General features: G+C 39.4%; 1 protein-coding gene across 2 annotated transcripts; it reads left to right on the top strand.

The window, feature by feature from the left end:
- The first annotated feature begins 15,744 nt into the window (after nucleotides 1–15,744).
- Nucleotides 15,745–29,613, top strand: NFKBIZ (NFKB inhibitor zeta). 2 transcript variants are annotated; one of them, XM_070942727.1, is made up of 12 exons: nucleotides 15,745–16,083; nucleotides 19,654–19,793; nucleotides 21,121–21,157; nucleotides 21,256–21,359; nucleotides 21,474–22,246; nucleotides 23,253–23,358; nucleotides 23,640–23,786; nucleotides 24,467–24,530; nucleotides 25,308–25,477; nucleotides 26,473–26,583; nucleotides 26,693–26,860; nucleotides 27,774–29,613. In XM_070942727.1, exons 1-12 carry the CDS (start codon nucleotides 15,831–15,833, stop codon nucleotides 27,825–27,827), a joined length of 2,127 nt encoding a protein of 708 aa, XP_070798828.1. In that variant the 5' UTR covers nucleotides 15,745–15,830; the 3' UTR covers nucleotides 27,828–29,613. The 2 variants fall into 2 exon arrangements, with proteins under 2 accessions (XP_070798828.1, XP_070798827.1); XM_070942726.1 differs by having other exon boundaries at nucleotides 21,253–21,359.
- Nucleotides 29,614–70,869: the final 41,256 nt, after the last annotated feature.

Raw genomic sequence — 70,869 nt, 5'->3', positions numbered from 1 at the left:
CATACCCCCTTTACGGACCTCTTAGGAATGGAGTGAGGTCCACAGTAGACAGTTTAAGGTTGAAGCTGTGGGGGTTTGAGGATGTAACAATGGAGTCAGGTAGAGCATTCCAGGCGTTGACCACTCTGTTGCTGAAGTCATATTTTCTGCAATCGAGTTTGGAGCGGTTTACCTTGAGTTTGTATCTATTGTTTGCCCATGTATTATTAAGGTTGAAGCTGAAGTAGTCATTAACAGGTAGGACATTGTAGCAATTAATTTTGTGTACTATGCTTAGGTCAGACAGTAGCGGCGTAGTTCCAGGTTGTCCAAGCCCAAAATTTCGAGCCTGGTGGCATAAGGGATTCTATTGTGAGCAGAGGAGTGGAGTACTCTTCTCGTGAAATACCTCTGGATTTAACTAACAGTAGAATGTTTCATGTTTGTGTCAAACATTTCTTGCCCATAGAGTCTCTTAGAGAACCAAGAATTGCCAGGATGGAAGGGAACTCAATTCACTTCCCAATCTCATAACACTATGTTTTTTCCTAAAGTCCTCAGACTGAAAGCAGACTTATGTTTTAAAACCAAAAATGAACAGTGGAGTCATTGGGACTTTCTGAGCTTGGATGTTTGCTTGCACATGTTTCATTACCCGACTAGGTGTTATCAAGTTAAGTTCTGAGCTACATATATTTTCTTTTGGAACCAAAATGAACAGGTTACTCATGACAGTAACTCGGTTAATTGAAAATGCATGTTCATTACCCAGTTACATTTCCTTTCACTGATTAGGTTTTAAAGAAACAGTTTTCTTTGTTTCAAAGGCCAGTTTCGGAAACAAATATTGAAACTGGTCTTTGAAATAATGAAAATATTGATAATTTCTAGATGCATTGAGACTGCAAGTCTCAGAATTCAACAAACTTGAATACTTAGGTGGATTCCAGTTGTGGCCAAAGATCTGGAAAGCAGCAGATTAATGACTATGTGTATTCCTTTGACAGTTTTCCCATTTCCTTAAAGCTTATTAAGAAGATTGTGCACAAAAAAGCCATTTACCATTTAATCCAGATAAACAATCCATTTATTACTGACTGAAGTGCTGGAGATTCTTTGTTTAGGCAAAACAAGTTGCTGTGTCACAGATGTCTAGAGTCAAGCTCCAGATCTTGATCTTGGAAATTATTGAGGTCAAATACCAGAGTCATAATAGTTATCCAAAAGAGAAATAGAAAGAAGAAAATAAATTCCCTACTTACGGCTAATAAACATGGGCTGCAAAAATATGGTAACACTATAGTTAATAATAGCATTTTGCTGCCTGTTTTTTTGCAGCCCCAGATCTGGTATTTACAATTACAAGAGTTGGGAGTAGTAATCTAAGAACATTGTAGTACATTGTACCAAGGTTTATTTTTAGATGCAATAAAATAAAAGATGTTGTGTACTTTGAAAAGATTTGGTATTCGCCATGATATCTTATATAACCTATGTTATCTGGGAAACGCCCCTTTAAGCCATCATTCTCTTGATTTTCTTGTTACTGTGAAATTGATACGTTGTTGATCAGGAATTCAGAATGAATGGAGGCTATATGATACATCCTTAATTGCCAGCTAGTTCCAGATAGGGCCTAGTCTTGGCTTAGAATATAACTTTTCATATAACAACTGGGAAACTTTATGTATTGTGTTCTCTATCAGCACAATGCTAAGAATGAAAGAATACTCATTTTTATTCACCTCTCTTGAGAAGTAAAAAGTTCAGAATTACCCAAATTTGATTTCTTTGGAATAAATCATTAGAGGTTGATAATGTTTGCATTCATGGACTTGCATAGCTTGAACATAGCCGAAGAAGCCAATAAAATTCAGTATACAATGTAAAACTTCTGAAGGGGATAGCCAATTCCACAAGGCATTAATGGTATATAAAGTATGCCATAAACATATTCTATATGTATCTTTCCATGTTATACTTGGAAAATAGTATTTTTCTATTTTATCACCTCAATTTTTCCTTTTCTCATGATGATGCATGATGGAACAAAAGTATAATAAATGGTTTGCAGGTCTATGAATCAAAGCATCGTTATCTAGAAATAACAAATAAAAAACCCACAGTAAAATACAAAAATACACAATAAAATACATTAACAAGTACCCATCAATTATCCAAGGGTAACATCATCTCCAGAGGAACTTAAAAAGTAGGAAAATTTTCATGGTACTGGTAGACTTTTTAAAAACTTTGTAAGTGGTGGGTTGAGTTGCATTTGTTTTAGAAACTTAATTTTTAAATAAACAGTCATGGTGCTCTGCCATATTCTTAGAACAGCAGTACTTCTTTAATTTTTTTCCCCTAATACTTTTGCTTTGTTAGTTCAGATATTTAAAAACACCATTTGAAATCTGAGAAGGAAAAAAGGACATAAATGTAATGAATACATAATAGCTTAGGACACTGTTGGCTAGCCTTTTTTTCCTCGGGTGCCAAAAGCACGTGTTCACACAATAATGCGCGCCCATGCCCACACCCATAATGCAATGCCCCGACGCCCGCCCCGCCCTCCTGCATATGTGCATGCAACCCCCTGTGCCCCACCCCTTGCACAAGTGTATGTGACCCCCCCATGCTCCCCAACTCCCACGCATGCACGCACGACCCCCACGCCCATTTTGGGCCTAGTGGGACTCCCTGAAGCCTCCGGAGGCCAGTAGGCCTGTTTTCCGCCCTCCCCAGGCTCCGGAGGCTTTCCTGGAGCCTCCAGGAGGGCGAAAATAGCCTCCCCCGGCCCTCCAGAGGTCCTCCAGAGGCCGGAAATGGCCTGCTTCTGGACTTCCGGTATGCCCGTTTTTCGCCCTCCCAGAGCCTCATGGAGACTCCTGGGAGGGGAGGGGCGGCATGGGTATGCACGTACGTCTCCCGCATGCATGGCAGAGACCCAAAAATCAGCTGGCCGGCGGGAGGCACGCATGCATGTGCGGTGGAGCTGACCTAGGGCATGGCTCGCATGCCCGCAGAAATGGCTCCATGTGCCACCTGTGGCACATGTGCCATAGGTTCGCGATCATGGGCTTAGGATATGGCAAGGACAAAATCTGAGGGGAATAAAAATTCAGTCTTTTTGAAAGCCACAGAAGTACAAGAAACCCCCCAAAGAAGAAAAAAAAAAAAGTCAAAATCTAAGAAAACAGTTCTAATCTCTATCAATGTTTTGTCCACTACAAGATAAATGGAATGTACAACAAGAAATGGAAGTCATTCCCAGATGTCAGATTTTCTCAGACATTTTCCTATTTAATGTGAGGAAGGATTTTGCTGATACACTTCTTTTTCCTTCTACAATGTAATTTCTATTGTTAGGGGGAAAAAACCAGATGGGGAAAACAAGGTAAGTTAACAATGATGCTGTCTAGTTCCTCTTTGAAATTCCACAAATGAAGAAAGGCTCTTTTACTATAAATTCCTTATCTACAAGGGTACTATCTACAATAATACTTCAATAACTCACATTCTGTATATATGCTAAATCTTAAAAGCATTGGGTGTTAGCCATTTTTTAAAGGCACTTTGTTTGTGGCCTGCTGGCTGCCAGCCTCTCTAGCAGCCAAATCAGAGCAGGAAGCGGAGTGGGAGTCAGGGCCAGCATCAAGGCAATCGGAGAGCTCCAAGGAGGAAGAGGGAAGGAAGCTGTCAGAGATAGAGACAGAAGTGGAGCCTGGGCCATCCATCAGTCCCCAGATGGAGAGGCAACAGCCCCCAGATCCAGAGGTGGCTGATGAGGAAAAGGAGGAACAGCTGGGTCCCGTGCCTGATGTACAGATGTGCAGAAGGCAGAGGAGAGGGGAGCAGCAAGATGCTATGAGCTGGTCATCAGGATGGAAGAGCCACCACTGCTAGCTAAGCCCCACCTTAGCTCTGGGAATAAAAGGCAGGGGAAGAGATGAATAGGTGTAGCAGACAACTACTTGTCTCCCTGACGGTCAGCCACTGATAGTCCAAACTTCTGAATCCTGTCTGGAACTTTATCAGAATTCTTTCGTGGAGTCTGTGGCGCTGAGAGTCGGCGCGCCTTCTGATCGTGTGTGTGTGTCTGATGCTGGAAATGAGCGACTTCCTTTATAAGTGTGGGGAGAGAGAGACTCCTAGTGTGTTGGGCCCATTTCTGGGGGAAAGGAAGCAAGCTTCACTTTCCACAGCCACTTAGAGACTTAATCAGTCTGCTGTGTCCATGAGAGATAGAGAGACTCTGGGCCGGGGCTGCTAATGCTCCTAATAAAGGAACATTTAGTTACGAACAGCGTGCTTGTCATGTTTTGGAGCCGGGTCAGAACATACTCCAGTGATTCTATCTCACCATTTTTTTTATTGGTTTTACCACAACACAACACAACACAACACACAAAACACAAACATACAAAACACATGATATGTGTTTCTTTTTACATATCAGTTTCGTTCCTCCTACTTTCTACTATATACATTCCCCATTTTTCCCATCCTTTATCATTATCTTTATCGTCCTTTTATTTTTAATTTTCTTCCTTTACAATATTTTGCACATTTGTCACCTTCTTCTCTCCATCGTTTATTCACATTTACTTTCCCTAATCTCGAGTCAATCATACCATTTAGTCCATACTTGATATTCTGTATCTTCCTTTTATTTCTCTTGTTAATTTATCCATCTATCTCACCATCTGAACTTTGTCACATATCAATCTACCATAACATTAAAAGAAACTTTCTAGATTTAGACCAAAGATCTATGACAAAAGATCAGAGATCTTTTGTCTCAGTCCCATCAAGATGAAAAAAAGGAAGACAAGTTTTTTCTTGTAAGCTTGTCGCTTTTTTAATCACCTACGGTTGGGTGATATTTTGTTGTTGTTGTTCCAGGACTCCCATTTCTTTCATAATTAAATGATCAGCTGAAATACAGCCCATAAAGTTTTCATGGCATGCAAGTGCGATTATGTGGAAAACTTCACATTATTGGAGATTGACTCATAAAGATAGTAGAAGACAGTAAGAAAGAAACCCTTTCAGATTAGAACCACATAACAAGGCATTAGTTATTCCAATTGGTTCTTGATTCTCAGAAATACCTTATTGCATTAAGGAGGAATGCTGACACTCAAAATTAATACTGTGAACATAGGATTGGCAAATAAAAGTTTGTTCTGAGTACTAACTGGTAAACAATATATATATGCCTAGAAACCTTTTGGTGTAGCATTATATCTCCTAGGACTGAGCCTGGAGCTTGAAAATGTCTCAAGCCAAAAACAGAGGCTCCAATTAAGTACTATTTTCAAATGTAAATACCACCATGAACATTTCTTAGACTACTTTGGACTCTTGTACAAAAGTAGCTACGTAATGACTTAATAGATACCACGAACACATTTTTTATGGAGGAGGTCATCTCTGTGAAATCATATTCTCTTCCTGGACATTATTGGAATCGTGTTGGTTCAATTCTTTCAATTTCCTCCTTCCAATCGAGAAACTTGTTATCAGTATAAATTTGTTTGAATTTTTATTACAGCTTCAGCTACCTAAGATAACTGTTCTAAAGCAGCCGCAAAATGTATTATTGGCTTTCCAGAAGTTGGATTTATTATTTAAAAAATCAATTCTCTGCTTTTCCAGAATACCTGAAGTATATTCATCCAAATAATATGCTTCAAAGAACAGAATTAACAGAGATCTTTTTTCCCCCAATCTAATTCTCCCCTTCCCTTGGCTCCAAGAGAAGGATGGACTTAAATTCAGGCTTGCGTTCCCTTATAAATAGAAATGGCAATATCAAAGCAATGAATTTTACCTGGTACCTGAATCTTATGATGGGAATTACTTAAAGGCAATTCCAGAAGATTTCCAGAGTCACTGATTGCACTTGTTACTATGCGTTTGACCTGGAAGCAGCTCTTGACCTCTAGAGTAGCCATGTACATAATGTCACTATGAGAAATGGACCTTATTGAAACATGGTAAAATGAAGAAGCATCAGTCTTTATGCAGTTTAAAATTACATTTAAAAAAGCTACGCTACTTTATTGTAGCAACAAAATGAAATAAAAATAGTGATTGTGACCATTTTGTTGATAATGATGGTATGTGGCTCAACCAAACATGCAATACAACAAATGTTACTCTTTATGGCTCAGTATGAATTGATAATTTTAAAAATGGGAGTTATGAATTTTGATATAAAAAATTTATACTTTCATCTAATTTATTTCTTTTGTTTTAATAGTGCCTTTAATAGTGCCTTCTAACTTTGCTCTGTACAAGTGGTACTTGTGATGTTGGGAATAGTCTAGTCCTTTGATGGTGAATAGTCTAGTCCTATGATGGTGAACCTATGGCACGCATGCCGGAAATGGCACACCGAGCCATCTCTCTGGGCATGCCAGCTGTCACACGTTGCTCTTCTGGGTTCCATCACACAAATGCGCACCAGCCGGCTGGTCTTCAAGCAATCATACACGCAAGAAACTGGAAGACCAGGTGGCCGGCGCACTTATGCATGCCGGATAACTGCTCTTCCCATTTCCGGTGCTCCCCCCCACGTGTGCTCCCGTTTTGGCAAAAGGTTTGCCAACACTGGTCTAGTCACTAAAATATAAATAATGCCCTTTTAGTATTTAAATATTTTGGACTTTGAAAAACAATAGCTGCACCTCTGCTTCTATAATCCATAATTGGTGGCACAGCAGACTAAAGTGCTGTTAAGTAGCACCAGCTGCCTGCAATTACTGCAAGTTCAAATCTCACCAGGCTCAAGGTTGACTCAGCCTTCTATCCTTTCGAGGTAGGTAAAATGAGGACCCGGATTGTGGGGGCAATAAGCTGACTTTGTATAAAAAAGAACACCGCTTGGGGGGGCCGAAAGCCCTACTAAGCAAGTATATACAAAAGTATGAAGGCTATTGCTTAATGCATTGTAAGCCGCCCTGAGTCTCCGGAGAAGAGCGGCATATAAATCGAACCAATAAATAAATAAATAAATTCAACAGTACAGGTAGTCCTCCAATTAACACTAGAATTGAGCCCAAAATTTATGTTGCTAAGTGAAGCATTTGTTAAGTGAATTTGCCCCATTTGACAACTTGTCTTGCCACAGTTTTTAAGTGAATCATTGCATTTGTTAAGTTAGTAACATGGTTGTTAAGTGAATCTGGCTTCCCCATTGATTTTGCTTGTCAGAAGGTCACAAAAGATGATCACATGACCCTGGGACACTGCAACCGTCATAAATATGAATCAGTCGCCAAGCATTTGAATTTTGATCATGTTACCATGGGGATGCTGCAACAGTCATAAGTGTGAAAAACAGTCATAATTCACTTTTTTCAGTGCCATTGTAACTTTGAATGGTCACTAAATGAACTGTTGTAAGTCGAGGACTACCTGTATTGGCTGTATTATGCTTCATTACTGAAGACTAATAAGGTTATCATCTTCAGTGATAAGGTTATAGCAGTTGCTTTTGTGTAATTTAGCTTGTTATGTTAGCTTGGAAAAAACGCTGACATCAGTGACAATTGCTTTGGTCTAGCAAATATTTGTGTTGATAATGTAATATTTGCAAATTGTAAAGCATCTACTTTGGAACATTGTTGTGACACATTTCCTGCATGGTGTCAATAAAAAAAATGTTATCAGTTGATTTACCTCATATACCATTAGTTCATTGATAAAAGTGGCACATGCTGTTCAAAGTCATAATAAGCAAAGTTGTTTGTGCTGTTTTTCCAACATGAAGACTTCAGTGTCATGCAAGTACTAGCTACTTTTTGTGAGTTAGTGGGAGTTACTGCTACTTTGGAAATGGAAATACTATAACAACTTAGTAAAAGGGAGAATAAACAAATGTGGTTTTGAATTCGTCACTGGACAAGATGTACTTAGGTTGGCTTTACACAAGGTAGGGTAGTGTCTATAGAGATTCTCAATCATCCAGGTCATGGTTGTCCCAAAGGTACTTTTTCCAAAAGGCAACAGACTTTTTTGGTATTTTCTTTGAAAATGTTTTACTTCTCATCCAAGAACCTTCTTGCATGAGAAACAAAATGTTTTTTAAAAAAACAGCAGCAACAACAAGAAAGTCCAGTCTTGGAAAAATCACTTTTGGGACAAGGTAGCAGAGGTGGGTTTCAGCAGGTTCTGACCAGTTCTGGAGTACCGGTAGCGGAAATTTTGAGTAGTTCGGAGAACCGGTAAATACCACCTCTGACTGGCCCTGCCCCCATCTATTCTCTGCCTACTGAGTCCCAGCTGATCGGGAGGAAATGGGGATTTCACAGTAACCTTTCCCTGGAGTGGGAAGGGAATGGAGATTTTACAGTATGCTTTTCCTGCCATGCCCACCAAGCCACGCCCACCAAGCCATGCCATGCCCACTAAGACATGCCCACAGAACCTGTGGTAAAAAAATTTGAATCCCACCACTGCAAGGTAAGGTAATATGTGCAAGATTAATCATGATAAGCCATACTTTAGTTTCATCATACCATTGGAAGCTTACACTGATCAAAAATATAAATGCTAAATTGGTACTTGAAAGTACTTTTTGAAAGAATGAGAGTGCAATTTTCTTATTATGCAACTGTAACAGTCCTTTCAGTGTGGGTACCCATTTAGGAATCTGAACTCTAGTTGCTACATAGCACTGATATTGGAGGACAAATCTCTCTTCGAAAGTATTCGATTCTTGAAAGACTGCTTAGTTCAAGATCAGGTTTAAAACAAAGATACATCATGCCTTCATAGGACTCCCATTTAATGAAGCTTCGTGTTCTAAGAACACTTTCTGGTGAATTGTAGCCTTGATTAATGATTAATGATTTGCGCAAACAACTGCCACCTTTGATTCCTTGTTGGTATTAATGAATCTTGGTCCATAGTGCAAACTCATTTCACCCACGTCTCCACATGCATTGAGTTTCTTATGGACTGTCAACTCTAACAAAACCTGTTAATTAGTGATAATCAAAAATCATGACTGGTATTTTTTCCTAAACTTAATGTTACTTTGAAATGTAGGAAATAAATGTAAAATTTCTAACATACACTGACTTCACCGTAGTGTTTAGTTGTTCCTTTTCTACACAGATTTATTTTTTCCTAACCCTAACCTGTTTTATGTAGACAAGGGTAGATTACAGTACTCTGGCTTTGGAAGTGTTCTTTAGCATTGGTTCTTTTATTTCACAATAATGCTGCTATTGTTCATGAAATGGTAACCTGCAGTGAGAGTACTTGTCAAAAAGTCAAGTCACGAATAAAATTTACTGCCAAATGCAGATTGCAAACAAATGGAAAGAAGGTGTGGAAGCAACTGATTTGTGTGATCGAGAATGAGGGAATAAACTGGAACAACAGCCAACAAGTTTCAGTGAGAACAGTTGATGAGCTATTTAAGTGATCAACTGATCAAGCTGCTGTCAAACTTGGCACTTCACAGGGACATGTGGGTCATATTATTGATATTCATTAATATTAGATTTGTGAAAGCTGTATTGCCCGCATACTGATGGCAGACATCAGCTGAAATTTGCCAGCATTTTTTTTTTGTTATACTGCAAGAAATTCAAACTCAAAACCCAGGCTTTAGTATGCAAACACAGAGTTTTGAAGACTACTGATTCACTACTTTGCAACAGTAAAAAAAATTGAAACCACATTTAAACCAATTTTGGAAGCATAAGAAGGGCATAGCAATGCTAGGCCTCACACCTCATGAACTACCCAAGAGACAATTGCATAGCTGGATCTGCCCATCCTACCCCATCTGCCATTCAGCCCAGATACGGTGCCATGGGACTTCCACCTTTTCCCAAGTTTGAAGAATACTTTTGTAAGCATCTATCTGACACAAATGAAGAAGTATAAAAGATGAGCAGGGTCTTGCTGAAGAGATAAAGTGTGGAGTTCTTTCACAATGTCTTAAGAAGAAATGTGTAGCAAACGGTAGTGATTCTGTTAAGTAATGAAGGCCATTTCAAGAATTAGTTTCTTGTTGGTTAAAATATCACCATTTAAACTAAAGTTATAGATGGAGGTAGAGGCATTATTTTTCATTCAGTTCTTATACTGTATTTCAGTAAGCTAAGCAATAGATATAGGTGTATTGTTTACCATGTGATTTCACAACTCAAAAATAATTAATTTTTTTTCATGTGAGCATGCATAGAGCTGGATGAAGGGCTGTTAAAAATCTGTTAACCTAGGAAGCCCTCATTATATACAAAAAAAGGTCAAATAGCAGATAATACCAGATGATCAAAGTCCCAGCCCTTTTTAAAATATGTCCTGCATATCACATGCACACAAAACAGGGGACCATTGACTACACGGTTGCATCAAAGGTGGGTTTCAGCAGGTTCTCACCAGTTCTGGAGAATCGGTAGCGGAAATTTTGGGTAGTTCGGAGAACCGGTAAATGCCACCTGTGACCTCTGGCCCCGCCCCCATCTATTCTCTGCCTACCGAGTCCCAGCTGATTGGGAGGAAATGGGGGTTTTTCAGTATCCTTCTCCTGGAGTGAGATGGGAATGGATATTTTACAGTATCCTTCCCTTGCCATGCACAAGCCACGCCCAACAAGCCATGCCATGTCCAAAAAGCCACGCCCACAGAACCAGTAGTAAAAAATTTTGAAACCCACCCCTAGTTCCATATACCATCTCAGCTCCCCAAAGTTTAATTAAAATGTAAAGAAAAATATGTCAGAGTATATTCATGAACTGGAATAGGACATGGCAACTGGGTCAACCAATGGGGACTGCTTGGAAATGGAAACATATTATTTGTTTGTATGGGGCCATAAGAGATAGTTTGGAGTCTGGGCGTGGCTTAGACTTGCTGAACTGTATTTAAGAGTTGGTCTGGCCTCTAATGTGTGCCTCTGTACAATATATTAGCCCAGTGGTGAAATGTAAAATTTGTTACTACCGGTTCTGTGGGCGTGGCTTGGTGGGGGGGGAGGCTAATGTGACTGAGTGGGCATGGCCAACTTTTTTTCTTTCTAACTTTTAAAACCATTTTTTCTACCTCTTCGGCCAAAAATGCTTTTAAAAGTCTCTGACGATCCCAGCTGTGCTGTGCAATCATCAGAGGCTTTTTATTTTACTTTTAAAAGCATTATTTTGGCCAAAGAGGTTGTAGAAAAAAATGCTTTTAAAAATAAAAAAAAAAGCCTCTGATGATTGTGCGGCTCAGCTGGGCAGGGGGAGGGGGCAGGGATTTTTGCTACCAGTTCTCCGAACCATCCGCTGCCATTGCTACCGGATCAGGTGATCTGGTCCGAACTGGGAGCATTTCACCCCTGTATTAGCGTCTGTATCTTTCTACTCTGTAATGACTTGCTTCTGTGAATATTGCTTGTGTGTTCCTGATATTGCATGCTGAATTCTCCTGTATGGTATTGTGTATAAAGAAGTTTCTTATGTAATTTGAATCCTGCTGAAGTTCATTTAATTGTGTCTGATTGTGTGTGCTGCAACAAACTCTGATAAAATATTATATGGAAAATTTTTCCATTTTTTTAAGGCCAGGCAGCCTGGAAAACCAATGAGATTCTAAATGAAAAAATTTCCACCCCTCAAATTTTAAAGCATCATAAAAACGATACAAGAGAAATGTTTTCAGCATGGAACTATTATTTAATACATAACAATTTTTCCAGGTTGTTTCAAGTATTTTCTGTATATTATTTTAGCTATCCACACAACGCTACAGTACTGGCTGGTATTCTGCATCATAAGATATGGAAGTAAGAAATAAAGTATTAGGACCAAGAAATTCTACCTTGCCTAATGTTGCTGAATTAAGCTATAATCTGATGATACTGAAAGATAAGCCATGACATGCTCTGTTGAATTGATTAAGTCCTTTTTTTAAAATTAATACCTAAAGTAAGATCTAAGCAATAAAGTATTGTTCATAGTTTATAAAAATGAATGCCAAAGTAGCTACAGTTAAATAAATTGTGACTATAATTATGACAATCAAGTGTTTAGTGATTTAACTCAATACTAAAAATTCTATTATTTTGATTTATTAATTTGTTTGCTGTCCATGTTGCCCCAAGGCAACTCTGGGCAGTTTACAACATTAAAAACAAACCATAAAAAAACAAATATTTCTAACAACAATAAAATGTAGATGGGTGGGAGGGAGCAGAATAGGTGTGGGAGGGAGGGAGATCTTCTATTGGTCCATCAACCATATCCAGTATGATACTCCTTCATTGGGCCCCCAAGCCAGCTGGCAGAACCAGGTCTTCAGGCCCTTACAGAAGGTCAGAGGGATGGGGGAGAGATGTTCCAAAGGACAACAGCCCTGGCAGAAAAGGTTGTCTTCCTGGACCTTGCCAGCCAGAATTCCTTGACTGATGTGGTCTGCAGCATGTTTCTTCTGCTGGCATGACTGGGGTGGGGCAGTTCCATTGAGGTGAGATGATTCCTCAGGTAATCTGGACCCATGCCATGCAAGGCTTTAAAGGTGATAACCAATACTTTGAATTGCACCTGGAAACAAACCAGGAGCCAGTGCAACTTGCAGAACAACGGTGAACATGGGCTATTCTACGGCACCCAAGGACTGCTTGCACCTCCGCACTCTGCACCAATTGTAGCTTCTGAATGCTCTTCAAGGATAATCCTACGCAGGGCACATTACAGTAGTCCAGGTGTCACATGATCATGGTTTGAATGACTGAGCGCAGGGACTCCTGATCCAGAAGGATCATAACTGGTACACAACACGAAGTTATCATTTTCAAATTTGCTTATTACAAGTTATTTAAAATTAATAGTTTGGGATGGGGCAAGGGATGGGGCTTTGATGATGGTTACCAGGAGAACACATAATGCATATGAAATGGGTCAGGATTTCTGCTTTATTAGTGGTGGAGGATTGGATTTTCTAGTTTAAGACATTTGTGTTTAGAGATCTCTTCAATTGTTTGAAGAATTTGCATTCACTTTTCCATCTAGGGCAGGGCTGTCAAACTCCTGGCCCGCGGACCGGATGCATTACGCACTGGCCATGCCCCGTTTAGCGAAGGGGGAAAAAGTCCCGATACGTCACATGACGCCACCGTGATGTGAGTTTGACACTCCTGATTTAGGATCTCAAACACCCACGCTTATATTGTTTAGGGCCATGCCATGAAATGTACTAACAGGTACAAAGCTTTGGAAACCTGTTCAAAAATTACATAAATTCACAAATTGTGTTATAAATTAAGTCTTTATTATTTATTTTTCTTACACTTTCAAGTTTTGATAGTTCAGCTTATAATCAAGTGGAATGATGGAAAAGATAACTCAAAGCCAAGAGTTGGTTCCATACATGTGAATTGTGAAGTAAATATGAATCATACTAGTGATGCATTGAGCAATTTATGCTGTAATACTAACAGTGACATTAAAAGTACAATTTTTTGTTTTATTCTGGCTTCAGATTTCCAAATCATCATCAGTTTTGCTAATTTCATGCCATTTTCATATGAGGGCTGTGTATTACATTGAAACTGTTATGATTTGCCTCATAACATTACTTGATTTTGTCACCTGATTAATTTTCATTCTCAGTTGTCTGCATGAAACTGGAGCAAAATTTGAGTTTGTTGCATAGTAAGGTTGCTATTTTCATTGGTGGGAATTCTTGACTCACTTCAATTCATTCTTGTGTTCCTTTGGAACAATCTGCCCCTGAAAAGACCAATGTCTACCCTTGTGGCCTTCTAAAAAAATGTTTCTCAACCTTGGCAACTTTGATGTGTAGATTTCAAATCCCAAAATTCCCAGCCGACATAAGTAGGGAATTCTGGGAGTTGATGTCTATATATTTTAAAGTTAGGTTGAGAAACACTGTTTTATAGAACGCTGTAGTTAAAATCTTGTTTTTCTCGAAAGCTTTAGGTGATTAAGCAGGTAAAGGAAGTTCCATATCTTTATTGCCTCCTGTGTTTACAGCTTGTTTTTTTATCACTGTTTGATTTTGGACACTGCCTAAACCCTGGCATGACGTCATTTATAAATCTTGTAAATACATTTTTTCCTGGTGTATGTCTGAAGACTGTAAGGAATATAGCTTTTTCTTTCCTTGCAACACTATACAACTATTCAATTATAGCTACTGGGAAGAGTGTGTAGTTGCTGAAATGTTGACACGCAATCTTTTCACATAATCATTATCTAATATATATATACGGGGTCAGGATTTCTACTTTTCCCCTGTTTATTTGGAGGACTTTTACGTTTTGAGGGTTTTTTATATAAAGTGTTAGACTTGTTTTTGAATATTTACTGCTTCAAAATTATAGGAAATCATGCTGACAAGTTTCTAGTTACCATTGATGGTTCCCGGGATAGCAATAAACGGCTCTGCCATATGATACACTGCTCTAATTTAAATAATGATCATACTGTACCTTTCTGGAGAAGAACCATCTTGGTTGCACTGTTCATCCCCTGCCTTCTTTTTGATTAGTACATAAGTACATTTTTAAAAAAATATTGTATGAGCTAAATCTAATTATATAGGCTGCCTTTCCAATTTGACAGAGTACACACTGGGGATTTACATCTTTGAAAATCATCCTGTTATCTTAGCAATGGAATCACATTTATTTCTTACTCTGTATCAGGAAGGACAAATCCAATTTCTAAAAGAAAATACCGGAGTGAGTATTTGGAAAACTTGGTTAGACATCTGAAATCGTAACTGAAATTATAATAGTTGATTATAACTTTATTTATAACTAAATAGGGAGGCACAGATCCTGCCCAAGCAAAGGAATACCAAGGCCTGAAAGCATGCCTTTGCTAGCACATGCCCACTGAATCATGATCTTTATCCCAATTTCAACTTCTTGAAAATATAGGAAGCCTGCCCCTCATGGTTCAGTCAACTGTAGTTTAACATTATACAGGAACTCAAGACTCGAGGCAAGGTGGGGCTCAGAAAGAGGCCCACAGGAAACCAGGAATTTCTGATTAGTAATTTATGGCAGAAAGCTAAAAAGCCACTACAAAAGAATGAGAGCAATTCCCGTTTCAAGCGGGAGTCTTGTTTCGAAGCGTCTACTGCTGTTCCTCCCGGTCTGAACAAGACTAGAGGTTGTCGTCCCTTTGGGACAGAGGGCGGGCGGAGGGTCCGTTTTCAGCCAATTCCGTTTCGGTTAACAGCCAGATCTGCCAACAGATCGTTTTATTCTGTCCGCTGTTACTACAATCCAGAAGGTCAAAGTTAGGGCTCTTTCTCCTGGCTTTAAAAAAAAACCAAAAAAAAAAACCTCTTAGTTTAAGAAGTAGCAAGTCCGAGCTACCGCTCGTTTATTTAGGAGCCGAGAGAGAGAAGAGAAGACAAGCGCTGGCCAATTTAATGCCGAAGAAAATCAAGGCTGAGGCCTTGGCTAACTGGCTCCGCAGCCGGAAGCGTTTTTCCCGCCCGCCCGTCCGTCCGCGGACTTCGCTTCGGGCCAAGCTCATCCCAGGTTTCCTAAGTTACCAGGTCACGAGAGAACCAAAGGCTGTTGACAAAACCTACGCAATACATTTACTGGAACTGCCGCTTCTCCAGGCAGCCGCGCCCAACTTGCCCTTCGGGCGGTCAGACAGCTTTGCTTTGCCCTGCCTTCCTCTCCTCTCCCTCCTCCCCCTGGCACCTCCACTTTTGCAGAACGCTATAAGAGCTGCCGCGCCCGCCTCCGCCTCCTCGACGTTTCACTCGGTCTGCTGAGGCCAAGGCGTCGGCTCTGGGCTCAGTTGCTGGCGCCAGTTTCTGTCTCCTGCTCTCCTGGCAGCTCCTGCGCGACCCCGGCCATGATTGTGGATAACAGCCGGGACGTGGGGTTAGATGGCGATTCCGGCTCTCTGAACAGCCCGTTCAATTTGGCCTTTTTCTATGGAACCTCCCCTCGCTCCAGCGAGGGCAGCTGCTCGCCCACTCCCTCCGCTCCGGGATCCCCCGACTCTGACTCGGATCCCTCGGCCAATGGCGGTAGCGGCGGCGGCGGCGGCATCTACTTGAGGAAGAGGCGCTATTCCCGGAACGCCGCGCGCCCGACTGGAGAAGGTAGAGACACAGCTGGCGGCCGATCCGGCGTAGCCCCTGAAATAAGTTTTGGGCGGAGGGCGTTTACTCCGGCTTTCCCAAAAGCGACGCCCGCTGCTTCGGCTGGGTTAGGCTCGTCCTCCTAAGGCGTTCGGTCTGGTTGATGGATGGCTGTCCCAGCAATCTCGGTGTAGCCGTTCAGTTACGTTGGACTACAGTTCCTAATCTCCTTGGGAGTCATGGGAGTTGTAGTGCAATGGCATTCTAACCGGTTAGGGGAAGACCGTTCGTATAATGATCTGCCCCCTTTGTCGTGGTGAGTGTGTGTGCACGTTTGCATCGATGTGTCTATGGAGATTCTCAGGCATCCTCGGTTGTCCCAGAGGTGCTTTTTCAACAGGCAACTGGACTTTGTTTTCAGCTGAGCTGAAGAAGCTTCTTGGATGAGAAGCGAAACGTCTTCAAAGGAAAAAAAAACAAAGTCCAGTTGCCTCTTGAAAAAGCACCTTTGGGATTTGCATCGGGATATCTCTCTCTCTCTCTCTGTGTGTGTGTGTGTATGTGTATGTATATGTATACTGCCAGAAAAAAAAAGCCTAGAAACTAGTAGATTGTGATTTCACTGAACTAGGGCTGCATAAAAATCTTGGTTAACCTAGGAAGAACCTGGCTTAAAGAGAAATACACATAAAGCCTACGAAAAGGAAAGAAAACAAATACATACACATACACACACACATGCATATACATACATATACATACAAACACACACACACTTCATCAAACACTTGTTCTAGTTATCTGAATGAGCTCTAAGAATGAAGAATTTGTGGTTAATCGGTATGTCAGAGCAGGTTCCTACTTCCTGTGGAAAATATGTCTGATATCTTTGATTATCACATACAAGCAGCTTTTATAAGCTAGTTAAAAAGAGTCGCCTTGGACAAACTATTTAGTGGGATGTTCAGAATGAAGGCTGTCTTGTTTTTTTGATATTGCCCATGACCATCTATGCAGCTGCCCATCTAAAAAGTGCCTGTTTCCCCTGTCCATGGTGCATCCACCTATATTTCAGTGGAGTAAGCCTGCTTTGCCTAAGGTTTTGGATATAAGTCAAATTATATATAGGTCAGGTCACTAGTTATGAACACGTTAGAAAATAGTTGGATTGAATAATAATTGAATAATGTACCAAATAGTTAATTTTTAAGCACCAAAATACTTTAATGGATAACGCGATATATACTAAATGCTCTGGATTCCCTGTGTTGGTAAGTGCATTCAAAGATTAGCTTTAGCCTCTAACATTGCTTGGCTTCTTTCACAGGACATTTGTGAAAGGTGTTTTTAAAGTTATGGAATTCACTTTGTCTCCTTTCCCAGCTGTATGCCATTCGTGGCTGCTGTCAGAATTAGCAGAAAGGTGTCTGTTGCAAAAATACATTTTTTTAAAAAAATGTTGATATTGAGCTAAATTTGTGGATTTAAATTTACCAGCAATTTCAAATATTCATTATCTGGTATTGGATAGTATCTTCATATTATATTGAAAATGGAAATCATTTATTGGATAATATGCCCTGCAGTGAATTAATTTTCTGTAAATTGTTTATTGATTTACGTTTGCTAAATGTAGAGTTTGAAATATACTTACTCATATCAGTTTTAGCATATCTTGATAATTAATTTTTTACTTATGAAGGCAAAAGGAGCAAGAAAATAAGATGATATGCTATTTTTTTTTAAAAAAAGTTTATTGGCATTTTACCATAAAAAGGGATTATAAATTTCGTACAATTAACAATACAGTTAGAAAAAAAATGATAAGAAATTATATTCTTACTTTGAGATACAATATCTCTTTGTGAAGAGTGAAAGCTTTGCTTTCAGCAGAAACATTTCACTTTTATCTATTTGTTCTATAGAGCTCAATATGGCTAGAACTGCGTGCCAAATATATAGAGAGACATAGACAGCTTTTTAAACAATGCTAGCATTTCCTATTTCAAGACTAAAACTTCAAATTAGGAGATTCTGTTGCTGATGTTATTTCTAATGTGGTATGCAACTGAGAACATTTATGGTTAATTTGTACAATGACAAATGAAATCTGATTCTACATGGTTTTTAAGCAAAGCTTTCCTTCTTTTAAAATGGGAAATAGTGAAATTTTGTAGACTTTCAATGCAGTCACATTTTTTTAACCTTTTGTACAAGAGTTATATTAAAGCTAGTCTACCTGCTTTATCTTTACAAAGATATATTAATTTGAAGTCCTCTACCAATTAATTTTTATAAATTTTGCTGCTTGTCATTTGATATTGTATTTCATATTACCTTACATTTTTATGAAGTTTCCTTTGTGTAATCTTATTGACTGAAGTATTTCATCTGCCTTGATTCTTGATTTTTTCCTTTCTGTTCTGAAACTGAATCCTTATAGACATGCTCACGTACTTCTGGTTTACTTTTGATGGGATGTGGGAAATTCTGTTAAAACTTCTAAAGGGGAAATTATTCTTAAATTGGGGTTACTTTTCTTATCCAGAAATTTCAAATCTGTGGGAATTTAGTTTTTTTTAAAAAAAATTTAAATAATAGGTAGACTATGTAGAAAATCTGATTTGTACTTTTTAAAATTAGATCACTGCTTCTCTCTTGGGTTGATGTGGATCATTGTTCCTCATTTCACTTCTGTTTTTTATGCTTCAAAATACATTGTGTTTAAAGGGTTGATGTCATTAAGAGGGTGAATAAAATATTTGCAGCTAATCTTATGGAAGAACATATTTTTGACAAGCGGTTTAACTATGGAGGGGACTTATGCAAGTAATATTGAACATCTATTTTATACAAAGTCATTTTAATGCTTAATGGTTTTGAGTAGGAATTTCTCCATTCTTATTAAAATATTAGGTAGGGATTCTCCGTCTTTTTTTTTTCTTTCTTTCTTTCTTTCTATGTAATTGTGTCTGTTTCTCGGAGACTCTGCTTAAGTCCCTGCCGTTTGCTTGCAAGAGTTTTCAAAAGTAGTTTTTTACTAGGGCTGAGAGAAAATGAGTGGCCCAAGTTCACCCTGCTAGCTTTGTGCCTAAGGCAGGACTAGAACTCACAGCTTTCTGATTTCTCCATCTTTGCAATACTACTAATCCCTAAAATTATAAATGATTTTGTATAACATCCCCATGAATATGGCTAAACGCATGGGTTTATCTCTCAAAAGTTGCTCTAGGCTTTTCTCCCTGTGTTGCTTGTATAAGCTCACTGAAAGCTTGCCCAGGCAAAGTGATGTGAATTTTGACATTCCTCCCTTCCCTGCAGAAGCCTGAAAAGCTTTGGGGGAAAAATGGATTCTCTAAGTTGCTCATGAAACTTTTGATAATCATAACCCAGAATTTTAGAATATCTGGATTTAGGAGAAAGATAATTTGGGGGGGAGATTACTATTTTGATGCATGTTTAGGGAGGGAATGTAATTTAAATATTAATTAGTAATTAGTTTCTTGTTTAGAATGAATTTATATGAATTTTCCTTTTCTTTTAAATCTTCTGTTTGTGTCATGCTTTTGTTTTAATTTTGTGTCTTAACAGCTGACCAACATATGGGGGGAGGAAAGCAACAAAGAGGACCTTTCCAAGGTGTTCGTGTAAAAAACTCTGTGAAAGAATTGTTGTTGCATCTTAGAAATAGCAAGCAGATGTCCACAGATTATGGAACTGAGGAATTAAAGGTCTGTGTTGTATATTTTCATAAGTGCTGTTCAGAATCAAAACAAGTATTTTATTTGTGAATACAATATTTGCAGCAATTTTATATAGAAGATAATTAACATCTTCATTATAGTGAAATGTAATAGCTTGCATGGCCTTTAAAAAACAAATATATATTTTTAAAAAATATCTTGTCAGTGGATGAGAATTACAAATGATACCTAAATGATACTGAGTCATTCTTTTTTTTTAATGGGAAAATGCAAAGCATGCATTTGCTCAAGTCACACTATCTGAAGTTTATAGTGAGAAGATTTCTCACTAGTCTAATTCAATATTCTTTATTGGTAATTTTCAATGTTGGTAAATATCACCCATTCCTTATTCTGCCTAAAAGTGGGAGTGATCACTTTTAGAGTTTTAATATAGTTTAGACTAGGTGGCACTTGCAACACAATAATCTTACTCTAGATTCCAAATAGATTCTTCTTCCAGATCTTTCCATTCTTCCCAACAACTGTTCAGCATTCTGTGGTATTGAATATTTTAAACTTTATTAGAATATTTTGGGGGTTTTTTTATTCAAAGTTTTCTTTTTTCTGCATATATTGCGCTCTTTTTCAAATAGGAGGACCAGCAATTTTGAACAATATATTAAAATGAGAGTTAAAAGGAAGTACCTTCTTAGCCATGTCTTAGTCTTCTATAACAGAACATTTTCAGCCTCTTGGGATCTCTGTTATCCGAAGCATTTCCTTTATAATTCCACAAATGCACCATGTTGGGCATTGGTTCAAGTGTTAGAATTAATGAATTGTACAAAAAAATTAATTATATTCATTTATTATTCTTCCATTAATTTGAAAAGTGATAGCTGTAGGTTTAAACAGAGACAGTTTAATTACATTCATTGTTAACATACCTCAATTTTATATTGAAAAGTTTTCTGTTCATTAAATGAAATTAATAAGGATCTGAAAAACTAAATATGTAGCCCAGTGATGATTATGAATGTTTTGTAAGATATCTGCATATGCAAACTTTCTAAGCTAGTTCTCCTGTTTATGCTTTTATATAATACTGAAATGCATGGACTCTTTGATTACATTTTTATCTTCTTTTGATATTCATAAATTGTAATGTTTTTTGGTTGAAATAAATACAGTAGAATGAGAAAAACGTTTGAAGATAGTAGAATATAATTATTGGAAAAACTATTTTTTTTTTGCTTTTTCTAAAAAAATATTAAAAGTTCATAAGATATACTTATATTTATGTAAATGTTATTCTCATGATAAAATAAGAATATTTTAATTATGTAAAAACTTTTTCATTTTTTTAACATAGGCACAAGGAACATTGATGAAATATGATCCATACACAGGTACAGTTTTTTGTCTCATTTGTTCCTTCAGTTTGTCTTTGAGTATTAGAAAAGTGGGCTGTGCCATAGACTTACAAATTCTGCTTATTTTTCAGTAGAACTGAAAAATATATTGACTCATAATCGGAAAAGAAAAGCTCCAGACTGTCTTTCTGATGGAGTGTATTACAAACGAACAGCTATTCTGCAACCTCAGTTCTTGGTAAGTATTTTTAAGGGAGCTTTTCATACTCATTCTCACATTGCTATACAGCATCCGTCTTCTAAGGCAAGATGCAATCAGATCAGTTTAAAATCTGTACCCCTTATCTTGCAGACCCCTCCGCAGACACCAACTTCCATGGATAATAATATGGAGGATCCCCATAATAATGAGCCTAAGCAAGATAGCAGCTGTGATATGCTGCAGAATATTATCAATATTAAGAATGAATCCAGCCCAGTGTCTTTGAACACTGTACAAGTTAGCTGGCTTCACAACATGGTCAATCCCAATTCTCCAGGGGAACACCAATATCAAGAGATGGCTGGAGCACCAGGTTTTTCACCTGTTCAAAAATACCAAGCTTTCCAAACAAGCAGCTCTTCTCCAATGCTGGAACTATCCCAGAATTATCAGTTTTCTCCTACACAACAACAACAGGATATGTCCCAGCATTGTATTCCGTTGCTGGAATACAGGCCTCACTCTGCAGGCAGCCATTCTTCTGAATATCAACAAAACATTTATGACAGCCAAGAAGTGCCATATTGTACCACAGAAAGTTTTGCTTCACTTTTAAATGACTCTGAAGGATCAGACAACATCTCTGCTCCACTCCCTCAAGCAATTCCTAGTGGCCTCCAGCAAACTGAAGTCAGCAGCTGCTCTCAGCATTTCAACCAAGTCTCAGATAACACATCCAGGGGTCTTGAGGAACATGGTTTATCTCTGTCTTCTTCAGATATATCTTTGCAACTTCAGAGCAGTACAGGCAGCACAAGTCAGTTGGGCAAATCATTTTTCCAGTGGCAAGTGGAACAGGAAGAAAACAAAATGGCCAACATCTCTCAAGACCAGATTCTTGCTAAAGATTCTGATGGTGACACGTGAGTATTATCCAAATATCACTTACTGCAGAAATGGTGTATCAGCATTATTTGTTTAGACACCTTTAGGTTGCCATTCATTTGACTGAACAAAAAGCTCCATAGTACATTAATGATACTGACATTTGCAGAGAAGAGCCACAAGGGTGATTAGGAGACTGGAGGCTAAAACATATGAAGAACGATTGCAGGAATTGGGTATGTCTAGTTTAGTAAAAGGAAGGACTAGGGGTGACATGATAGCACTGTTCCAATATCTCAGGAGTTGTCACAAACCCTAACTTTTGTCTAAAGCACCTGATGGCAGCACAAAAGCAATGGATGGAAACTAATCAAGGGGAGAGAACCAGGGGTGAAATCCAGCAGGTTCTGACAGGTTCTGTATAACCCGTAGCAGAAATTTTTAGCAATTTGGAGAATCGGCAGCGGAAATTTTGAGTAGTTCGGAGAACTGGCAAATACCACCTCTGGCTGGCCCCAGAGTGGGGTGGGAATGGAGATTTTGCAATATCCTTCCCCTGCCACGCCCACCAAGCCACACCACACCCACCAAGGCATGCCCACAGAACCGGTAGTAAAAAAATCTGGATTTCACCACTGCAAAGAACCAACTTAGAGATAAGGAGTAATTTCTTGGCAGATGGCATAATTTATATGTGGAACAGCTTGCCTTCAAAAGTTGTGGGTGCTCCCTCACTGAAGAGGTTTTTAAGAAGAGATTGGGCAACCATTTGTCTGAAATGATATCAAATCTCTTGCTTGAGTAGGGGGTTAGACTAGAAGACCTCCAAGATCCCTTCCAATGATGTTAGTCTGTTACATCTGGCACCATGCCTAAATATGATGAAAGAATACATTAGATGATACTACTACCTTAATACGTCTCAGCAATTTCCCTAGGAGTTTTCTCAATGGCGTTTTAGAGTGAAGCATATTTTTAAAACATCTGAAATGAAAATGATTATTCAGCTTTAAATATTGTGTTAATTTCTATTTTTTCCCACAGATTTCTCCACATTGCGGTTGCCCAGGGACGACGGGCAGTTTCCTATGTACTGGCAAGGAAGATGGCAGCCCTGCATATGTTGGATATTAAAGAACACAATGGCCAGGTGATTCTCTCAGCATAGCAAATTCCCACCTTATGTCCATGATTATTTCCTTTATTTTCTTATCAAACCCTATTTGGATTGTCTTTTAATATGAAATTGGAAACGTAATATGCAATCTATATGTAACAGAATTATTTGCTAAACTATAGCGACCAAGCTGATTTCATTAAGGAGGCGTTCTCTGAAATGGGTTAGAAAAGACTTTTATGTGATTTGTTTTCTTAATTGCCATTCCTTGTTAAGATTACAGTGTCTAATACATCTGCTTTTTGTTATTCTAGAGTGCCCTGCAAGTAGCTGTGGCTGCAAATCAACACCTTATTGTCCAGGATCTGGTCAGTCTTGGGGCACAAGTGAATACTACAGATTGCTGGGGTAGAACTCCACTACATGTGTGTGCTGAGAAGGGTCATGCACAAGTCCTTCAGGTGGGACATCTGAATTATAAATTGAAACATTGCATTTATCCTTTTCTCTTTATTAGTATGTATAATACATCTCAACACCTATAATTATACATTGAGGATTTAATATAGTATATTTTCTGTTAAGTTTGTTTACATTATTTAGAAGTATAGTTTTAAGTGAACTTTTACCATCCAGTTTGATCCTAATTGCTCAGGAGCTCAAAGTCTATAAAGTATTATAATATTATGTATAACCTTTCCAACCCCATGTTAAAACACAAGAAAAATTAAATTTTGCATTTTCTTGACTGAATGATAATGCAGTGGCTCCCATAAATTAATTCTGTTCTCCATTTCATACCTTCTTCTGCTACAGACAATAAAAAAATGGCAAACAAGAACATTGCAGCAATTATCTCTGCAATTCTGAGGAGACATTTGGTTATTTTATAATCATTTATTTCAAGTGATAGTCAGGTTTTTGTTCCTGTGAATTGTAATTCTAATCCACTGAAGGACAATGGGCCACAAACACCAATTGTCTAGTTTGAAAGTGCTGGTTTTTAAACAAATTGTTTTACAGATAGTGACATATTTGTAATGGCATAAACTTTTCTGAATTATATAAATTTGATCTCATGCCTTCAGATTTCAGTTACTGTTACATATATAGTTAATGTAGGTTCTCATTTCATTTTCAGGCAATCCAAAAAGGAGCCATTGTAAGCAATCAATATGTTGATTTGGAAGGAACGAATTATGAGGGTGAGAAACTAATACTCCTATGTTATGTGTTAAGTGGGTAAACTACCCAATTAAAAATGTTCAGATTTCAGTGTTGATGCTTAGGACTTGTACTTGGCATGTTGTATAACACACATGTTTGTTCTTGCTAATGACATTCACTTTTAAATAAAATAAATTATGGAAAAAGCTTCAAATGTAATCCCACACTAAAGCCCTCCTACTAAATCCCTTCTAATGCATTGTTAATTAATTGAGCTTAATAATGCTATGTTGATAATGCTACATTAACCTTGATAACCTGGTTAAATAATATCTGTAGAAGAGGCCTGTATTTTGAGAATTGAAGTTTACATATTTGAAGAGTACCCAAGTTGGGGAAGGCTGATGGAGAGATTGTAAAAGAAGGCATATCACTGTCAGGGTCAAATAACAAAAAGAGAAATACTATTCAAACATTTATTTATTTTTTGTTTAAAAGTAAACCTGTAACCTTTCTCTTCCATCTAGATATAGGTCATAACTATATTTTTAATTATAGTTCTGTACTTAGACAAACTTATCAAACAGTGTGAAGTTAAATGAATAAAAATACATGCGTTTCTTCAATTGCCATTTCTTAATTCTATCTCTATTGCATGTCACTAACTAGAGAATAGATTAAAATTCCTTTAAAGTTATGCATTGCAAATAAAATGAAAATGAAAACTAGATACTGGAATGACTATTGTTTTTTTAATACATTATTGATCAGAACAAGTTGATTTGGTTTTACTAACTGATGTGTTTCATATTAAGGTTTGACAGCATTACACTGTGCAGTTGTGGTTCATAATGCCGTGGTACATGACCTACAGGGACAGCAGTCACCTCATACTCCTGAAGTTCAGGAATTAAGGTTGAAAAGCAAGAAGTTGGCAGATACAATCAAATATCTAATTCAGATGGGGGCCTCTGTTGAAGCCAGAGTAAGTCACATAAGGAAACATTAGAACAGACTTAGATATTTACCTGAGAAATGATTCACATACTGTTGTTTTGCATCTGTTTGAAGATTCAGATGTTTAGAATGTCCCATGTGATGTGATACATTCATAGGCAAATAATATTAACTCTCTATATGTGAGAGTTCAGTTTGGTCTTTTATGTTTCTGGGTAGATATTCTGTAGATTTTTAAATGTATATGTGCTGCACATAAAATGACCGGTATTAAGCCAAAAGAATAGTTTATATTTTTACATTATTGAAATAATACACTGATTTTAAATTTCAGTTTGCTTTTTCTCTTCTAGCACATTAGCATATAAAAATAAAAAAGTCTCACTTTAATCAGTATTCATAAATCGGATTACTGTCCAAGCTTGGAATAGAGCAATACTGAATAATAAGCAAGGCACATGAATGAGTTAATGGTTGACTAATATTGCAGGAATCATATTATTTCTACAAATATTTGTCTTGATTTCTGAAACAAATAATGATCATCAAAATACTTTCCTAACTCCTTAATTCCTATATAATTTCTTATCTAGAGCTTAGACAATAACACTTAAGATTTATATACTGCTTCACAGGGCTTTACAGAACTCTCTAAGAGGTTTACAGAGTCAGCATATTGTCCCCAATAATCTGGGTCCTCATTTTGCTGAGCTTGGAAGGATAGAAGGCTGAATCAACCATGAGCCGGTCAGGATAGAACTCCTGGCAGTGAGCAAGCATTAACTTAATACTGCATTCTAACCACTGCACCATCGGAGCTCATCTAGTTTAATCACTTGGCTCATCTTCAGTCTGTAACATTTCAAAGATAATGTCACTATTTAAGAAGACCAAGAAACTGGTCCGCAAAGTATATTTTATGTTTTCATTTATAGTGATTAATTGTGTGTGTTTTTACATTTTACAGTGACTAAATGTGCAGTGTGTAACATTATTTGGACATTTTCTTTTGTGTGTGGACAGGACCGTAAAAGTGGCCGTTCAGCCCTTCACCTAGCAGCTGAAGAAGCAAATGTGGAACTCCTTCGACTGTTTTTAGAGCTTCCAAATTGTCTGTCTTTCATCAATGCCAAGGTATATAAACAACAAACCATGTGTCTAGTTTCGGGAATTCCCATTTGCAGAAATAATCTGCCTGCTTCTCATCTCCTTTCAAATAATGATTTTTCTCTCTTGCAACTAGGCTTACAATGGCAATACTGCACTCCATGTAGCCGCTAGTTTGCAGCATCGAATGACTCAGCTGGATGCAGTTCGTTTGTTGATGCGCAAAGGAGCTGATCCAAGTGCCAGGAATTTGGAAAATGAGCAGCCAGTTCACTTGGTTCCTGATAGCTCTGTTGGAGTTGAGGTAAGAGATAAAAGATATCTGAAATCTTGTTTTTATGTGAAGTAAATTTCACACTTCATGGTTTTTTCTTTTTTTCCTATGATAGTCCTGTTAGGGAATGAAGAGACGTGCACCTAGAATTTTTTAAAATATATATATATTTGTAATAAACCGGGTTGAAAATGTTGCTTTCTTTGATGACTTATTTTGCTTTCTTCTGAAATGAACTTAAACTACAAAAGTAGAGAGACATCCCTTATGTTGAGTTTATTAATACTTTTTATAAAAATAGAAACATTTTTCAAGGCTTGAAATCTAAAGTGCTTTGCAAACATATGTTTCTTTTAGAGTGTCCTTTATCATTACAGAAGGGTTTATTTTTATTATTCCATTAAATGGCTAGTTTGCATATTTAGGGGGAAGCTTTTTCAAATTACAGAGCATGTATAAATCAATGAGCTGCAATATTTTAGCTTCGGTAACTTTAAAAAAAGGAAATGGATGGTCCTCATTGTGCACCTAGAAAGTATGTATTATAGTGACATATGTACATCAACCCTCTCTGTTTTTCATGGATAGTTCTTTTGGGAATTAAGATCTGATGTCTTACAAAAGCCATTCAGTGAGCAATTCAATAAGCAGTCTATTGATGTTATCTTCAGGTTAATACAATACAGGGTAGTCCTTGTTTAGCAACCACAATTGGGACTGGCAACTAGGTCATTAAGCCAAGAGGTTGCTAAGTGAAGCTATAATTGTGCTTACAATTTTGCAGTTAGTCTTTAGGTTATAATATCACATGGGATCAGAATTTATGTCACTAAGCAATGTAGTCATAAATGCACTGCATACTGCATATTGTCAGGCTTAAATAATGTTGTGTTAACTGCTGTTCAATAATTGGGCTTTTTCCCTTCTATTTCCTCTTTCTCAGATAAGACGAATCTTAAAAGGAAAGACGAGTCAGCAGAGATCATCAGTCTATTAAGCTCCATGAGTAAAAATGACCCATACTCGCTGTCAGTTAGGCAGCCCCCATATGTAAATAGACCATTTGTCTCCAGTGGAGGCAAATGTTTGTTGTTTCTATGAAACAAGAATATTTTGTTCACTATTATATAGTGGGTTAATAATAATTCTTCACAGATGAGAATATTTCAAACGAAACATTCTGTAATCATTTGAATTACTCCATTAAGCAATTTAACATATCAACAATTAAACTGACAATTATAGTCCTTCATATTTCTACCCAAAAGTAATTTCTGTTCAGTGTACTGTATTGTTTACTGGATTATCTTGATTTTGCATCAAGGTATAGCAAATATTAAGAATAATATATAACAAGAGCAGACATTTTTGCTGTGGCTTATGATATAGAATAAGTATTCTTAAGAATACTAAAAATTTACTAATAGTCATTTATATTTTAGTTTTTTTTCTTTTTATGTAGTTCTTTATAGTTATTTTTGAGTAGATATAGTTAATTAAGTGTAATGAAAGTTCTAATAATTTAAATCTTTTACAGTGGGAAATTCTGTGTAGTATTCAGTAAAGTTTAATTTTTTTTAACAATTGTTAAATTGTGAGACACTTTTGAAATCAATTTATAAAGAAACATTGTCTATATGGTGTTTTCATTGGTCACAGCAATAATTTATGAAGATTTAGAAAAATAAAGCTGGCCTTGGGTTCATTCCTTTTCAAATTAATTCTTTCCAATTAATACTGCCTGATGGTAACTGAGTTTATAGATTACATAAAATTATTCATGTTTGTAACAAAAAAAATCAAGAGGTCAATTAGAATAAATAAGTAGTTTGACACAGATTCAATTAGAGTCTAAAAATGAACTTCATTTGATCAAAATAATTACATGTCATATATAAACTTTTTGTCATTTGTAAAAAAAATTCTAAGAAATAAATTAGAACTACCTATTATATTCTAAGAGCAATACTTTTAAAGACAGTACTTTATTTTCATTATGTAGCAACATGCAACAATTAGTTATTTCCACTGTAGATACTGATGGCTACTGGCTTTTATGACTTTGTAGATGATAGAATTATCAGTAGCTATTGAGCGTGATACCTCTATCATGCTCAAGAGGAATTGAAGAGGAATTTGAATTTCAAGAGGCAGTATAATTTGAAATACTGGTTGTTTTAAAAGTTATTGTATACATATTTGCATGATAGGAGTGCAAAAACTGATTTTTGTGACTCAGTGGTCCCAAAGATTTCAGTTCTTTTGCTTCTAAAAGGCAAACTATTTCACCATTTAAAACCCGAAACACTATAAAATCCATCCACTCTGACTCTGGAGAGTGGTCAATACACCACATAAAATGTGGTGTCATCCTCATTTGGATAGAAGTCACATCTCTCTATGGTAGTCACAAAGGCATTTGGCTAATGACAGAAACCTGAACTGATTTTTAGTCTGAATAGGATTCTTCTACACTGACTTTGATTCTCTCATTTTGAATCAATAGATGTATGTCTCAGGGCTTTGCAACAAATTAATTGCATTATATTTACCTTATAGGTATAGTAGGTAGCCAGATGTTAATATATCAAAGAATGTAAATAAAACATATTAAAATATTTCATTGTATTAAATACTTTCAGAATTGCATTGCTTTTTAAAAATTCTGTACATACCATTCTTGAATCACTATCCTGAATCATAAATTTTCCATAATTAATCAGATCATATTGTTTGATCAAGTATGTCTTGTAGACAAATAATAGGGAAATTTATATTTGATATTTAGAGGTACAAATATATCTTTTGAAATAAACTTGTTTTAATCAATGTAAGTGGTGTCGTATACTTTGATATTAATACTGCTGTAAGAGTTAAGACTTCTGGCATTGGTTTTTCTTATTGCAGTTGCAGTAAGAAATACAATGAGATTCTGGCTTTCTTCCTTGCTTTCTCTTTAAACCTAATGTTGCCTTTCAAGGTGTAAAAGAACAATTTTAAAACACAATAAATCCAAAGTTTTTAAATCTGCATAGGTCATAGGTCATGTAGGATTATTTTTTTTCCATAAAGTATTGTTGAAAATTTTATTTATTTAGAAAATTTATATGGCCTTCCAACCCACAGTGACATTGGGTGGCTTGCAGAATTAAAACCACAATAAAAAATAAATACTGCCACATTCGGCCTGCTCGACGACAACAGTCAGACCAATCTCTTGATTGGCTCTGTATTATTTGGGGTCCCTAAGCCCAATGGATGTCTTTGGGGCCTTTTGAAAGAGTATCAAAGTGGGACCAATCTTACTTCCACAGGGATGATGTTCCACAGGAAGGCCCTTTTTGGTACCACCAGATAAACCTCCTTAGAAGAGAAAACCCATAAAAGTCCTGCCTCCTACTCTGGTGGGTTGGCCACTTAGAATTGGAAAAGGACACCCTTCAAAAAACTTGGCTCCAGGCTATGTAGGGCTTTAAAGCTAATAATCAGTACCTTAAACAGGACCAAGAAGCAAATCATCAGCCAATGCATTTCCCACAAGAGAGGTGACATGCAAATGTAGACTCTTGTCATCATTTGAACCAACTGAAGTTTCCAGATACTTTTCAAGGGTAGCCCCATATAGACCACATTGCAGTTATCAAGATGGGAGGTGAATTGGCATGGGTGACTGTGAACAGGGACTGTCATGGCTGGAAGGGTCCAGGAAACGGTGTAATTGACACACAATCTTCAGTTACGCAAAGACCCTTCCAGCCATGACTGCCACATGCTCCCAGATAACGCACTAGGTCTGTTTGGAGCAGCGCAATTCTCCATGGAGCAAAGAGCCAACGTTTTAGCCTGTTGCTCTCTATGCAGATCTTAAGAGCCTCCAGGCACTGTGGAGGGAGTTCGTAGCATTGCTTAACTCACCTTAGGCTCAGACATATACAGTAGATGGGTGTCATAAGTATCAAAGGGGAATATTTGTAGCTCAAATCTATGCCATTTTATTCAACAGTAATACTGAGAGGAAGTAAAGGAATTTTAAACAAAGGGGTCAGGTCTGTATATGGTGAGGAAGGTAAGGGTCTACATTTAGGCAAGTAAAACCAAATGCAGAGGTGTGGAATTGTTGGAACCTGCCTCAATAGTAATAATTGAGAGGAATCTCAGGAGTTCTAGTGGACAATCACTTAAATATGAGCCAGCAGCGTGCTGCAGCTGCCAAAAAAGTCAATGCAATCCTATGCTGCATTAACAGAGGGATAGAATCAAGTTCACACAAAGTGTTAGTATCACTTTATAATGCGTTGATAAAACTACCCTTGGAATATTGCATCCAGTTTTGGTCACCACAATATTTAATGGAGAAAAAAAAGGACTAGGAGTGACAGACTTCCAGTATCTAAAGGGCTGCCACAAAGAAGAAGGGTTCAACCTATTCTCCAAAGCAGGGATTGGGTCCCCAACCCCAAGGCTGTAGCCTACTACCAGGACTTGAGTCATTTAGACTGGGTTGTGAAAGGAGTGGGTGAGCACCCATGAGCATGCATCCCCACTTGTGCAATCAGCAGGTAAGCACTTGCACACATGCTCCATTTGTACGAGCAATTGGTGTGCATGCCCTCAACTTGCACAAATGGAGCTGTGCGCTGTGTGTGCTTCCCCGCCGCTCATGCAGAACCATCTCTTCCTCCCCTGCCAGTCTGCAAAGCCAGAAAGGTTGGGGAACTCTGGTCCAGAATTGGATTTCATGGCTTAAATGTCCTTTTCATTAGATCATCTGACACGATCTGCTTCAATGAGCAATGGGTTTTGGGGGTAGAGGTCAAACAAGTCATGGAAACTGCAACATGGAAAAATAAGCTGTTCAATTAATTTAGAAGGAATTGATTTAATCCCAAAGAAGTCTAGTACTCCCTAGTCAAAAAGCTACTTATTAAGAAATGATTTGATTCTTCTCACTCTCCTGGTTGAGTTTCATTCCATATTGCCTTGCAGTTTCTGAAACATCAGGTAGCAAGATAATGTGATTATCTCCAGGAGCAATTTAACAAGCACCTCTCTCTCTATCCAAATAATCAGATGCAATCAAGAAAGAAGCACAGTGAGGTGATTGATGGAATGCTGATTTTTCAGTTTCATTTATGATCAGCTGAATCCCCTTTCTTATCTATCCTAGTCCCACAGAAAACTAACGAAGATAACATGCATTTGTGCACAACAGCAGTACCAGAAATTGACCTTGCTTTCAGCAAAGTTAGTGATAGGAATCCATAGTACATTCTTATTGACAAGCTGTTAAAGCAACTAATAGAAGAGGCAAAGAACCTTCAAAAAACCATGGACATTTCACAGCAAATATTCTATCAACTCTTTACTACAGTGTCTCTAGAAAATAAAAGCTCTAAAAATCAAAGAAGATAAAATTATTATTTTGTTTAATGCCACAGAACAAAACTAGCAAAAGAATCCATGTGCAGGAGAAGACCAGGCAGTACTAGAGGACAGAGTTAAATAGTCATCAGTTGAGAGTCCTTGTGTTCCCACAACCACTCCAAGTCCACCTGAATTCTGTTGACTTTTATCTGGCACCAATTTAGTTTTCAATGGAGAAGATGACCAGGCTGAGTCCGAGAGAGTTGTCAAATACATCATCAATCTTAAGTCCCTTTGTGCCCAAAAGAGATCTAAGTCCTGCCCACCTTGAATTCCATTGACTCTTATCTACTGCCAATTTGCTTTGACTTTAGTAGTTCTGATTCTTATAGCAAACATAAGCTTTCAATAAACCTTTATATTCATTTAAACTACATGGACTTCTGATTTCCCATGCTTGACATTGAACGTTTATTGATCAGATTCTTGTGTATAGGCTTGAATAAATCTTCTATGCTGCAATCTTATGAATGGTCTTGATTCTTTGTGCCTGACATGATGGCAGCAGTACTAAGCAAGGCAGCCAACCTAGTTAAATACACTAAGATGAAAATACCTAGAACTATAGACTGCATCAACTTCTGCCTCACTACTTATTTTCAGTTTGATGTACAAATGTAGCAACAAATCATAGGAACGTTGATGGAATCACTACAGGGTTGAACAGGGTTGACACTTCTGCTATCTTGCAACTTTACAGTTTTAGGCTTCTATGATTCTTTGTTGTGGAAAAACCAAAACAATTGTCACCACTAGTGAAAGTATTTGTTGTGTACTGCTGCCATAGTAAGGTAAATCTAGATTTTTATATTGTGTGAACATAGCCTCTGATTCTCTGATTCTTTCATACTCTTTATTTTATATTTACTCTTTACCATGTGCTAAAACTCCCACATTTGGTTGAGGGTTGCACATTCCTTAAAAAAAAACCTGATGGAATCCTCTTTTTAGTTAATAGAGAAACCATCACAGGTTGGAAATAAATACTTGCATGTATTTTCTGAATAGTGAAATTATTTTATTTCCCTCTTCTTTTTTTCAGTCCTCAATTAATTCACTGTGCAGTGTATTACTCTAGTAGTGTGCATAATGAGTATCAAATATTTCTATCCTTAAACAAGAGTCTTCTCAATCCCTGTTACTCATAGAAGATATATTTAACTGCCACTCAACCTAATTCTTTGTTCAAGTTATAAACTGGAAATTATTGCTGCATGATTCAGTCCCTTATTCTGAATTCAGGGTATTCACTTTCAAACTAGAATATATATTGTCTCATTTTTCTTCTAGAATTCTTTGTTTAAATGACGTCCTCCCCTACTACACTGCACCCATGAACTACATATTGTCTACTTGTTTTTTAGTACAAAAAGAATGTAGCATGCATTTTACCTTTACTATCATAAAAAAAGAAATATATTTATTATTTCTGACAACAAAGGCTTTTCATCTTTTGGAAAGCACAATTTCAATATTAATTTAATATTAATATTAATTTATAGTAATACTAATACTTAATAATTTCTATTAATAATGTTTATTAATTAGATTATTAATTAATTATTAAGCCAAAACACTTGGAATGAAGGCCATTTAATTCAATTTTCATACATCCATTATATTAAAATTCCATTTGATGGATATTCATATTGGATTTGTTAAAAAAATCAATAGTCTAAAAATATTTGACTCTTGATGTTTACTCTTGTGGACTATTTTTTTTTATCTGATTCTCACTGGATTTTTCTTCCTTGTCTTATTGACAAGACAGCAACACCAAAATGAAATAGCATGACCTTTGGCTGCAACATTAAACTTTTATTTTATGTTTGAAAAGCCTGCAGTCTACCCCACAATAACTAATTTAATTGCAATTTCTACAATTGGCATCAGTTTGTTATCATTCCAATGCCACCAGCTTCTTGTAGCAAGTTATAAGTGATAATTTATTACACAACAGATGTGTAGATTTCTCATAAATACCATTACCATCCACTACTGTGTTTTATTTTTAGTGGGGTTTTTTAAATTCAAGAAGTAGATAAATTATTTTATTCCTGTGATTATGATTTAAAGTAATGTCCCCTATGAAAAGAACTATTTGGTGGTTTATGAATTATGAACATAATTAACATTCTTATCACTTGTTCTTATACCTGCATTAGTTGTTATTAGTTTTCCTCTTTTCTTCTTAATCGTCTTATTGCTGTTCAGCTATCTCTTATATAAGGCCATCTGCAGTGTGCAGATAGCTGTCTTTAGCTCCTCCATCTCTAGGCCAGGAATTGTTCAAAAATATATATTTAAAAAAATAATTTAAAGGTTTTGGGTGGCTGGCTATCTTAACACACATCACATCACTGGGTGGCTCAGAACAGTAATGAAATGACCAACCAAAAATTCATAAAGATGAAACTAAAACTAAGAACTAAAAAATTCAGTACCTCAGCCCCAACAGCACAATTGGTGCACAAAATAAATCTGTGCAAAACTTCCCCAGTCATGGCTTCTACCTGCTACTTGATTAAGAACTGTGAATCAAGGAGGATGCCCAAATAGTGTACCAGCTCATTCTGGGGAAGCACAGCTCCATAATATGTCAACGGTGACATATTATGAGACCTTGAAGGACCAAAAACTCAGTCACTCCATTTACTGACTGACTGACTGACTGACTGACTGACTAAGCTGAAGTCAGTCAGTTGCTTTCCATCCAGATCCTCACAGCCTTCAGGCATTTGGTCAGCATTGCAACAGCATTCCCTGTCCAGCAAAGGGTGGAGATGTATAACTGGGTATCATCAAAGTAATGATACTGCACTCCATGCCACTGAATGATCTGCCCAGGGTTTTCATGTAAATATTAAAAAGGAGGGACCCATATATCTTAGTTAGAAAAAGTTGTTTTGTATGAATTTCCAAAGTAGCATTTGGAAGAAATGTTTAACTTCCAGCATACCACTTTTCTTTTAAATTTAGTTTGAAACTAAAATTGTCTTTTTAAAATGTAAAGTAGAATAGAGGTGTCATAGGAGTTATTGTGTTATTTGGAGTTTAGGAGCCCATATTGGAGATCACTGTTGTAGAATGATACCTAGCAGCTTGCAAGGAAGATAATGTAGACTTAACTTAGTTCATGTAGTCATGTTAACCCTGTAAAAACTCATTGGAAAGAGAAGAAGCAAAAGAGAGCATATATTGAAAAAGTGACTGAGTGGGAAGACAAACAGCAACAGGGGGATTTGTGGCAGAGTTTAGTAGAGGAGATAAGAAGGCAGAGAAGCCAATTGACCTTCTCTTTTCAGAGTCAAAGTGAGTTTAGCAAGTATGAAAGAAAGCCAGGGCTCCAAACTCTGTAAAAGTATAATAGTTAAACTACATTTTACATCAAATATTTATTTATTTATTTATTTATTTATTTATTTATTTATTTATTTATTTATTTATTTATTTATTTATTTATTTATTTATTTATTTATTTATTTATTCAATTTATATGCCACCCCTCTCCGAAGACCCAGGGTGGCTCACAATACATTCAAAAAATCACTATAAAAACACTTAAAAATTAAAAACATTAAAGACATTAAAACCCATTCACACAATTCATGGCCGGATCTCGTCAGATCGCAAAGTGAGATCAACGGCCCCAGGCCTGCCGGAAAGGTCTTCACCACTTTTCGGAAGGCCAATAGGGTGGGGATGGTCTGGACCTCAGGAGGTAACTGGTTCCAGAGAGCTGGGGCAGTCACAGAGAAAGCCCTTCCCTGCGGGCCCGCCAGCTGGTATTGTTTAGCTGACAGGACCTGGAGGAGACCAACTCTGTGGGTCTCTTACCGGTCGCTGGGAGCTATGCGGTAGAAGGCGGTCTCGAAGATAGTTCTTAAAGAGGAAGAATGCCTAATTATTCATATTAAAAAGCCAAAAGAAGAGAGGATGTGTTCCAGTTTATTGCACAGGGTGTCAAATATGTGAGTATCTGCTTGTTAATAGTGATATATTGACTGTATATTGAAATCAGAGTGGCTGAACTTGAAATGCTTAGAAAGCCAATCAAGGAATAAAACCAAGATGCCTGAAATGGAGATGTTAGAGAGCCAGATGAGATCTTTCAAGATGTGATAGGTTCATTCCATTGCTAGAATGATAGCTTCCATCATTTCAAAATTAAGGAGGAGATCCTCATAGAAGGACTTAGTTCTCAAATAATGAATCATACAATGAAATATTCCATCGAGTAAGAAGAGTTTACATTTCTCATGACTTAGTCCTCAGAAAAATACTGTAGCAGACAAGTTGTGACAGCAATCCTATGCCCAGATCTTGCTTACAGCAGAACCTCAGATTCAATTTAAGTACTTGTCACTTTGCTAATACCAATAGGAAATGATATATTGGTATATCCATCTTTCTTTCTTTCTCTTTCTTTCTTTCTTTCTTTCTTTCTTTCTTTCTTTCTTTCTTTCTTTCTTTCTCTCTCTCTCTCTCTCTCCTTCCTTCCTTCCTTCCTTCCTTCCTTCCTTCCTTCCTTCCTTCCTTCCTTCCTTCCTTTTTTCCTTTTTCAAGTTTTTATTCAATATGTAGCATCAGTGTACAAAACAGTGATCTGAAACAGTGTACAAAAATAATTAACGTGCATTGCAATTCCTAGGAAAGATGCTTTCTTACTAGGAATCCTGGATTAAGTTATCAGATAGATGGTATGAAATGGATGATATCAATTTGAATTGATCAAATCTATTTCTTGATTTTATCCCTCTCAATTTCTTCTTCCACCCTCCTTTTGAGATTTCTTACATTGTTTTACTGGTATTTCAAACCTGTTTTGTTATGTAAATAGGTTTGTTTGGCGGGAAGTTCGAATTAACTGACCATCAGCTGATTGGCTGACCACCACAGCTGCAAGGTATATAAAGGGAGCTGGCTCCCTGGGTCAGTTGCTGGAGTCTCACCATATAATAAAGAGCTGTTGTCACTAACTACTCTGGCTTGCTGCATCCTCATTCACCCAACTTAACATTGGCGATAAAGGTGGGATCTTGAGGCCAGAAGCAGAGGAGAGCTGAAGCCACACTCGAGGAAAAAAGAGCTGAAGCCACGTTCGGAGAAGGGGACCGGAGACCGCAACCGAATCCAGCCAGGCGAGCGAGTGGAGCACAGGAGAATCCCGAAACGATGTCTGCCTATATCCCGCCAGCGCCTTTCGACCCCAAGGAAGAGAAGTGGGGATCCTACATGTCTCGGTTCGAGTGCTTCATGGTGGCAAACGACATGCAAGGGCTACCGGACGTTCGAAAGAAAGCCCTGTTCCTGAGCCACTGCGGGCCTAGGGTCTTCGACACAGCCGAAGCATTGTCGGAGCCAAATTCGGTCCACAACATTTCCTGGTCGATGCTACAGACCCTGCTAAAAGACCACTATGCACCAACGCCATCGAAGTACGTCCAGCGCTATGATTTCCGGCAACGGCTCCAGCAGGAGGGCGAATTGATCAGCGAATACGTCGCGGCCCTGCGTAAGGCCGCAACCCAATGTGAGTACCGAGACCTGGATGAGATGCTCCTAGAGCAACTAATTTGCGGAGTGAGAGATAGCTGGCTCCAGAGAAGGCTGCTTGTGAGGTCAAACCTGACCCTACTCATCGCGCTAGACGAGGCCAGGGTGCAAGAGTCGTCAGTAAAGGCTGCAGAGAGACTAAAGAGCTCCCACCTAACCAGAACAACGCAAAAGACAGCGCCAGTGCACCGAGAGGCCATGAGCACTGCGAGCGAGAGGGAGTCTGAAGAAGAGGTCTACCGCACCAAGCAGTCCCACACAGGCCACAGGGAGCCCAGAGATGGATGCGCCAGCTGCGGAGGGTCCCACTCACGACAAAGCTGTAAGTTCAGGGACGCCGTTTGCCGTTCCTGCGAGAAGAGGGGCCACATCGCTCGGGTCTGCAGATCTAAGACACACCAGAGCTACAAACCACGTGGCCAACCCTTCCAATCAGAGCCGGCGCCACACCGAAGGCCCAACAGAGATGGCGGAAACCGGAAGGGCGCGAAATTTGAAGATGCTGGGGCCTACACCATATGCATCGAACAGACTTGCACCTCGCCCGGAGAAAAGACCTACACCACGGTCGAGATCGAGGGACGGGAGTGCCAGATGGAGATCGACACGGGATCACCGATATCCATCATGTCTTGGGAGAACCTAAAGAAAGTCATCCCCAGCGCACGCAAGCGACAGCTCCAGCCACAGCAATGCAGATTGAAGGACTACCAATGGAACCGCATACCCGTCGAAGGAAGAGGCGAGTTCCAAGTACAGTACGGGGAGTTTACCAAGAAACTGCCCCTCACCATCGTCAGCGACAACCTCCCAAGCCTCCTGGGCATGGACTGGTTTAGAGCCCTAGGCATGGGGTTCACCGGAGTAAGGAACGTTCGAAGCACCCTGAAGGAGGACCTGATGCAAGAGTTCCAGGACGTGTTCGACGAAAGGCTTGGCAAGTATGTGGGGACCCCAATTTTGTTTAATCTCAACCCCAATATTGCACCCATCCGTTTAAAGCCTAGGCGGGTACCGTTCGCCCTGAAGCCCAAAATTGACATTGAACTGGACAAATTAATCAAACAAGGGGTGCTCGTTCCAGTCGACCACGCCAAATGGGAGACCCCAATTGTGACACCGGTAAAGCCGGACGGATCAGTGCGCATATGCGCTGATTATAAATGCACAATTAATAAGGCCCTGCAGCAGAGCGCCTATCCAGTGCCCATTGTCCACCATTTGTTGCATTCCCTGGGCCCCGGCAAGATCTTTGCAAAACTTGATCTTGCGCAGGCGTACCAGCAGCTGCCGGTAGATGGCGCTACCGCAGAGGCACAGACTATCGTAACCCACAGAGGGGCCTTCAAGTGCACCCGCTTGCAATTCGGAGTAAGCGTAGCCCCCGGACTTTTCCAAAGTACCATGGAGCGGCTATTACAGGGTATCCCCGGGGTGGTGCCCTATTTTGATGACGTGCTCATTACCGCCGACAATGAGCAACAACTAAGAGAAAGGCTGAGGGAAGTCCTAAGGAAATTCAGGGACGCAGGACTCAGAGTGAAACGAAATAAATGCATGATCGCAGTCCCTTCAGTCGAATTCCTAGGATACAGGGTAGATGGCACCGGCATACACCCAACAGAGAGCAAGATCAGGGCAATCAGAGAAGCACCCACCCCCAAAGACAAGGCAGAGTTACAGGCCTTCCTGGGACTATTAAACTTTTACGCCATTTTCCTAAAAGACAAGGCAACAGTGGCAGAACCCCTACATAGACTGTTAACCAAGAAAGCCACTTGGAAATGGGGGAAGGCAGAAGACAGGGCATTCGCCGGTGTTAAAAAACTGTTATCAGCTGAAAGCTTTCTAATACAGTACAACGCAACGCTTCCCCTTGTTTTAGCATGTGACGCGTCCCCGTTCGGGGTGGGAGCCGTCCTGAGCCATAGACTCCCGAATGGCCTAGAAGCACCCATCGCATACTACTCCCGAACTCTATCAAGCGCCGAGCGAAATTATAGCCAGCTCGACAAGGAGGCCCTTGCCGCCGTTTCGGGAGTAAAGAAATTCCACGAGTACTTGTTCAGGAGGGATTTTGAACTAATCACCGACCATTGACCGCTCCTGGGTCTCCTCGCGGGATATCGACCAACACCGGCAGCACTATCGCCCAGGATGACACGCTGGGCCATTTTCCTCGCAGCGTACTCCTATTGCCTGGTACATCGACCAGGGGCGGACTTGGGCAACGCGGACGCACTCAGCCGATGCCCACTACCCGACAGCCTAGAAGACCCCACACCCGGCATCCCCATCTTGCTGATAGACGTCTTGGACTCTGGGCCCATAACATCAGCCGAAGTTGCAAGAGCCTCAACCAAAGACCACGTGATCCGAACAGTCGCAAGTTGGGTCATGAGGGGGTGGCCGGAAAAGATTGGGAGCGGGGAATTTAAACCGTTTGCGGGAAAACGGGATGAATTGACAATGCAAGGGGGTTGTTTGCTATGGGGCGATCGGGTTGTTATTCCTTTACGTTTACAGGAAAAAGTCTTAATATTGTTGCATGAGGGGCACCCGGGAATTGTAAGAATGAAGGGGCTAGCCAGGAGCTACATATGGTGGCCCAGCATGGATACAGACATTACCGAGTGGGTGGGGAGATGCCAACCCTGCCAAGAGTCCAGATCAGATCCACCAACAGCACCCGTGAGGGAGTGGGAAAAGCCCCAGGGACCCTGGTCCAGGATACACATTGACTTTGCAGGCCCATTTCACAGACAGACCTTCATGGTCGTAGTAGACGCATTCTCCAAATGGTTGGAGATCAAGCTAATGAAGGCCACTACCACCGACGCAACCATCAGGGAGCTAAGACAGTTATTCGCCACCCATGGGTTACTGGACATCCTAGTGTCAGATAACGGGCCACAATTCACCGCAACACAGTTCGAGGGTTACTTAGCGGGGCTTGGGATCAGACATGTCCTTTCGGCCCCGTTTCATCCGGCTAGTAACGGACAGGCTGAGAGAATTGTGAGGTCAGCAAAGGAAGCCCTTTCACGTTTAAGTCCCGGAGACTGGCAGGAAAGGATAGACAAGTTTCTAATAGCTCAGCACTTCACACCCTGTACAGCCACAGGCCGAAGTCCGGCAGAACTATTAATGGGGCGGAAACTCCGAGGAATACTAGATAGGCTCAACCCCAATTACTCCCCAGAGGTCTTCAAGGGGGGGAGAGGAAGCTTAGAGAGTTCACCATAGGGACACCGGTACACGCTAGGAACTATGGACAGGGCCCGCTCTGGGAGGCCGGGACAATCACAGAAATCACGGGGCCCAAATCATACAGGGTAGACATGGGGGACGGGAGAGTTTGGCGCAGACATATTGACCAATTAAGAAAACGAATCACCACAGACACCGACGACAAATTAGACGACCCCATCTCTGACCACAACTACCAACCAGAAACACAAACTACAAGCCTGAGTGGAGCGGAGGACTTAGCTGAGGAATCTGGTATCCAGCGCCGCCCCATTGAGGTAGTCCAAACAGCCGGAGAAGTCGCCGCCCATGAGGAGGTCCCGGAGGCCTCATTGACGGAGCAGGGAGAAACAGAAAGTCCCTCCGACCTGCTCGACGCCGCCCCTCCGACTGAACTGCGCAGGTCAACTAGGACTCGAACACGCCCTAGTCACCTGAGAGACTTTGTATGTAAATAACACCCCAAGTGACTTCTGGGAGGGGAAGAGTGTTATGTAAATAGGTTTGTTTGGCGGGAAGTTCGAATTAACTGACCATCAGCTGATTGGCTGACCACCACAGCTGCAAGGTATATAAAGGGAGCTGGCTCCCTGGGTCAGTTGCTGGAGTCTCACCATATAATAAAGAGCTGTTGTCACTAACTACTCTGGCTTGCTGCGTCCTCATTCACCCAACTTAACATGTTTATTAGCTGTTACATTTATTCTTTTTTAAACAATAATTTTATTAAAGTTTATAAGTAAAAGACTAAGGCAAGCTAAGAAAATATATAAAGTGAAGAAAAAGGGGAAATACAAAAAGATAGAAAAAAGAAAAAAACAAGACTATATTCTCAATCTCAGTCAGAAAATCACAGCACTGAGAAATAGTGAAAGGTTATCTCAGTATTTCCATAAAAAGTTAAAGATTCTTAGCACATTCTGAGTACCTTAAGGCTTTGTTCAGAAGTTTATTACCTTGCCAGGTAATGATTACCATAAGTTTCCGATATCAAAACTGGTATCGGAAAAACTGTTCAAACTGGCCCAAAACACACTAGATTGCAAGATCTTAAGTAATCTTTTGCATTCTTGCTTGAGATTGAACATTATTTCATTGTAACAACCTTGTGAAATTTGGATAATTGTAAAATGTATTTTTTTATATATTATTTTATTTAAATGTTCCATGAATGCCATTTGAAAGATCATACATATTTCATACTTTTTCTAATATGTTGAATCTCCATTAAATTTTACTTGTTTTTAGTATTCCAGGACTCCAGAACGCTAAGGCTTAGACTTGGTATATTACATTGGACTTTCTATTTAGTTTATGGCAGCATCCAGAATTAAAATTTCAGAACACTTCTGAGCTATATGATAATCTTACTGCCTGTTTTGATTCCTTTCTTGCTTAATTGTTAATGGAAAAAATCCTGTATACATTATTGGCCAGTAGTTTCTATCATGGATTACAGATTATTATGGATCCATTAAAAAAAGGACAGAGAAAACATTTTTTCTTTCTTGATGAAGAGCAGCTTGCTGAATTAGAGAAGGACCATATCTCATCTTCAGATGATTTAGCCCAGACCTAAAAGAAAAAAAAAACCAAACTGAATCTCATGATGTGCAAATTTTAGAATGATTGAAATTATGCATATAAAAATAGTTGCTATGTTTGAATAATAAATTTAAGAATTTCAATCAGAAATATATGTGTTAGATTAAGCAGAAAAATCTGTGACCAATTCAGATGAAATAGGGATTACTTGAAAACACTGTAAATAATTAGTAAGAGATATGAGAAACATTTCAAAAGTAAACTAAGATTTTTGGGATCAGCTTATCTGCTTACAGGGTGTTTATCTACGAATGAATTTCTTAGAATGAATACGTCTTACAATTCTGAACAAGACCAATATATACAAATTTTCATATTAGAAATTTATCACTGCAGCTGACATATAAACTTGAAATTGAAGCTGGGTTTCCATTCTGATTCAGCTGAAAAGCCTGTTCTATTGCTGGGACTTCCGTGAGATCTACAGTAATTCTGCTACACCATATGCAAAATGTACTATCAACGGATCAATACACCTAGGTAATTTTACAGTTTGGCCCTATATATGTATATGTCTGTTTGTGTGTGTGTGTCTTTTCTTTTATACTTTTATACTATTGGGTTTTATTATATATTACCAGTAGTTTTTGACTGTAATAAAGATATTTTCTTATTAGTACAGAACCATATTTTGCAATTATCACAGAAAGTAACTAAATAAAAAAAGAACATTTTTTCAAGAATTTATTTTATTTTTTCTTCCATAGATTGTTCAGAAGCAGAAGCTATTCAGCAAACTTATGTGGGAGTTAAAGGGATTATTTTTTTTCACAGTATTTTGATGTTATTTTTGAATCGTGTTTCATGATCTATCAGCTATGAAACTTGTTATAATGGGATCATCTGAATTAAAAGAGTAATAGTTTTTAAATGCTTTTAATAACTTCATTTCCTTAGTTATTAAAAAGAATTAGGCTGACATGGTTTGGGGATAGGGAATAAATATGGTAAATGGAAGATTTAAAAAAAATACACATGTGCACACGACATATAAACACACATAGGAAAAAAGAATTTTGTATTTTTGTCCAACAAAAATAGAAAAGGAAAAAGGGAATTGCAAAAAAGAGTAGCAACAATATGGATGATCATCTTTATTATAATCATGATCTGAAGTCATAATCTCGATCAGTAAGCAATTACAGTTAAACTACAGATAATGCCAGGCCTTTATTGATTGAATAGTTGGGTTCATCCACTGAATAGTTGGGTTCATCAATCAACATTTATTTATGGTCCCATACCAAATACAATAAAGAACAACTGTAATGGCATGTGGGAATAGCCTTGGGAGAAGGAGGAAGCCTAAACAATATGAAACCTGAATTTGGGTAGGGTGGAGAAAGCTTCTCAGAAGGGACCCACCATAGTTTTCAGGAGATAAAACTAAGGGAAGGGAGATATGTTTTCATACTTGCAAGATTCTGTAGAGATATAATCCAATTGTTATAATAAAGGTAACATCAGTGCTCAAGGTGCTTCTTCTTCTCTGGACTATCTGAAAGTCTGAAACCAGCATACTATTGTATTGATAAAAATACTGCAACCTTTTTGGAGGTTTCTGAAGAGGAACCATAAATTTATCTTTCTACCTATGAAGGACAAATCTCCAAGTAATAGCATAGAAGATCCATTTCTGTTATTCTGCTCTCTTATTTCCACAAAATAGGTATGCAATTCAAAAGAATATGGGCATCCAAAGTATTAAACCTTGTCTCAATGTCAAATTAATATGTATGACAATATCTATGATGTAATTTTTCCAGAATATAATGATTTTAGGACATTGTAAAAATATGTTTAATGAAGTGTTATTTTTAACCACCCAGATTTGCTGGGAGTTGGAGCTTGGACGGTATATACATTTAATAAATTATTATAATTATTACATCTTTAACAACAAGATAATCTAATTCCTTTTATCTATAAATGTAATGGGATATAACATACTACATGTCTACTAAAAAGAAGGAAATTCATTATCAAATTGATCAACTTAAAATCTGAATATCCTTTCCTTTTTCTTCCACAATATAATTAACTCTTTTAATCTTGGTCAAATAAAAAGAATCTCAGAATCTGTTGGTGGATGGAGTAATTTTGATCAACAAGTTTTGAAAATGTGTGTTGAAACATGGAATTAATGACCCAAAAGAATTTTTAAATATTCCTTTAAAAATTATTTACTATGGTCCTACTAAGGATTTTCTGGATATATTATATAGGTATTTTAATATCTTTTTATTTGGCTATGTCTTCTATAATTATGACTGGAGATGTAGATTGAATATTATATCATTGAAAATACTTTTTACCTAAGCTTAATTCGTATTCATGGAATATATTTGTAAGATTATATGTTTCATTTAATTTAAGTCTTAAAAACTTGTACGAGCCTTTTTTCAAATGTCTATGGAGATTCTCAGTCATCCAGGTCATGGTTGTCCCAAAGCTGCTTTTTCAAGAGGCAACTAGACTTTTTGGTTTTTCTTTGAAGACGTTTCACTTCTCATCCAAGAAGCTTTTTCAACTCTTCAGAGAAGAAGCTTCTTGGATGTTCTTCAAAGAAAAATCAGAAAGTCTAGTTGCCTCTTGAAAAAACACGTTTGGGATAAGCTTTTTTCAGTTCAACATTAGAATTTTCAACTAGTTATTTTCTAATTTTGGAATCCTTAATTGGATGGATTAATTTTATCAGTATTAAACTGGAGTTTAATATGATAAAAGTATTAAGGAGTTTAAGGAGTTAAGTGTGACTAAGGGAAGACTGTGTGTATGTGTGCAGAGCCATAGATATGATTTTGAAAAAAACATATATAGAAACAGTTATGAAATCAAAAGTTTGGGATAAGCTTGGGAAATGGAAAAAATGTGAGAAAGAAGGTCAAGCAGGTTTCATCTTATACCATCTTGTGATTTAAGAGGAGGAGAGAGCAAACACTGCCAGGCTTTCAAGATTATGTTATTATAATCCATCTCAGTAAAGCAGAGATCCAGTTAAAATTGTGGAATCTTTTTTCTCATCTGTCAGAGGCTGACTGTGAAGAGTTTCAGAATTGGGTGCCTGTACTGCTGTCTTCTCTTTCATGGACTTTAGTCAGTTCACAATAAAATTAAGGCAAACCATCATGACAGAACATTAAAAGCAACATTATTCCCTTCCCCACAAACACATAATGTACCTAGAGAAGTGATGGTGAACCTTTTTTCCCTTGGGTGCCAAAAGTGTGGAGGCGCGCGTGATAGCGTGCATGTGTGTGCTCATAATGCAATGCCCCCCACGCATGCCCTGCCCCTGCACATGCACACACAATCCCCCTGGACTGTCCCACCCCCTGCATAGGAATGTGCAACCCCCCATGCTCCCCATCCCCCTGTGCATGCATGCGACCCCCCTACATCCCGTTTTGGGCCTAGCAGGCCTCCCTGAAGCCTCCAGAGGCTGGAAACGGCTCATTTCCAGACTTCCGGTAGGCCCGTTTTTTGCCCTCCACAAGCTCCGGAGGCTCCAGAGGCTTTATGGAGCTTCCAGAAGAGCGAAAACAGCTTTCCTAGGCCCTCTGGAGGCCCTAGGAGGTCGGAATTGACCTGTTTCCGGACTTCCAGTAGGCCTGTTTTTTGCCCTCCCAGAGCCTCTGTGTGAGCCCTGTACTTAGCTGGCATCCAAAACGGGCCGTGTGGAGACTCCTGGGAGGGAAGGGGCGGCATGGGGATGTGTGTGCGTCTCCCGTATGCGCAGCAGAGACCCAAAAATAAACTGGCTGGTGGGAGGCACGTGCGTATGCGCGGTGGAGCTGATCTACGGTGACAGCTCACGTGCCCGCAGAAATGGCTCTGCATGCCTCCTATGGCAAGCGTGCCATAGGTTTGCCATCACGGGCCTAGAGAGTTTTCATTATTTGAAAGTAAAGTAAAATTGTGAAGAAAATATTTTCTGTGCCTCTGTCTTTAAATTACATTAATATGGGGAGATTACTGATGATGATTTTGGGTTTCTTGAAAGACCTGCAGATACAATAAATAGACAAAAGGCTTAAATCCTTTACAATGTTATACAGAGCAAGGTATTTTGCTCTTAATGCTACTGGAGAAATAAGTGACAATTAAATATTAATTTACTTTAAACATTATCCCATCAAATAAAAATACCAAAGGCCTTTTGCATATGCTCAGGATACCTATGAATCATACGTATCTCTGGTGTAGCATGTGTAGGTGTACGAGTACAGCCTGTGAAGCAGTAGAAACTGGTATATTAGTCACTAAGGTGGAGTGCTGGAGAGAGAACACAAGAGATGAGTAAACTATATAAATAATCTGATCTTGGGTTCAGCCCAATGCTTCTCTCTGCCATGGCTTGCTGTGCGTGCAAGAGCAAGGGGCTGTGGGATGTGAAGAGGGGAACGAGAAAGGTGTCTCTGCTTTGGATCTGTTTTTGCACAGCTGCAGGCTAGTATTTTGAGGTGCTGCTCTGCCAACAGTGCTTTGCAGAAAGCAAAGTAATCCCAGAGCATTCTTCGCAACAAGGCTTGGCTTGTTTTTTTGTCTTCAAGGTGTGTGCTTTGTGCATTCCCAAATTTTAGCTTGCTCTTTTGCAACATTTGTTTAATTGAAAATAATTTAATTTAAATAATTTAAGTTACAAATTTTAAACCCAGTGTGGATTATAGTGACTCTTACAACACGGGACTTCTTTTTATATGCAGGAGGAGGATATCATAAAGTACCCTTGTTGAATTCAGACCTATCTAAAAAGGAATTAAGTTCATTTTTTCTTAATATAATTTTATTAAAAAAAATTAAGACATGAGTTTTTAAACTAAAATAAGTAGGATGGAAAAAAGGAAGAAATAAAAGAGAAAGCTGAAGTGCAAAAAGAAAGAGAATGAAAAAGAAAGAAGAGAAATAGAATACAAAAAATAATAATATGAGCAATGGCTTCCAATCTTTTTTACAGCAATTATAAAAACTATAGTAGATTTACTTCTTTCATATCTCTTCTTTCTGTACTATATGCTATCTAATAATCAAAACCATAAATCATAAGTGTTAAATTTATATTTACTGATAAAGAAATAAAGGAAGACTAGTACAGAGCTATTTCAAGCTATTTAGCTTTTGTCAGCTAGCCATTCCCTTCTGGGATTCGAACCTGGGCTACTTACATATTAGATAGATTAGATCATAATTTATGCTCGCCACAGGTGTGTAAAATCAGCACTTGTCCCATCGCAATTTACAGACAGGTTCCCACTGTGGATGTATAGCGCTGCGGTTGTGAGGAAATGTGATGGTAAGGACACAGGGAATTTATTTTATTTTATTATTTTATTTTATTAATCAAATTTCTATACCGCCCTACTCCTGAAGGACTCAGGGCGGTGAACAGCCAAGATAAAATACAGACAATACAAATATTAAAAATCCCTTAAAATTATTAAATATTTCGGCCGAAACACAGATTAAAACACCCAATTTATAAAATCACAAATTAAAAAATTTAAAATTTAAGAATTTAAAAGAGGGGAGTTAGGCCAGGCCAGCTTGCTGAAATAGAAAAGTTTTGAGAGCACGGCGAAACGTGCGCAGGTCCGGGATCTTCCGTATCTCTGGGGGGAGCTCGTTCCAGATGGTAGGTGCCCCCACAGAGAAGGCTCTCCCCCTGGGGGCCGCCAGTCGACACTGTTTGGCCGACGGCACCCTGAGGAGCCCCTCTCTATGGGAGCGTACTGGTCGGTGGGAGGCTATTGGTAGCAGAAGGCGGTCTCGTAGATACCCCGGTCCGATGCCATGGAGCGCTCTAAAGGTGGTAACCAAAACCTTGAAGCGCACCCGGAAGACCACCGGGAGCCAGTGCAGCTCGCGCAGGAGGGGGCTCACATGGGAGCGCCACGTCGCTCCCATAACCACCCGCGCGGCCGCATTCTGGACCAGCTGGAGCCTCCGGGTGCTCCTCAAGGGGAGCCCCATGTAGAGAGCATTGCAGTAGTCCAAGCGGGAAGTGACAAGAGCATGAGTGACCGTATTTAACGAGTCCCGATCCAGAAAGGGACGCAACTGGCGAATCAGGCGGACCTGATAAAAAGTCCCCCTGGCCACGGCCGTCATATGCTCTTCTAAAGACAGCCGTGAGTCCAGGAGGACACCCAAGTTGCGAGCCCTCTCCGTGGGGGGCAATGACTCGCCCCCAATAGTCAGTGATGGCGCCAACTGACTATATCGGGATGTCGGAAACCACAGCCACTCGGTCTTGGATGGGTTGAGCCTGAGTCGGTTTCTCCCCATCCAGATCCGCACGGCCTCCAGGCACCGGGACATCACTTCAAGGGCATCATTGGGGTGGTCCGGGGTGGGAAAATCTATAGCTTTATTATTAATAAATGAACACACAAATCAAAACAACAACAATAATTGTATGCATAAGATAACTTAAAAGGAAGCCTAGAATAAGGGGGAAACTACACTGAATGTATGGGAACATTTTGGAAGCTAGAAGATAACTTGTATTCAGTGACAGATGTCTGGAAAAAGAGGACTCTCTTTTTGTGTGAGTCAAGTCAACAAGAAAGTGCCTGTTATTTCTTAAAACAGACCATTGTCTTCCTCAGAAAACACTTGCTTGATGTGTGGAATAGGTCACAAGAAACTTAACACTAATGCTCATGTATAGGAAATAACTATGCAAACCAGACTAATCATCTTGATAAGTAATTTATGTTTCTGTTATTATTGTCTAAAAGCCATCAGACAAAGCTACACGTTCTGGGCAACTGTACATATGCAAATAATATTTTGTCTTATCCATGCATAAAAGGATGATAATGTGAGATGGGAAGTCTATGTTATTTGCTTTAACAGGTTGGGCATATTAGCAAATGGCAGTGTCCAGGTGATCTTCGAATTTAGAAATTATGTAGGGTCAGGTCTGGTTATTAGGTGGATGGGAAAAATCTGGGGAATTTCAGTGCTGTTGGCTAGCTAAAAAGAAAAGACAACATCTAGATGTAGCCCTGAAATCATAAGGAAGTGATTTTGCTGTGCAAATTTTAACTGAAATGGAGAATTGAAGAATTGAAAATTATTTTATAACTTAAAGTGTTTTTATTTTATGGAGCTGTACATCTCCACCCCGGACCACCTCAACGATGACCTTGAAGTGATGTGCCGGTGCCTGGAGGCCGTACAGATCTGGATGGGGAGAAACAGGCTCAGGCTCAACCCATCCAAGACTGAGTGGCTGTGGTTTCCAACGTCCCAATATAGTCAGCTGGTGCCATCGCTGACTATTGGGGGCGAATCATTGGCCCCCACGGAAAGGGCTCGCAACTTGGGCGTCCTCCTGGATTCACGGCTGTCTTTAGAAGAGCACTTGACCGGGATAATTTTTTATCAGGTTCACCTGATCCGTCAGTTGCGTCCCTTTCTAGGTTGGGACTCTCTACATATAGTCACTCATGCCCTCGTCACCTCTCGTCTGGATTATTGTAACGCTCTCTACATGGGGCTCTCCTTGAGGTGCACTCGGAGGCTCCAACTGGCGCAGAGTGCGGCTGCGCGGGTGGTTATGGGAGCGACGTGGAGTTCCCATGTAACACCTCTCCTGCGCGAGCTGCACTGGCTCCCGGTGGTCTTCCGAGTGCGCTTCAAGGTTCTGGTTATCACCTTTAAAGCGCTCCATGGCTTAGGACCTGGTTATCTACGGGACCGCCTGCTACCACCAATAGCCTCCCACCGGCCAGTACGCTCCCATAGAGAGGGGCTCCTCTGGGTGCCGTCGGTCAAACAATGTCGACTGGCGGCCCCTAGGGGGAAAGCCTTCTCTCTGGGGGCACCTATGATCTGGAACGAGCTCCCCCTGGAGATATGGAGGATCCCGGATCTGCACACCTTCCGTCGCGCGCTTAAGACTTTTTTATTTCATCAAGCTGGCCTGGCCTAAATCTTCTCCCCTTTTTGAATGTAAATTTTAATTTGTTTTTAAATTATGGGGTATTTTAAATTCAGCCAAATTATTTAATTTGTTTTTAATTTATTTTAAATTTTTGTATTTATGTGTTTTATCTTGTGGCTGTTCAATGCCCTGAGTCCTTCGGGAGAAGGGCGGTATAGAAATTTAATAAAATAAAAATAAATAAATAAAATAAATATTTTCCATATATGTTACTCAGTGGTGGGTTTCAAATTTTTTTTACTACCGGTTCTGTGGTTGTGGCTTGGTGGGTGTGGCATGGCTTGGTGGGCATGGCAGGGGAAGGATACTGTAAAATCTCCATTCCCACCCCACTCCAGGGGAAGGTTACTATAAAATCTCCATTCCCACCCCACTCCAGGGGAAGGTTACTGCAAAATCCCCATTTCCTCCCAATCAGCTGGGAATTGTGAGGCAGAGAATAGATGGGGGCGGGGCCAGTCAGAATTTTTACTACCGGTTCTCCGAACTACTCAAAATTTCTGCTACCGGTTCTCCAGAACAGGTCAGAAAGTGCTGGAACCCACCTCTGATGTTACTTCTTATATTGAAGCTATGTGGGTGGATCTTTTCATTAAGGTTTGGTCTGGGGTGGTGGCTGTCCAGAGTGAGTAAGACTCCAGTAGGACTATGGAGAAGATGGTGTACTCCATATCTATTCTCTGTGTGAATGATGAGTAATTGGCAGTATAATCATGAGGCACTTGATAAGATAACAATAGCCATGGCTGAAATTAATTGGAAAAAGATTGCTTAAAAGCAATTTAATACAGCAAATAAATCACGAGTCAGGAATGTGTCTGGCATTGCTTTTCCTCCTGCAACTGCTGTCAATGTTCTGATTTTCCCTGACTGAATTGGTAAATCTTTCTTTCAGTTTTTTACTTAGAATACAACTGGAGACATAACCGAATACATCTCTTTTCTATTTATTAAAATTATTTAGATTTTTTATTGTTGTTCTACAAATTTTATTTGGTTTATTATATAAAATATAAAGAAAAAAATATAAATAGGAATAGATTTTTTTAATTCTGTCTTTATTATTTTATAAGTAATTCAAGGCATGAACATGCATAATACTCCTTCTATCTCCTTCATTATTATAACAATAATCCTGTGAGGTGGATTGGGCTGACAGAGGGTGATTAGTCCAAAGTCGCCCAGCTGGATTCCATGCCTAAGAAGGGATTTTTAAAACAGATGCCTATGATATAGTAGAGGATAAAGAGGAAGACCTGGTTAAGGTTATGACGGATCTGCTGTTGGCTATAGTCAGGTGTGGATTCTAAATTTTTTTACTACCGGTTCTGTGGGCGTGGCTTATTTTGTGGGTGTGGTTCGATGGTCATGTGACAAACAATTCTTTAGGATTTAGCAGAGGTACTGGGCTTCCAGGCTTTTAACTGTTTGCAAAGCCGTACCGGTCTACCCATTTGTTTTTGGAGCATTCCAGTCTATCTATTTGTTTTGGGAGCACACCAGTCTACCACCACACTACCTTTTATGGCAAATCAGCTGTAGGTTGGCCCTTTGAAGCACCGCGGCAAGAGTTTAAACAGTTTTTTTCCTTCTAGCCGATCAGCTGGGACTCAGGAGGCAGCCAATAGATTGGGGGCAGGGACAGGCAGAGGTAGTATTTACCAGTTCTCTGAACTACTCAAAATTTCCACTACCGGTTTGCAAGAACCGGGGAGAACCTGTAGCAACCCACACTGGTGTGGATTGCATATGCACAGTGCATATTCACAGACTGTGAATGCATGTGCACAGTGCATCCTTGGTGCGCAGCGCACATGCACAGCCAGTGAACCGGTAGCAAACTGTTTCAGATTTCACCACTGCTAAAAAGTCTTAAAACTGTTCTGAAGACGCCCTAAAAAATTCTATAGGAGTTTTTTTTCCCTAACCACATCCTCTGTATCTTTAAAATGCATTTATGGCAAAAGTATTTAAGTTTGATCACACAAAATTCTACTACTTGTTACAATAGAAGCAGTAAACAAGAACTCTAATATTTATAAGAACAAATGTGGCAAATAAAAGTGCCTTGTCTTAAAATCATAATTAATTATAAGGCAAACAACAAATTTAAACTATGCTACTGGGAGTTTGCAGATATCCGGTGCAAGAAATACATCTGTTAAGAGATGCTGTACTGGGGAAAAACACACACAGGCATAATTACACCCACATAGTTCACAGCCTAATAGCAGTTTTAATCAATAATGTTACAACTGTTTACGTACTAGAAATTGCTGATTCCCAAACGGAATAGCAACATATGCAACATTTCTGGGTTTCTCTTCGTTGCTCTTTGTGTCATTTGTATTCTGGTCTTTTTCGGAGAATTGTGAGAAGATAGCAATTCTATGAAAAGATTTTGCATATTTTCACATAATGAAAATTTGTACATGTGCTTCTCAGGGGTGAAATTCAAAATTTTCGCTACTGGTTCTGTGGGCATGGCTTGGTGGTGGTGGGGTTTCCTGTGACTGAGTGGGTGTGACCAACTCGACATCACTCATGGCCATGGCCATGTCAGTCACATTGCAGCAAAAATTACCCAAGTCGCTCCACTTCTTGAATGCACTTCTGCCACCCACTTCCATGTGGTGGCTGCGCACAAGCACATCATTGCCTGCTGCCACTGCGCCAGAAGGACTTGCCTGGGCAAGTCTGAGCAGAGCAGCGCAGCAGGCAACGGTGTGCATGTGCGCAGTCGGCGCATGGAATAGGGTGGCGGTGCGAAGTGGCTCTGGTAATTTTTGCTGCAAGAAGCCTGCAGTGTAGCCGCCATCTCTTTTTTGGCGCAAGAAGCATCCAGCCACACTGAAAAAAGAGGCGGTGGTTGCAGGCTTGCCTTCCCTGGCAGCCAGCTGCAGAAGAAAGGTAAGGACACATCGCGTGGCGAAGGAAAGCGGGCAGTAATTGAGCGGGCAGGGTGGGCAGGGCCAACCAGGGGTGATTTTTACTGATTCAGCAAACCATTTAAAATCGCTGATATTGGTATTGATATCGCATATATCAACTGGTATACGTGATTCGGTCCGAACTGGTCAAATTTCACCTCTGGTGCTTCTCCAACTATTGATTAATTACAACACTTAGCAACTTTCACAATCATGATAAATGGTTACCAGAAGCTCTATTTCATTTGAAGGACCCAGTTTCTTCATCTCAAATATAGACACAATATTGCAGAGTTACCTATCTACTTTCAGCATTTAGTACATCTTGTGAAATTTAATAAGTGTGTACATCACTTATTAATTACAGTATGAAATGGTGATAAAGCAATCATCATAAACCCAATGCCACCAAGATAATTTTAATAACAGGTAAGAACTCAATCACTGGATTGCTCAGTGGAGGCGATTCAGTTGTGAATCTTCTTCTGTAACAATGTCCTTACGCTTGAAATCATCTGATGAATTACCCCTGCTGAATGAGGAAGATGTTTAGTAATTACAGTATATTAATTACTCTTTCACTTAATTTCTCAATTACCTGACCACAATCATTTTGGTTTTGTTTTACACTGATTTCTACATTTGGGGAAAAAAAGTTTGCACAAATATTTAGATGCATTTTTGTGCACATTTGTGCTAATATACATTTTTTGTATAGGTAGATGTTAGTTAGGTTTTATTTTTGTTTTGTTTTATCTTTGTCATATTTTGTAAGAAATGTCCCGAAAGCACTGTGAACATATTTGTTTAGTACAAGTTTACATCCATCCTCAACCACAGAAACTCTTTGGGCCAGTCATTTTCTTTTAGTCCAGTCGTCATCATCATCATCATCATCATCATCATCATCATCATCATCACCATCACCATCACCATCACCATCACCATCACCATCTTAGCCATTGTATGGGTGAAGCCATCTTCATCCACTGCAAGATGAAGGCCTCTTCTGCATGTTTTCAACCAATATGATCCTGAGCTTTCTTTTGCCAATTGGATCCACAATACTTGCTGATGTTGTCAGTCCATCTTGTTTTAGATCTCTTTCATGGATGCTTTTTATCAAGTGGGATCCATTCTATGACGGCCTTGGTCCATCTGCCATCAGTTCTTCTTGCTATGTGACCTGTGTGACTAGTTCAATCATCTCACAGGTTATTGTAAGCAAAAATTATATAAAACTATCTATACTACTTTAAATTCCTGGAGCAAAGACATAAATCTAAAAAATAAATATATTTTGAGATGTCAACTGTATACCAAATTTTTGACAAATATGGATTACAATATGTATAAGTTTACAATATAGATAAGATTCAGATAATATTATTATTTATTAAATTTGTTTGCTGCCCATCTTGCCCCAAGGCAATATGTGCAATAATCTTGAAAAACCAATATCTCAACCATCATTATTGCTGAGATAGGGTAATTGGAAATAGGTTTTCTTGTTTGTGGAATTTCAGCTGCTCTATCTGGCACCTACTCTACTATTCAGGATTTTAAATTGATTTGTTGCTTTAGTCTTAAACTGTTTAATGAGTTTGTTGGGGTTGTTTTCCATTTTTTATGATTCAGTTTTTATCTGCAACCAATTTATTTCTTCCTCCTTACAATGCTCATGGAAGTTATGGGAATCTTTGTTAATCCAAGATCTGTCAGAGATCAGCAGAAGCAGCAATGACCAATAATCTCTGCATTCTCCTATTATTTAGTTATTTATTGTTTCGATTTATATGCCGCCCTTCTCCATAGACTCAGGGCGGCTTACAATGCGTTAAGCAAAGCCTTCATACTTTTGTATATACCTGCTTAGTAGGGCTTTCGGGGGGCCCCTAAGCGGTGTTCTTTTTTATACAAAGTCAGCTTATTGCCCCCACAAACCGAGTTCTCATTTTACCTACCTCGAAAGGATGGAAGGCTGAGTCAACCTTGAGCCTGGTGAGATTTGAACTTGCAGTAATTGCAGGCAGCTGGTGCTATTTAACAGCACTTTAGTCTGCTGCGCCACCAAGGCTCTTGATTAGCTGCCAGAGAGAAGCACTGATTGGTTCATAGTGTTCCTATTCTACTCCAAGAAAGTTCTAAAATTAATAGGAATGAAGAGGATTACTTGGCTACATTCAAAACACTGGATGGACTACAAATGTGAAAGTACTCATAGTTTCTACACGGACCTATATCAATAACTTTACCAATCTAGATGTACAACCACAGATAATTAATTTATTAATTTTATTTATTTATTAACTTTTTATGCCATCCTAGATCCCCTACAGGGTGAATCGGGGCAGCTTACAGGTAAAACAACAAATAAAAAAGAGTTAGAAGATTAAAGCAACACAGAGTTAAAATAGTGACATAGTTATTGACATAATGACATAGTTCTGGTCTTCCCAAATAATAGAAAGGAAGACAAGATTCAAGCATTCTATGAGGCTTTCTGCAATAGAAATTATAAATGATCTTTGGAATAGTTGGCTGCCCAAGTTTTATTAACCTGGTTTTATTTTTATCCTATCCCCAGTTTTATCCTGCTCTTTCCAATGCTACAAATGAAGGAAGGTACAAAACATATGAAATAAGAGACCCAGGATAATACATCACTATCAGTGGTGGGTTTCAAAATATTTTACTACCGGTAATTTGGGTGTGGCTTGGTGGGTGTGGCATGGTGGGTGTGGCAGGGAAAGGATACTGTAAAATCTCAATTCCCACCCCACTCCAGGGGAAGGTTACTGCAAAATCCCCATTTCCTCCCAATCAGCTGCGAATTGTGAAGCAGAGAATAGATGGGGCGGGACCAGTCAGAATTTTTACTACCGGTTCTCCGAACTACTCAAAATTTCTGCTACCGGTTCTCCAGAACTGGTCAGAACCTGCTGGAACCCAACTCTGATCACTATGCTAGCAGCTCTTGCTATCACCACTGCAATGGCTGATTTATACTAATGAGTGTTATGCTTTTAAGTTTCTAAGAGATCTACATATATCAAATAGGTATCACAATCAAGTGTCACTGTCAGTCAATTTCCTGAAGAGAGTTACTTGCTTTAAATTAATAGATTTTATGACTGGCAGCTTTTATGATATTATTTCTTTTCTTAGCTTCTTATCTATTAGGCACAGATTAGTGATATTATAAATTAAAGTTCTTTTATAGGTATCACTTGCAATGTTGTACAAAAAAGAAGAGTTATTGCAGATACTTGTTTAATAGCAATTGTTATTACAGATAGCAATAGAGCAGGGGTGAAATGCTCCTGTTTTGGACCAGATCACCCGATCCAGTAGCAATGGCAGTGGGTGGTTTGGAGAACCAGTAGCAAAAATCCCTGCCCCCCCCCAATGCCCAGCTGAGCCACACAATCATCAGAGGCTTTTTTTAAATTATTTTTAAAAGCATTTTTTCTACAACCTCTTCGGCCGAAAAAATACTTTTAAAAATAATTTTAAAAAAAGTCTCTGATGATCGCGTGGCTCAGCTAGGATCGTCAGAGGCTTTAAGAGAAAAAAAGCCTCTTCCGATGAGGCAACTTAATTGGGATCGTTAGAGGCTTTTAAAAGAAAAAAAGCCTCTGCTGATCAGGCAACTCAGCTGGGATTGTCAGAGGCTTTTAAAAGCATTTTTTTACAACCTCTTCGGCCGAAGAGGTTGTAGAAAAAATGGTTTTAAAAGTTTTTTTTAAAAAAAAGTTGGCCACGTCCACCCAGTCACATTACCCCTCCCCCACCAAGCCACGCCCACAGAATCGGTAGTAACAAATTTTACATTTGACCACTGTAATAGAGCCTTTCTGCAAATAATATAATCACTTTGAATGTCAAAGAAAAGCCAGATACTGTTCTGTAAGTACAATTGTAACATTCCCTCAATGATACCCCCCCTTCCCACCATGCCCTGATATAGCTTGAGAAAGAAAGAGTGTGTTATTCTGACGTTATTGTGGTTTGGTCGACTGCCTAGAGTTCAGTCTTTTAGAATATTTGAGCATTGACATGCAAATACTCCTCATCTTCTGAAAAAGATCAAACATTAGTGATTTCTTTGATACTAACAACTACTTGGGTAAAGGACTGCGTAACTGTTTTTTATCCTACTTATTTTCATTTATAGCTAGGTTTTCCTGTCTTGCTATAAATGAACTCTCTCACCTAATTCTACAATTTGCATTGGCGCATATTGCTACAGCTGCCTGTTTCGATGACTCAAATAAAAAGTATAGGTACTGCAAATCTACTCTCAATTTATCAAGGCCATGACTTGTTTTTACTTGCCACACCCGTAAAGAAACAATGCCAAAAAAAAGTTGCATTAACTTTCATGGTCACACACCTTGCTATGTAGGTAAATTATAAAACGGGCTTTGACCAATTGTAAGCAAAAGAAAGAAACAAAAGAACCGTAGCAGGCTTTTCAAAAGCAATTTAATTTATTTCTAGTTCCTGTCTTAATGTCACCAAAGAGGATTAAGTGAGAAGACCTTTGTACTTATGCAACAGTATGAATCATATTCCTGAGAATCAATCCTGCAAAATACTTGTTGTAGTATGAGCGGTAAACCTTAGGAAAGGGGGAAAATATAGTCCCATTGCACCAGGATTTTGTCTTATTGAAAGAAAAAGAAATTTAGAGGAACAGAAGCGATGATGAAAGTATACTTTGCTAAACGAAAAAGAGCCAAAATCAGGATTTCTGTACCTGGGTGCTCATCAGTTAAAAAACTTCAACATACAAAAAATTCTTAGCAATGGATAAGTTTGCTTGTGGCAGGGATGGCTAACCTTTTAGGACCAAGTGCCCAAAGCATGCACATGAACCCCCCAAATGCAATGTGTGTACGGCCCTGTACATGCACATCTGCGCATGCGTGCAGCCCTGCCGCATGTGCCCTGCCCTTGCATGCCCCCCTTGCATGCATACCCCCTGCATTAGGGGTGGGTTCTACTTATCTTTACTACCAGTTCATAATGGGGCCGCGTGTGCTTGCTTTTCTCGTGTGCGCGCACTCTTCTACGCAAGCGCAGAAGCATCTGAGCATGCACAGAAGCATTTTGATGATGTCAGGATCAGTGGGTGGAGCCTCCCGCTGGTTTTACTACTGGTTCTATAGAACGGTGAGAACCGGGGGCAACCCACCACTGCCCTGCATGTGCCTCACCCCCTGCATGCATGTGTGGGCCCGCACATGCTCCCCACCCCCATGCATACGCAGCAAAAACTTAAAGACCTGGTGGCCGGTGGGAGGCATATGCACATGTGCGGCGGAGCTGAGCTGGGGTGACAGTTCGTGTGCCCACAGAGTGGGCTCTACGTGCCATCTCTGGCACATGTGCCATAGGTTCGCCACCACAGATATATGGTATGATCAGAAAAAAAATCACACTGAAGTTCTAGAATTGTGGGAATGCTTCTTGCACTTTAACTACTGCCCTCATGATTCAGCTACTATTAGTAAATCAAAATATATTCTTTACAGTTCATAAGTCATAGCCAGTTTTAAAAAAACATGCAAAATTAATGCCCTATGAAATCTTAGCTGGAATTCATTATATGATTCCAGACATTTCAATTGATCCAATGATTGGGAGTCATTTCTTTTATACTAGATGACTTTCCACTTAGCCTGAAAATATCTAACTCTCCAGCACATAGTTTAAGGATGTCTGGACAACTTCAGTGGAAGAAGATGAAAAAGCCCCACTATGGTAATAAAAATCTGCTTGCCCAATGACAGATGATTCTCTTAATATCTCCATGGATGTGAATAAGGATAAACAGTTATATTTAAGTCAATGAAATATGGAAATATTTTCAATTTAGTTTGGTTGCTGGATTTTGGGCAAAGAAGTAAATATATTAAAAGAGTGTTTTTTAAAAATAGTATTGTACCAATTATATACACTCAGAATTTCATGCACAGATCACATTAAACTGGCAATTTTAAATGGTACTTAAATTGATTCATAATCTGACTCAGGAGTGTAAGCTCAATTTCAGTGATGGCTGCATCAGGATTGGGTTTGACCTCGGAGAGCCGGGTCGTGTGTGGCTTGATGGGGGGCATGACCATGGTGGGTGTGGCTGGGGTGGGTGTGGACATGATGAGCATGACACAGGAATCGTTTTGGGGCACCTGTGGTGGCCAAGTGCTAAGACAGAACTTTCCTGAGACTGTCCCTCACTTTCACTATAATCTCCTTCCTTCCTTCCTTCCTTCCTTCCTTCCTTCCTTCCTTCCTTCCTTCCTTCCTTCCTTCCTTCCTTCCTTCCTTCCTTCTTTTTCCTTCCCTCTCCATTCTCCTTTCTTCTTCCTTCCCCTTTTTCCTTATTTTTCCTTCCTTACTCTCTTTCCAACTTTCCTTCTTTTTCTTTTTCTTTTCTCTTTCCCTTTCTCCTTTCCTGTCCCTTCTTGCATGCTCAAATACAAAAGGGGAAACATTTCTCCTTTTGTTTTGTTTTTAGTTTGTTTTGATAGCCCTCAAAACAAGGGGCTATCCCCCTGGGGGTGGGGGGTGGATGCGCACGTGGGCCCCTGAGCTCCATTTTCACTGGCAGATGCAGGACGGGCTGGTCCTTTGCTGTTTCCAGTTTGACACCCCTGATCTAACTGGTAAATTGTTTAGTTTGTGGAGTCCAGTGATAGCATTTTGAGAAGGGCGAAAACTAAGACCACTTTAAGAGGTAGAGGAACAACCCATTCACTCAAGGAAGAATTGCAGGAATGATCTCTGTGTGATTATAAAGAAGAGTCCAACCCTGTTCCTGATTTGCCTATTCTCTTCACTCTGTCTATACTGAACAGAGACACTGTTCCCTTTTGCAGTGAGCAAAGTCAACTTTTAGGTGAGTTAGAAAAGAAAAAAATTCTTTCTTCTTGAGATCTTTAGTGCTCCTGAAGTGCAGGAAGACAGACTTTATAATTCCTGTTCAGCAGCCAGGTTGCTTTAAGTATAAGAGCTAAAAAAAAACCCTGATCATTTCAAACAAAGCTTCTTATTGAATTCTTTTGTATTTTTTAAAAATAACTATTGTATGTATATATAACTGCTAAGACAATTTAAATGCTAGAACAAGATAGTTTTGATACATATGGCCAGTTTAGAAACAAGCAAAGAGGCAAAAATTCTCTAGATCAGTGAAAATCAAGATATGTTCAAGATGAACTATTTGAATCTCCTTTGTGATGAATCTAAGTCCTAGTGCAGTGATGGCTAACCTTTTTGCCATTGTGTGCCAAAAGCACGGGGGAGGTGGGGGGTCGAGCGTGCATGTGCCAACACCCATAATTCAATGTGCCCTGCCCCCCATGCATGCATGTGTGAACCTTGATGGTAGAGCCTTGATGGTACAGTGGTCTAAGCACCCTGTTATTAACACAGCTGCCTGCAATTACTGCTGGTTCGAATCTCTCCAAGGCTCAAGGTTGACTCAGCCTTCCATCCTTTCTAAGGTAGGTGAAATGAGGACCCAGTTTGTGGGGGCAATAAGCTGACTTTGTATAAATATACAAAAGTACGAAGGCTATTGCTTAACACACTGTAAGCCGCCCTGAGTCTCCGGAGAAGGGCAGCATATAAATCAAATTAAAAAAAAAAAAAACCGCGCTCCCCCTGCTTTTGGCACGCGATAGCACAGTGGGCCCGGTAGGCCTTTTTTTTTTGCCCTCCCCAGGCTCCAGAGACTTTCTAGGAGCCTGGGCAGAATGAAAATGGACTCCCCCCCCGAGGCCAGTGGTGGCTAACCTTTTTGCCATTGTGTGCCAAAAGCACGGGGGAGCTGGGGGGGTCGAGTGTGCGTGTGCCAATACCCATAATTCAATGTGCCCTGCCCCCCATGCATGCACGTGTGAACCCCCCACGCTCCCCCTGCTTTTGGCACGCGATGGCACAGTGGGCCCGGTAGGCCTGTTTTTTGCCCTCCCCAGGCTCCAGAGGCTTGCTAGGTGGCTGGAGAGAGTGAAAATTGTCTTCCCCCCCAAGGCCAAAAACAGCCCGTTCCCCAATTTCTGGTGGGCCCAAAAGGCCCGAAAATCAGCTGGCTGGAGTACACATGCACACTGGATCTGAGTTAGGGCAACTCTCGCCTGCCCACAGATATGGCTACGCGTGCCATCTGTGGCACGCGTGCCATAGGTTTGCCATCATGGTCCTAGTGTCTTCATGCCCATATGCATGATGTCATTTTAGCAACATTATGGAAGTGCTTAGCAATACATTCTTCTGGAATGTTTCTCTGTTTTCCTGTCTAGCTTATAGACTTTTCATTTTCTGGTGGTTTCTCGCCCAAGTTCTATTTGTTTGTATTTTTGAACTCACTCAAGATTGATAAAGTATTATTACCTTGCTGAGCCTCTTAATCTCTGTGGGTAATAATAATTGGCACCACCAACATTCACACCTTTAAAAAAAAACCACAACAAACCTAAATATTTCAGTGTCCTTATGACTGTAAATTCAGCAAAAAAAATGTTCTAATTACTTTCTAGAATTGTTATTTATATTTTCTTCTTAATTTTTAAAACTACATCAAATTTCTCACATATACATACTCTCTCTGTGTGTGTGTGTGTGTGTGTGTGTGTGTGTGTGTGTGTGTGTGTGTAATGCAGGGGTGAAATTCAGCAGGTTCTGACAAGGTCTGGAGAACTGGTAGCGGAAATTTTGGGTAGTTCAGAGAACCGGCAAATATCACCTCTGGCTGGTCCAGAGTGGGGTGGGAATGGACATTTTGCAATATCCTTCTCCCAGGAGTGGGGTGGGAATGGACATTTTGCAGTATCCTTCCCTTGGAGTGGGTTGGAATGGAGATTTTGCAGTATCCTTCCCATGCCACGCCCACCAAGCCACACCACGCCCACCAAGCCACGCCCACAGAACTGGTATTAAAAAAAATTGAATTCTACCACTGATGTAATATATGTATATAAAACAAATTCTTATTGAAATTCTCAGTCATTCTTGGTGGAATTTGTTGCAATTCTTTTTCTGTAACATCCTCTTCTGATACAGACATTAGACTTTAAAATCATAAGCATTCTTATTTCAATCTACTTGTCAATTTCACTAATCAGGTGTAGCACTCTTAGTTCTTCCAGGTAAACCAGACAGGAAACATAACTAGAGAAACTAAGTCTACTTTATTATAAGGCCGCATTAACAGACTCTTACAAGTATGGAAGTAAAAACAACTTCTCGCTACCACATTTAAACAACTCCCAGAGTCTATGTTAGTAGAAATTGAAGATGAAATTGATTTCTTTTTTTTACTATATTCCCATAATCTCTAAATAACTCTACTGCCTGCTTTTTCAGAAGTGATTTCTTCACTTGCTAGACTACTGGTATTTTAGAAGCTAAGAATTAAGTGAAAAATCTGAGTTTTAAAATTTACCATAAGGCAGATCCTTATATTTGATATATAATTTCAGCCTTATCAAATTAATTATATGAAGAGATTAATCATTTTAAAATAATGGTGTATCTGCATGCGTTTCTTAAGTGTTATTGTATAGAGAGATGCTATAACTCTTTACTGTTAAATAAATCAGTAAAGATTTCAAGAAGTCTAAATACATTGTGTAATGTTGTGCAGTGTTTAGAAAACACACAGATATACTTATCAAAATGAATAAAATACGGGAAATATTTATCCATATTTTTCAAAGAGAACATTTCCCTTCTATTATAATTTATCGAACAAATATCCTGATTAATGTTTTTTCTGAGAATGTTTGCAATCCCTAAATTAGTTATTAATTCAATTATGTGTGCAATGTACAGTGTGCAATCTTTTTAATTTTTTAGTGTCAGTAGAATGCCTGAAAATCTGAGATCAACACTTAAGGTTAATCATGTTAAAGATATTTAATTTTAATTAACTCAAACTACATATAATAAAATCACTTTAACTCATTGTTTTATTTTAATATTTTACATTTTAATAATGGTTTTTTGAAAATTAAAAAACAACAACAACATTGTCATATTTACTGTTGGTTAAATTGTAGCCCATTGGCATAAAGGCCTACAAGCCAATTGGAAGATGTCAATCTGGTAAAAGTTGTATGGCTCGATATACAGGCTAACTGAGACAAATCAGTTGCACAAAAGTACACTTGCAAAAGCAAAAACAACTTCACTACTGCAGCATAGAAACAAAGAACTTCTTCAATGACTATTAGAGGCCCCAATCTTTTCCCGTGTGATCTGAAACAGTATTGAGTAATGATATGATATTTGATAATGTTCTGCTATTTAAAAGGGACGTTCAATTTAATTATAAGATTGTTAAAACACTTTACACAAGATGACTATACAACATGACTAATTTGCATGCACTATTTAGCTTTTCTTGCTTTTAGGGAAAATCAACCTCTAAACTGTACTTATTTTTTTTAATCAGATAAGGACTGCTTAAAAAAATATATAAATAGGTATGTTTTTATTTTACAGTTTTTATAAGCTTCTTCACTCAGAGCATATTCTGGATGGTATACCGTTACCTTCTGTAATTCAAATTAAGACCAAACAAAATACAACCAACCTATCAAAACTATAAAATGACAAGAGAACTGTTGGAATGGTTGCAATCTGTAACCTCTGATTAAAATATTCCTTTTAGTGGCAAGACAAATGTCTCATTCAACTTCCCAAAGGTTATTTGGATAGTCATATAACTTTGTAAATACAAATTGAGAAGGGTTCATTTGAATGTAATAACATTTTTTTTAGATATACATTCAGCTAATATTTGGATTAGATGTTAAAAAACAATAATATTTTTAAAAGGATTATTTTTTATTTGCCTTCTGTTTTTGATGTTTTAAAAACAAGTTCCTAAGTGGAAATTGAAATGAGAATCATATTCAAAAAATGAACAGTATAGCATGTTTAGGATTGACATCTAAAATTACACGTGAAGCCAAAATAAATACAATTTTCCATGGAAGTGTTCCAAGTATTCCATGGAACCCATACAATCATTACTCATAGCTAGTAAAATAGCTAGCACAGAATATTATAATTAAAATAATATGCCCACAGCACATGCTAATATTTATGTGCAGAGAAGAGTTTACAATTTTATGAATCAATAAGATTCTAGTCAATTTGACAATTTCCTACCCTTGCAAATTAAACAGGACTAAGGAATTTGGAATCTTACATTTTTGGTAATGTTCACTGGTTAAAATGGAAACTTTGAAATAATACTTTATGCATTCACAAAACTTGACTGCTGTTTTATTTTGTAGTGGAAAAGCTTAGCATTTACAACGTCGGTGTCTATACAGTTCTGTTAAACAAAGAAATTTTAAGAAAAGGAACTCAACCTATGCAATCTAGCAACCATCTTACATCGTATCTTGCAACCAAAGAGTTATATTTTAAAAAAGGTGTTGTATTATAAATATTGTCTTGAATATATCATTTTAAAGACTATGGCTCTTAAAAGGATCTATAAAGATATACATGCATAAACTAATTTTTTAAATTAATAATTCAGGCATCACTGCTATAAAAGTAATGTTTATTATATTGAATAATTTAACTTTGAATGACTTTGCACTTATATTTTATGCATGGCTACTCAGATGCAAATCATTCTGGCTTTAGTAAATAGTGATCCAATGTAAATATGCTAGCTTGAATGCACATCTTTCTTTTCTTCTTTAGTTTCACCAACTAGGCGGACCTGGCGGGCATTACGGAGACCTGGTTGGGCCAGGAGGGGGGAGTCCCCCTCGTGGATATTTGCCCACCAGGCTTCCGTGCATTTCATCAGCCGAGGGCTCAGGGCAGGGGCGGGGGGGGTAGCGGTTATTATAAAGGAAGGTCTGGATCCAAGGGAGACCACTGTTCCACAGATAGCCGGATGTGAGTCCCTCTTTGTGAAGTGGGGTCGTGGAGTACAGATGGGCTTGTTGGTCACGTACCTGGCTCCCTGCCACGTGGCAACGGCCCTGCCCGAGCTGCTTAACGTTATAGCCGAGGTGGCGGTGGACACCCCCAGACTTGTCATCATGGGGGATTTCAACCTGCCATCTATCGGTGAAACGTCTGAAGTGGCTCGAGAGTTCATGGCTTTCATGACGGCCATGGACCTTACTCAGTTAATTCATGGCCCCACTCACACAGGGGGACACACTCTGGACTTAGTTTTTGTCTCTGGTCAGTGGTTGAGTGGCCTTGATATAGGGGATATAGCCATCAAACCCTTGTCATGGTCTGACCACTCGCTCCTTCGACTGGACCTTCTAACCGCTGCACCCCGCCGCAGGGAGGCGGGACCGATCAGGTGGTTCCACCCCAGGCGCCTGATAGACGCTGATAGGTTCCAGACGGAGCTTGGGCCATTTCCTGAGACTCTGGCTCATGACTCGGCTGAAGACCTGGTGGCCGCCTGGGATACTGTGGCTGCTGGGGCCTTGGACCGTGTCGTGCCTTTGCGGCCTCTGACCCGGCACCGAACTCACCTAGCTCCTTGGTTCTCCGAGGAGCTTAGGGAGATGAAGCGCCGGAAAAGACGCCTGGAGAGTAGTTGGAGGACCAGCCGCTCCGAATCTGACCGAACACTGGTGAGGTCTCATATTAAGACCTACCTAGTGGCGATAAAAGTGGCGAAAACTAGCTATTTTGCCGCTCTTATCGCATCATCAGATAATCGCCCGGCCGCCCTGTTTAGGGTGACCCGCTCCCTCCTCCATCTGGAAGTGCGGGATGACCCCTTGCAGGGCCGAGCTGAGGATTTTGTGCAATATCTGCATGACAAAATCGCTCAGATTCGGGAAGGGCTGGCCTCTGACTGGGTATGTCCAGACGGGATGACTGAGGTAGGTCTTGAGAGTGTTATCTGGGGGGAGTTCGATCCTGTGGCTCCTGAGGACATGGACAGGGTCCTTGGACGGCTGAACGCGACCACATGTTTATTGGACCCGTGCCCCTCCTGGTTGGTACTGGCTTCCCGGGAGGTGACACGAGGCTGGCTCCAGAAGATTGTTAACGCTTCTTTGAGTGAGGGGGTCCTACCGGCTGCTTTGAAAGAAGCGGTTGTGAGGCCCCTCCTCAAGAAGCCCTCTCTGGATCCGGCTGTTTTTGCTAACTATCGTCCAGTCTCCAACCTTCGCTTTGTTGTGAAGGTTGTTGAGAGTGTGGTAGCGCAACAGCTCCCCCGGTACCTGGATGAAGCTGTCTATCTAGACCCGCTCCAGTCCGGCTTCCAGCCTGGGCACAGCATGGAAACGGCATTGGTCGCGTTGGTGGATGATCTCTGGAGGGCTTGGGATAGGGGTTGCTCCTCTATCCTGGTCCTGTTAGACCTCTCAGCGGCTTTTGATACCATCGACCATGGTATCATGTTGCACCGGTTGGCGGGGTTGGGGGTGGGGGACACCGTTCTGCGGTGGTTCTCCTCCTACCTCTCTGACCGGTCGCAATCTGTGTTGACAGGGGGGCAGCGGTCGACCCTGAGGCACCTTGCTTGTGGGGTGCCACAAGGGTCGGTCCTCTTGCCCCTTCTGTTCAACATTTATGTAAAGCCGCTGGCCGAGTGGCTGTGGCGTCCGGCGTCCCGATATATCCAGCTGATGCCATCGCTGGCTATTGGGGGTGAATCACTCACCCCCACGGAGAGGGCTCGTAACTTGGGCATCCTCCTGGATGCACGGCTGTCTTTAAAAGATCATTTGACAGGCGTGGCCAGGGGGGCTTTTTATCAGGTTCGCCTGATACGCCAGTTGCGCCCCTTTCTAGATCGGGACTCCCTACGCACAGTCACTCAGGCACTCGTCACTTCCCGCCTGGACTACTGCAACACTCTCTACATGGGGCTCCCCCTGGGGTGCACCCGGAGGCTCCAGCTGGTCCAGAACGCGGCCACGTGGGGGATTATGGGGGCGACGAGGCGCTCCCATGTGACACCTCTCCTGCGTGAGCTGCACTGGCTCCCGGTGGTCTTCCGGGTGCGCTTCAAGGTGTTGGTGACCACCTTTAAAGCATTCCATGGCTTAGCGCCGGGGTATCTACGAGACCGCCTTCTGCCACCAATAGCCTCTCACCGGCCAGTACGCTCGCACAGAGTGGGCCTCCTCCGGGTGCCGTCCGCCAGACAATGTCGGCTGGCGACCCCCAGGGGGAGAGCCTTCTCTGTGGCGGCGCCCACCCTCTGGAACAACCTCCCCCCAGAGATACGTACAATAACAGACCTCTGGATTTTCCGTCGGGCCCTAAAAACCTATTTATTTCAACTAGCTGGGCTGGCTTGAGTTAAATTTTAAATTGATTTTAAATCGGATTGTTTTAATTTACGGCCAAAATATTTAATTATTTTAACCTGTTTTTTTAAATTTTGTATGTTCTGTTTTTTACTTTGGCTGTTCACCGCCCTGAGTCCTAATTGGAGAAGGGCGGGAAACAATGAACAAGAAATGGAAACAAATAAATAAATAAACTACATTTGTTAATGGAATAATATTCCAGGTAGAAATATGTTCCACAAGCCGGTAAAACTAAATGGATGAATAAAACTAAAATTGATTTATGTTAATTTAAATTTAAGATTAATCAGAGTTAAATTCATTTGGTCAGTTTAAATCATTTCTCTTCATCGTAAATGAAGGCTTTGAAAGGCTATTTTGTGCATCTTAAATATGTAGAAGTGACAATTAAAGCATGTGAAGAGAAAATTAATCTAAAACATCCACCCATTTTTCATGGTGATGTTTTTCTATTGCTTATTTTCAATGCAAGGTTTTCTTTTTTTTAACATATCCTATGATTTAAGGTTATTGTTTTTTTTAAAAAAAAAAAAACTACCAGGAAGGCATGCTATACCATGCAAGAATCAAGAATGCAGTATACTAGTAAGTCCAGGACTAACATTTGCCCTTTGCATGCCAGGTTTGCAATCTCTAAGGGCTACAGTACATGTTACAATAGAGACCTGAGTTTCTCATATTTAAAGGCTTACGCAGAACCAATACAAGCTGTCAATTTATTTTGGAACAGTGGTCTCCCTCCCTCCCCTCTCTCTTTCTCATCCTTATTTTCTGTACACTCCTCAGTGCAATGTTTGGCTCAAAATTATCTTTTGTTTACACTTTTGTGAGGCAAATACAGCCCCCTCCCTTCCTCCCTCCCTTCTTTCCTTCCAATTTGTAGTTGCTTTCTTCTGTTTTTGAAATTTTGGGAAAATACGAAGATTGCTTAACTTTTCTAAAACATTCTTTAAAGACTTTACCTTTAAAGACTATTTTCCTATTTTTAACCCTTGGAAGCCTATGTTAAATATAATTAATGACATGTTTGCTGTTTCAATAATCTAAGCTGCTTCCTTTTGTAAAGTTTTAAATATACAACTACTTTGCTAGCTTAAACTAATGGTCAAATTCCGTGGTAGCAAACAATGTATAGTGTCATTTTCATTATTTTATTACTTTTTATGCTGTTTTTCTATGGAGACTATGGAGTCAAGGCAGCATATACGGGAAAGGAGACTCTTACTTCATTCAACATCAGTAGGCCTTTGAGGCAGATTAGCTGTGAAATACTAACTGGCTAAAAGTGAGCCAGTGGACTAGAAGGGTGGACTTGAATTTGGCTCTACTCAGTTCTTGTCCAACATCTTCACCATTACATTAGATTGGCTCAGGGCAGCAGAGAAATGTAGAAGTTACTCTGTTAATTGTGCACTGCCCAAAAAAAGAGAAGAGAAATGATTATCCATTTGCATGTAATTCACCATAGCTAATGTGTATTTATAATGAAAACTTAGAAATGTCTAGAACATTCATGCATAAAAGAATGTGACCAGTTGACTTGAATTAGTACACATAGCAACTTTTAAGGAGTAATTTTAAGGTTCTTTTTCTCTCATTATGGTTCATTGAACTAACCTTGAATTAAACAGCCTATGAAACAGAGCTAAGATGGATAATGGGTGATTGTGTGATCAATTTTGTTGATTGCCAAATCCTCTGGTTTTAATCATTTTGGTCAATGACAAGAGATGGCTGGAATTGGAACAAAACCACATCAGGAGATCATGTTGACAACTTTTAAAACAAAGGAAGACTTTAAAGATTAGGTTACTTGGCTGTTCTAATTACCATTGATTTAGTTGATTCACAATTGATGATCAAAACTAGATACAGCTTTTGAACATTCCAGTTTTGGATATTAGAACTATTGGTATATTTTTATTCTGCAAATATGCCCAATCTTTCAAAAAGTCACGTTTTAGGTTTTGATATTTGACAATTCGCAGTCTTATAATCAAATTAGAATAGTGTAACAAATTCTCATAATGTCATCTCTGATTGTTAAATAGCAGTCAACATGCCTGCAGTAATGTAGCATTTTTTTGGCTGTCCTGTTGGGTAGTCAATGAGGAATTGAAAAGGATAACTAGCCATCTCTATGCCATTTTGATCTATTGTCTTGGTGTTTATGTACTTCCTTTTTGTCTGCTTTTTGGTATCTTTCTTAGTTTTACAATATAAATTTTGAGGCAATTGTATAGTAATTGCATCAGTTTTATTCCAATTTACTTCCGCTACAATTAAATGTAAACTATTGTTATACTATTATAACTAGTATTATATTATTATGGTTCATTGCACAGTCAGCCAGATGTTCAAGCCGGATTTCGCATTTTTATTAATCTCTCAAGTCCTTCCCAAGGAGCTGGGATAGGCAGATGTGGATGTTTGATGGTATTAGAGATATCATTGCAGGATGAAAGCTATTCCGAGTAAACCTGCCTTTTGCAACTGCCTGATTGCAAATTTGTCAATGTCAACATTGTTCAAGTAGTGCTCCAGTTGTTTTGGGATTGCACCTATTACTATTGGTACTACCATTGCTTTCTTTTGCAATTCATTGTATTTCTATTTGTAAGTTTTTATATTTTGTTATTTTTTTTTTCAGTTCTTCTGTCTTCAGGTAATGCCACATCCACTCTAGAATCTGGCCTGGGCAAATGTGTCACACTCACCATCAAATGGAGGAAAATATTTGTGAAAACCAAAGGAATCAAGATGTCCTATGGAAAAAACATCAAGAGTCTGGATGAAGATAATCACTACCTGAGCAGCCTTCAAGCTGACCCCTTTAAGCACACTGAGGCCAAGAAAAATGGTTAGAAGTGAATACATAAGAAGAGTGAAGAGGATCTTAAAGTCCAAACTCAGTGGAAGAAATACCATCAAGGCAATTAACATCTGGGAAATTCCAGTCATTGGATATACAGCTAGAATTAAAAGCTG

This window comes from Pituophis catenifer, unplaced genomic scaffold, assembly GCF_029215685.1.
Source record: "Pituophis catenifer annectens isolate HBS135680 unplaced genomic scaffold, rPitCat1.0.hap2 SCAF_4, whole genome shotgun sequence".
NCBI lineage: Eukaryota > Metazoa > Chordata > Lepidosauria > Squamata > Colubridae > Pituophis > Pituophis catenifer.
Note: the sequence above shows the minus strand (reverse complement) of the source record. Positions and strands in the feature narration are given on the sequence as shown.

Bases quoted from the DNA above. Each gene is read 5' to 3' on its own strand.
- NFKBIZ (XM_070942726.1), top strand. From the start codon at position 15,831: ATGATTGTGGATAACAGCCGGGACGTGGGGTTAGATGGCGATTCCGGC. The intron at 21,158-21,252 runs GTACAGTTTTTT...CTTATTTTTCAG, and splicing joins GAAATATGATCCATACACAG to TAGAACTGAAAAATATATTG. The intron at 23,787-24,466 runs GTGGGACATCTG...TTTCATTTTCAG, and splicing joins GTCATGCACAAGTCCTTCAG to GCAATCCAAAAAGGAGCCAT.